Raw genomic sequence first — 60,948 nt, forward strand, 5'->3', positions numbered from 1 at the left:
GATAGATCATATCACACTTAGATTGCACACAGGTGGACATCATTTCACTAATTATGTGACTTCTGAAGGTAATTGGTTGCACCAGAGCTTTTTATTGGCTTCCTAACAAAGGGGGTAAATACATACGCACATGCCAATTTTCTGTTTTCTATTTCTAAACAATAGTTTTATTTATATATTTTTCTCATTTCACTTCACCAACTTAGACTATTGTGTTCTGATCCATCACATACAATTCAGATTAACAAAACATTGAACTTAAGGCTGTAATGTAACAAAACATGAAAAAAGTCAGGGGTGGGGGTTAATACTTTTGCAAGGTACTGTATCTGTATAGCTCCACCTGCTGTTTTCCCTTTTTCTATATTCTCTGTCCAGCATTTTGAGGTTGACATACATGCTCAGTTCCATCCACCAACTGCCACCAGCTGCAGCAGAAAAGACATGCCCCTCTGAGCTACCAGTTTCAAATAAATCTGGCAGAGCAATTGCAGCTATAAATGGGCAGATCTTTGGATCCATGTGAGGTACAAGGCTGGTTCTAATGCCTCATTCACACAGTCAGTGTTCGGTCAGTGATTTCCATTAACAATTGTGAGCCAAAACCAGGTGTGGTTCTAAACACAGAAGAGGTGCAGATCTTTCCCTTATACCTTATGGCTCCATTCACACGTCCGCAATGTGTTTTGCGGATACACGGAGACACGGATCCGCAAAACACGGAAAGCGGCAATGTGTGTTCCGCATTTTGCGGACCGCACATTGCCGACATAATAGAATATGCCTGTTCTTGTCCGCAATTGCGGACAAGAATAGGACATGTTCTATTTTTTTGCAGAAACGGAAGCACGGATGCGGAAGTGCGGATCCGCAAATGTGGATGCGGACAGCACATTCCGTCCCCATAGAGAATGAATGGGTCCGCACCCTTTCCGCAAAATTGCGGAAAGGATGCGGACACATTTTGCGGACGTGTGAATGGAGCCTAAGTCTGTGGAGGCTCCAATCCTGGTTTTGGCTCACAATTACTGATGGAAATCACTGAAGTGAGAATGAACGTTTTAGAAGGTTTTTTAGAAAGAAGCTGTCGTGTACTATATGATGTCTGATTTACATTTTTTACATAACTCATGAGATTAGACCCTTTAACCCCTTCCCGACATATGACGTAATAGTACATCATAGGGGCAAGTGACTTGCCCCATTTTCATGTACTATTATGTCATGGTGATCCGGCGGGCATCGGAGCTCTGCGCGCCCGATCACTGCAGGGGCCTGGCAGTCCCTGATAGCCAGGCCCCTGCTGTATCCACCAGCATCGCTGTAAAATCCGATGCTGGCAGATTTACCCTTTCTATGCCACGGTCAGTGCTGACCGTGGCATAGAAGGTGCATGCGGCGGGTGAGGGAGCCCATCGGGTCCCTACGCTGCTGTGGCTTGACAAGGCAGCCCGATGACATGCACAGGCTGCCCAATGCCTTGCACAGCATCGGGACCTGCCTTCTACGGGGGCCCAGGAGATCCAGCCTCAGGCTCGTCTCCTGGGCAGCCTGTTAGTGTATTACTCAGTGTAATACACTAACAGGCAATGCATTACAATACAGATGTATTGTAATACATTGCAGAGGGGATCAGACCCTAAAAAGTTGAAGTCCCAGAGTGGGACAGAAATAAAGTTTTAAAAAAAAAGCCCCAAAAAGTGTTTTTAATAAAAAATAAAGTTTCAAGTAAAAAAAGAAAAAAACGCCCCTTTCCCCTGATTTTATAATAAAAAATTAGGGACAAAAAAGGAAAAAAAACACACATATTAGGTATCACCGCATCCGTAACGACCGACTATAACACCATAAAAAAAAAAAAAGCCATTTTTGTCACCTTACATCACAAAAAGTGCAACATCAAGCGATCAAAAAGGCGTATGTTTCACAAAATTGTACCAATAAATCCATCACCTCATCCCACAAAAAATTAGCCCCTACATAAGAAAATCGCTCCAAAAAGAAATAAAAATATGACTCTCAGAACAAGGAGACATTAAAACATAATTTTTTTGTGTCAAATATGCTATTATTGTGTCAAAGTGAAATAAATATAAAAAAGTTGACATATTTGGTATTGCCGCGTCCGTAACAACCTACTCTATAAAAATATCAGATGACCTAACCCCTCAGGTGAACACCGTAAAAAAAGTAAAATAAAAACCGTGCCAAAAATTTTTTAATTTTTTTGTCACCTAACATCATATAAAGTGCAACACCAAGCGATCAAAAAGGCATATGCCCCCCAAAATAGTACCAATCAATCCATCACCTCATCCCGCAAAAAATGAGACCCTACCTAAGACAATTGGTTAAAAAATAAAAAATCTATGACACTAAAATATGTTTTTTTTATGCTTTAAAACTGCTATTATTGTGTTAAAGTGAAAAAAAAAAAAAAGACATATTAGGTATTGCCGCGTCCGTAGCAACCTGCTCTCTAAAAATATCACATGACCTAACCCCTCAGGTGAACATTGTAAAAATAAATAAAAACTGTGCCAAAACAACCAATTTTTTGATCACCTTCCGCATAAAGTGTAATAATAAATGATCAAAAAAATCATATGTACCCAAAAGTGGTACCAATAAAAATGTCAAAAAACAAGCCCCTGCACAAGATGATCGGCAGACAAATAAAAAAAATAAGGCATTCAGAAAATGGAGACACCAAATTATTATTTTTTTAAATGCTTTATTATGTAAAACTGAGACAAACAAAGTAGACATATTTGATAGCATTGCTTCCGTAACAACCTGCTCTATAAAAATAGCACATGATCTAACCTGTCAGATGAACATTGCATAAAATAAAAAAACTGCCACTTTTTGATTACTTTGACTCACAAAAAACTTAATATAGAGCAATTAAAAATCATATGTACCCCAAAATAGTACCAAAAAAAAGAGACCTTATCCCCTAGTTTTCAAAATGGGGTCACTTTTTCGGAGTTTCTACTGTAAGGGTGCATTGGGGGGCTTCAAATGGGACATGGCATCTAAAAACCAGTCCAGCAAAATCTGCCTTCCAAAAACCATATGGCGCTCCTTTTCTTCTGCGCCCTGCCGTGTGCCCTTACATCAGTTTACGACCACATATGGGGTGTTTCTGTAAACTGCAGAAGCAGGGTAATAAATATAGAGTTTTGTTTGGCTGTTAACCCTTGATGTGTTAAATAATTTTTTTTGTTAAAATAGAAAATCTGCCAAAAAAGTGAAATTTAGACATTTAATCTCTATTTTCCTTTAATTCTTGTGGAACAACTAAAGGGTTAACAAAGTTTGTAAAATCAGTTTTGAGTAACTTGAGGGGTGTAGTTTCTACAATGGGGTCATTTATGTGGGGTTTCCACTATGTAAGCCCCCAAAAAAAGACTTCAGACCTGAACTGGTCTTTAAAAAGTGGGTTTTGGAAATTTTCTTAAAAATTTTAAGAATTGCTTCTAAAATTCTAAGCCTTCTAACGTCCTAAAAAAATAAAATGACATTTCCAAAATGATGCCAACACAAAGTAGACATATGGGGAATGTTAAGTAATAAATATTTTATGAGGTATCAATTTCTGTTTTAAAAGCAGAGAAATAGAAATTTAGAAAATTGCGAATTTTTCTAACTTTTTGGTAAATTTGGGATTTTTTCATAAATAAAGGTGAAATATATTGACTCAAATTTATGACTATCATGAAGTACAATGTGTCACGAGAAAACAGTCTCAGAATGGCTTGGATAAATAAAAGTGTTCCAAAGCTATTACCACATAAAGTGACATGTCAGATTTGCAAAAAGGGCCTGGGCAGAAGGGCGAAAACTGGCCCATGGTAGAAGGGGTTAATCTAAAAAGCAGAATTTAAGTTGCATGACCAAACAGCTTGTGAATTCAGATATTTCACTTCCAGATAAGCAAATCTAGATCGCCGTCAAATTAAGAAACTGATCCATATCCGATTGGCATGTTAATTTACATCCCCTAATGATACCACTGTGCTGCTGCCTGTCTGAAAGCCTATCCCTGTACTGTGGCAATTAATAAAATATTTGAACATATAAGAGAGTCCTATATGCCTCTAATAGCTCATGCACATGACCAGATACGCAAAACACGGATACTGTGCATTTCGGCCAGCGTATAATAGAACAGTACTATCCTTGTCGTAATGCGGACAATAATAGGACGTATTATTTTTTGGCGGCACGGCCATGTGGACACGGAACGCACATGGAGTAATTTCCGTTATTTTGTGGCCCCATTGAAGTGAATTGCTTCGCGTACGGGCTGCAAAAACGGACATGCACAAAAAATATGTTTGTGTGCATGAGCACTAAAAAAAGAGAAAAAATAATACATGATAATAAAACTAATATGGCAGAGACTGCTGTGGATTCTGTGAAGGGGAACTGCATGTGGAAAACCGCAGCATTTAAAGTACAAACCGGATTCCAAAAAAGTTGGGACACTAAACAAATTGTGAATAAAAACTGAATGCAATGATGTGGAGATGGCAAATGTCAATATTTTTTTGTAATAGAACATAGATGACAGATCAAACGTTTAATCCGAGTAAATGTATCATTTTAAAGGAAAAATATGTTGATTCCAATTTTCACGGTGTCAACAAATCCCAAAAAAGTTGGGACAAGTAGCAATAAGAGGCTGGAAAAAGTAAAATTGAGCATAACGAAGAGCTGGAAGACCAATTAACACTAATTAGGTCAATTGGCAACATGATTGGGTATAAAAAGAGCTTCTCAGAGTGGCAGTGTCTCTCAGGAGCCAAGATGGGTAGAGGATCACCAATTCCCACAATGTTGCGCAGAAAGATAGTGGAGCAATATCAGAAAGGTGTTACCCAGCAAATAATTGCAAAGACTTTGCATCTATCATCATCAACTGTGCATGACATCATCCGAAGATTCAGAGAATCTGGAACAATCTCTGTGCGTAAGGGTCAAGGCCGTAAAACCATACTGGATGCCCGTGATCTCTGGGCCCTTAAACGACACTGCACCACAAACAGGAATGCTACTGTAAAGGAAATCACAGAATGGGCTCAGGAATACTTTCAGAAACCATTGTCAGTGAACACAATCCACCGTGCCATCCGCCGTTGCCAGCTGAAACTCTACAGTGCAAAGAAGAAGCCATTTCTAAGCAAGATCCACAAGCTCAGGCGTTTTCACTGGGCCAGGGATCATTTAAAATGGAGTGTGGCAAAATGGAAGAATGTTCTGTGGTCAGACGAGTCACGATTCGAAGTTCTTTTTGGAAATCTGGGACGCCATGTCATCCGGACCAAACAGGACAAGGACAACCCAAGTTGTTATCAACGCTCAGTTCAGAAGCCTGCATCTCTGATGGCATGGGGTTGCATGGGCAGCTTGCATGTCTGGAAAGGCACCATCAATGCAGAAAAATATATTCAGGTTCTAGAACAACATATGCTCCCATCCAGACGTCATCTCTTTCAGGGAAGACCCTGCATTTTTCAACAAGATAATGCCAGACCACATTCTGCATCAATCACAACATCATGGCTGTGTAGGAGAAGGATCCAGGTACTGAAATGGCCAGTCTGCAGTCCAGATCTTTCACCTATAGAGAACATTTGGTGCATCATAAAGAGGAAGGTGCAACAAAGAAGGCCCAAGACGATTGAACAGTTAGAGGCCTGTATTAGACAAGAATGGGAGAGCATTCCTATTTCTAAACTTGAGAAACTGGTCTCCTCGGTCCCCAGACGTCTGTTGAGTGTTGTAAGAAGAAGGGCAGATGCCACACAGTGGTGAAAATGGCCTTGTCCCAACTTTTTTGGGGTTTGTTGACACCATGAAATTCTGATTCAACATATTTTTCCCTTAAAATGGTACATTTTCTCAGTTTAAACTTTTGTTCCGTGATTTATGTTCTATTCTGAATAAAATATTAGAAGTTGGCACCTCTACATCATTGCATTCAGTTTTTATTCACGATTTGTATAGTGTCCCAACTTTTTTGGAATCCAGTTTGTACTAGCAAAGTCGATCAGATTCAGAACTCCAGACTACGGGAAAAAAAAGCACAGCTGTAGCATATCAGAGAAGACCAGAATTTTCTCAGAAATCAATTGCCGCAATCAGATTTGCAATATCTCTTGTAGTTTAAAAGTTATCAACGCAGAAAATTCAAAGTTCAAAGCACCCGGGACAACACATTGAACACGTCAAATAGCTGTGCATCACAGGGAACCTTCCCCTATTGTTGTTGCAATTTTCTGTATTTATAACTTTTGAACCACAAGAGATATTACAAATCTGATTGCGACAATTGATTTCTGAGAAAATTCTAGTCTTCTCTGGTATGCTATATGATCCCCTTGCCATTGGATAAAATTGCCCTTGATCCAAGATGAAATAAAAGGGTGTTCTGCGATTTTCTGTCATGACAAGCAAGCAAAATCATACAAGGATGCAAAGTTCACTTCATGTCAAACAATAAAAGTTCCATGTATCCAGGGAATGAGTAGAGACATATTGGGAGGGGAGAGGGAGTAAACATACACAATGAAACAGATACAAATAAGGGGAGGGGTGGGGGGGTGCAACAGGGATAAACAATCATGGACATTTTCCAGTTGCAGCTGATACAAAGCCGAAAATGAGGTGACATATCTTCATTAAAGCCTGGACAAAGGCACAGATCTCAGAAAAGGTAAGATTCCACAACGAAGGTAAATGCGGATGCAAAGGCAGAGACAGAAGCAACCCGAATAGACACAGGCTCTCAACTGCCACCTATTATGGTGGAGCCAAGCTAGGGAAGTTGTCTAAAAGCTTTCCAAGGATTCGACAGCTTAACATACTTAGCGTGTGCTCTGTTAGCCCATCCAGCTAACTCCATCATACATATCTGGTCCAATTTTCTAAGGTGGGAGGGTTAGTGTTCAACCACTGAAGTGGAATCAATAGTCTGGCTGCTTGGATAAGCATAGTGGGCAGATCTGCAGATGAAGGATGCCAACCTTCAGAAGAGAGCCATAAGAGCACCAACCGAGGTGATAGTTTGATAGAGGTTTTGCAGATCTCGTTGACCTTCTGTTCTACCTGATTCCAAAATGTGTGAAGCCAGGGACACGACCACAAAATATGGATTAACGTACCACTGTGTTGTTTGCATCTCCAACATGTTTCAGATTCAAGTAACCCTTTTTTGAAGAGTTTCCTAGGGTCATTGTACCACCTCGTCATGGTTTTATAAGAATGCTCTTGGATCTTTATACACCTCGAAAACCCATGGGACCTTTGGTGGATATGTCTTATGTCGCTCAAGGAGAAAGATTCCCCTAGATCTCGCTCCCATTCCTTAATATAAGCCGGGGGGGCTTTCCCAAGGGTGGAGTTAAGGGATTTATACAGGAGTGCCATAATATGTTGTGGTATTTTTTCTCCCATAGCTAATTTCTCGAACCATGAAGGGGGTGATGTGGTGGTGTATGTGTTGGCTAATAGTTTGCAGCTGCGTGTTAATTCAATCATAGCTAGAAAGTTTCCTTCCCCAGCAGCTTGGGTACATAAAAGGGGTAATCTAACCTGTTCTCTATAACAGTTCTATTATTGTTGAAGTTGGTATGTGGCTTAAGCATTTCCAAAATTGCGGGAACTTTTTTTTTGGTATTTGCGTTAGGTATGGGATGAGATCAGCAGACAGAAGTTTTGGCGGGAAAGAGAATAGGGGCGTCTTGGCGTGTATAGAGCGCGTGGTCAAGAAGACTCCTTTAGTGAGGCCCCCTGGTGCGTGCGACTGATGGCCTAAGCCCCATAGCCCTGCTAATTGGTTGTCTGTTAATAATGCTAGTTCTATGTCTGCTCCTAAGGGTCTGTATCTAGAAATGCAGAGTTGCAACCACCTTTTGAGTTAGATGGCTCTATAGTAGGTAGATATGTCTGGAAGCCTGAACCCACCGTCCCTACGACTCAGCATTAACCTGTTGTATGCTAGTCTCGGTTTTTTACCCTTCCAAAGGAAGGTGGAAAATATATGCCTGATTTGCTTGAAGAAAGTCTGTGGGAGGTAAATCGGGACGATCTGTAGAAGGTATGTTATCTTAGGGACAATGTAGGTCTGCAGTAGATTCTTTCTTCCCAACCAGGACACCCATGGGATGATAAGGGATTGTAGCTGTGTCTTAATTTTCTTTATTAGTGGAAGGTAATTAGAACTGTAAAGCTTTTCTGGGTTACTTGTTAACGCAATACCCAAGTACGGGAGTGAGTTTTGATTCCATTTGAAGGGAAATTAAGTTTCCAGCTACCTAGCCAATCCCTCAGTTAAGGAGAGAACCATAGCCTCGGATTTGGTGTAATTAACCTTAAATTTGGATAATTCACCAAAAACCTCTAAGGTACTTAGGATTTGTGGAAATCCTAGCTTCGGGTTCGTGACTAGCAAAAGGAGGTCATCTGCAATAGCAGCACACTTGTGTTCCGTGCTATCAACCTTCAGGCCTCTGATCAAGGGGTTGTCTCTGAACGCTTGAAGCAGCGTTTCCATAACCAGTATGAATAGAGAGGGGGAAAGTGGACACTCTTGTCGAGTTCCATTAGATATTTGGAAAGCCTCCGATAGAGAACCGTTGACCCTGACTTTTGCACTTGGTAAGTGGTAGAGAGACATCACTGCACGTATAGTTGCGTCAGGGAATCCAAACCTACGTAGAGTGCGTTGCATGAATAGCCAGTCTACTCTATCGAAGGCCTTCTCCGCTTCTGTTCCCAAGAGAACCAGAGGCAGTTTATTTTTCTTTGCCCAGGAGACAGCATTAATGAGTCTGCAAGATTGAAGATTACCCTCCCTGCCCATCACAAACCCAGCTTGCTCTTGATGTATGAGAATTGGGATGCATTTTTTGATTCTTTCTGCTAACAACTTAGCCCAAATTTTGACATCTAAGTTTAGTAAGGAGATATGCCTATAGCTACTGCATTCAGTGTTATCCTTACCCTCTTTGTGGATAATGGTTGCATCTAGTGTTTGTTTGGGCATTTGTACACCATCTGCTAATGCCTGGCACCATTTAGTTATCCGCGGTTCTAATAATTGGAGCAGTTTTTAGTAATAACTGCTGGGGAGACCGTCAGGTCCAGGGGCCTTGCCCAATGGCATACTCTTAACCTCTGTGACTTCAGTTTCTATGATAGGAGCCCTTAGTGGGGAAATATTTTCTTCTTTCAGTGTCGGTAAAATAAGTTTGTTAAGGAAAGAGAGTCTATAGCATTTTTCCTTACTTCATCGTTTTGGATTTTTGAGGTATTAGATTGTGTATTATCTAAATTATATAAAGTCATGTAGTAGGAGCGAAAAGCCTCCGCAATATCCTTATCCTTCATAGAGGAGACTAGAGATCCATTGGCTGTTTTGATTTCAGAGATGTGTTGTGCATCAACTCTCTTTTTAATGAGGTATGTCATCAATCTATTACCTCTGTCTCTATGTGCAGCGTCCCACTACGTGTGTGTGTGTGGGCACTGCTTAAAAGTACTTTTTACTCTAAAAATTGCACTATGCTGTATTATGTGACTTTGTACTAATTTATCTGCAAAATCCCTGTTACCAGGCAGATTAGGTGTCATTTATACACCCCACCACTAGATGGGGATAAACTTAGGTTCTATATATACCTAGGTCAGGCCTAGTGAGAGAGAGTAGTGAGACAGGACGGGGACAGATCAGTGTTCATTGTAGTCAGTCTACTGAGAGTGAGAGAGTGCAGATCTAGCACTTCTGCTCTGATGAAAGTTTAGTCCAGAAAGGGACCAAAGAACAGACTTATACATCCAAAGGATAAAAGCCACAAATCAGGCATCAAGGACCTTTGGGATATTCAGGTGAAGGATACCATAGCCTCCGGCCACCTCACCAAATTACACTGATATAGAAAATATCCGGCTAAGCTCCAAGTCAAGCCTAAGAGAGCCTGGAAACAGTGGATCTGAAGAATTAACTCTAATATCAACAAGAGATCGTATTCTTGTACTGCTACAACCAAAGTCATCAACAGTAAAAGTTGTGAGTTGCATTTCACCACTGTCTACCTCATTATTACCACTATTGGTTGTACCACCATTAACGGTACTGGCGTCACTACAAAAACCATCAAGGGACTCAGCCGCCACAAGCACCCCTAACATCAAGGGCACCTCAACCACCATCTTGGCTGATGCTTCCTACCACAGAAGCGTGCCCCGGAGGATTTCGTGCTGTCCACCTCAACACTGTGCTGCCAGCCCAGGGAGGCTATCTGCTAACCGTGAGTAAACTGATGAACTGTGTGTTATTATTTGGCCCCTCATCTGTCCACCGTGTTCCTCACGTGTTGCCCCTGCGCTACTGGCTGGCTGCACATGCATATATTGCTTAAATTTGGCCTGTTGGTGGGTGTCCTGCGACTTTTGACTCACCCTGTACTACGAAAACCTACTCACAAGTGGCTCTAGGGCTCAAATCCTAAGTACTGCTTCTATTTTACAGACTTTTCAGTGAAGGAAGAATCCGCTGCCTGTTCCACAATAAAATACAAGGTGATCATTGTCCTTTTAGACATGCCAAGCTAAAGCAGGAGAAATTGTCCGTAGCCACAATGGACATACATTTTCACTGCAACGATTCACTGACTGGTGGAGGCTACGGCCAGGATCAATAATGAAAATTGATCAAAGCTATAGAGAATCTGATGACATTCTTCAGGTGCTGGTTTCCCTGCTTGTACACCTTTATCTTGCACTTGTCAAGCTGGGTAGGATATAGCAAATTATGTATTTCATCACCTGGATCCACGTAATATTTCTGTGACAATATTACATCTTCCAGAAAAGAATGGTTTAGTAGTGCAGCCTCAGGCTATAACCCTGCATATAAAAATAAGAAAGTTTTGTCATTTTTGGAAATTTTATTGAAATTACTTGGAAGATATATATAAAATTGAGGAAGTTATTAATGGAACCTCTTCGTATTCTCTGAAGCAGTGAGGGTCCATAATAGTGATATAGAGTCCAACCACACAATTATTAGATATTTCAAGAGATTCGGTCACCTCAGCCTAGCGCTATTAACCACAGTACTGCATGAATAGTACACATGATGCTGCAGTAATTTTTTCCTCTATACTAAGTCTGGTTTCCCACTGTGCGCCTGTAATCCTGCCTTGTAATACATCAAGGGCACTCGATGTAATGGTGTGGACTCCTGTAGGAGTTCCTCCTATGCATTACAAAGGCAGTTTGTGGGTGCATAGCGGATCTACAAATTACTGATCGGAGCCCAGCGTCAGGGGTCTCGTTCATGACTGCTGTAGTTAAAATATTTATTACATATGCATTTGCAGACGACTACTTTCTACTTCACAGTGAATCCGTCAAAGATCCCTTATCTGTACTTTTCTGACAGCAGACTTTACTCTTTCACGCAGTGGATTCCACGCACGGGATTCGCTCGTGTGACAGAGCCCTAAGACATCTTACCCTGATGATGTCTTCAATAGAGCTGTGCTCTCTGGTCCAAAACTAAGTATTTTCTACTCTCCTGGACCCGCCTAAAGTTTAGTATGCATGTACAGTTACCTCATACTGCAGAAATACAGCTAGGTATAGACATTACTAAATAACTGCATGAAATTAAAAAGGTAAAAACCAATTAAAACCCTCGCTTTATACTTCTTAAAAGGTTTGTGCCAAAAAACTACTTTTCACTCTAAAGTTTATTTTCGGAAATGACTCTAGCTCCCATTTCTCCTTGGATAGTTTTTATTTTATTTTTTATTTCAAATTGACCTCATGTGCAGTTTTCTCGTATCCCCCATGTTTGAATCCTGCTTCCTGGTTTGTCGTGTGACTGCTGCCATGTCTTAGGGCAGTGAGATGTGTCTTGACATCAGCAGATCATGGGACACTAACCGTGGCCTTGTTCCTACCAGTGACGCATCCTACATTACAAGGCTCCAATGCAGGATGTATCCTACAGCAACTGAATAGGAAAACAGATTTGCTACAGGGCACAATGGTGGACTAATAACTTTAGAATAAGGCAGTTTTGATAAATGGTGGTATTTGGGTAAACAGTATTTCAAGAGAGCATGAACAGCACAGCAGTATCTTGTGATAGCGGGTGACAGCGGCTGATGAAGCGATCCAGACTTTCAATTACAATAATCCCAGAAAATCCACGGCACTTCCTCCAGTGAAACGTGTAGTTTTATTCACCAATAGCAACGTTTCGGTTCGCACAATGGAACCTTTCTCAAGCAGTGATACAAAAAGGGAGTGCACACAGCATATATATAGCATATTCAGTGTCAATTAATCAATACCATAATTAAGTAAAAATTGTCTCGGCCAGGGTTTCCCTGTTTAGCAACATATCTATCTTTCTGCACAAGGTGTTACGGATATATGCAATCTCTGCTAAATCATATATCAGGGATACCTCAGATTTTTTGTTGAAAATCAGAGAGGTGATAATACCGAGTGGAGCTGTGCTGGTGTCCTTGGATATAGTCAGTCTCTATACCAGTATTAGACATGAATTGGGTCTCGAAGCGACTAGGAATGCATTAAAAAAAACTCTGAATTTACATCGGAATGTCAGGAATTCCTTCTGGAATTACTCCATGCCGTATTAATAAATACTGTATTTTTCGCCCTATAAGACGAATCGGCCCATAAGACGCACCTAGATTTTTGAGGAGGAAAATAAGAAAAAAAAATTTGAACCAATAGATTTGGTGGGCTTTGAACTAATGGTAGCCTGTGAATGACGCACTGTTATGGGGGCGTCTGTGGGTGACACTGTTATGGGGGCGTCTGTGGCTGACACTGTTATGGGGGCATCTGTGGCTGACACTGTTATGGGGGCATCTGTGGCTGACACTGTTATGGGGGCATCTGTGGATGGCATGACACTGCTATGGGGGGGGGGGGGGAATCTGTGGATGACAGATAAATAGCATCTAATGCTATTTGTCATCCACGGATCTCCCCCCCCCCCCATAACAGTGTCAGCCACTGTGAATAACCCCCAATGGGGGCTGGCATCCAGTGGCGTACCTACCATATAGGCAGACCACGCAGCTGCTATAGGGCCCGTGAGAAAGAGGGGCCCGAAGTGGAGGAGAGGCCCCGCCCCCTAATTTCTCCTGTTTATCTTTCTAAAGCTAAAGGACCTTTGATGATGTCATCAGAGGTCCTGTAAGGGAACTGTACAGTGTAAAGTGTAGTTCCCAGGTTAGAACAGTGCATCTGCCAGGACCTGTGATGACATCATCTTCAACATCACAGGTCCTGCAGAATCTAGCAAAGGAACTGCACCAAAAATGGTGTAGTTCCTAGGTTTCAAAGGTATATCTGCCAGGACCTGTGATGACATCATCACAGGTCCTTCAACCCCTAACAGCAAGTATTTGACGTTCACAAGCAGCTCTGCATTGATCCATACAGACTGGAATGGAGTGGTAAGAGGAGGTCCTCCACTTCTCGTCATTTACCCCCCCTTCATGCCGTTTTCACTCATTGCTCACTCATGTATAATACTTCAGACAGTTACAGTGACCACTACCTCATGTACCTCACACACACAGTGACCATAATGTATAACTGACCACATATTTCTGTAAACACTGCATCTACAGTATTATTCCTTCTATGTCTCACATCAATACACTGCTCTGTGTGTGTGTATGTGTATATATATATATATATATATATATATATACACATACATACATACACACTGCATATATTACACAGTATTATACATGCAATATGTACAGATATATACAGGGAGTGCAGAATTATTAGGCAAGTTGTATTTTTGAGGATTAATTTTATTATTGAACAACAACCATGTTCTCAATGAACCCAAAAAACTCATTAATATCAAAGCTGAATATTTTTGGAAGTAGTTTTTAGTTTGTTTTTAGTTTTAGCTATTTTAGGGGGATATCTGTGTGTGCAGGTGACTATTACTGTGCATAATTATTAGGCAACTTAACAAAAAACAAATATATACCCATTTCAATTATTTATTTTTACCAGTGAAACCAATATAACATCTCAACATTCACAAATATACATTTCTGACATTCAAAAACAAAACAAAAACAAATCAGTGACCAATATAGCCACCTTTCTTTGCAAGGACACTCAAAAGCCTGCCATCCATGGATTCTGTCAGTGTTTTGATCTGTTCACCATCAACATTGCGTGCAGCAGCAACCACAGCCTCCCAGACACTGTTCAGAGAGGTGTACTGTTTTCCCTCCTTGTAAATCTCACATTTGATGATGGACCACAGGTTCTCAATGGGGTTCAGATCAGGTGAACAAGGAGGCCATGTCATTAGATTTTCTTCTTTTATACCCTTTCTTGCCAGCCACGCTGTGGAGTACTTGGACGCGTGTGATGGAGCATTGTCCTGCATGAAAATCATGTTTTTCTTGAAGGATGCAGACTTCTTCCTGTACCACTGCTTGAAGAAGGTGTCTTCCAGAAACTGGCAGTAGGACTGGGAGTTGAGCTTGACTCCATCCTCAACCCGAAAAGGCCCCACAAGCTCATCTTTGATGATACCAGCCCAAACCAGTACTCCACCTCCACCTTGCTGGCGTCTGAGTCGGACTGGAGCTCTCTGCCCTTTACCAATCCAGCCACGGGCCCATCCATCTGGCCCATCAAGACTCACTCTCATTTCATCAGTCCATAAAACCTTAGAAAAATCAGTCTTGAGATATTTCTTGGCCCAGTCTTGACGTTTCAGCTTGTGTGTCTTGTTCAGTGGTGGTCATCTTTCAGCCTTTCTTACCTTGGCCATGTCTCTGAGTATTGCACACCTTGTGCTTTTGGGCACTCCAGTGATGTTGCAGCTCTGAAATATGGCCAAACTGGTGGCAAGTGGCATCTTGGCAGCTGGACGCTTGACTTTTCTCAGTTCATGGGCAGTTATTTTGCGCCTTGGTTTTTCCACACGCTTCTTGCGACCCTGTTGACTAGTTTGAATGAAACACTTGATTGTTCGATGATCACGCTTCAGAAGCTTTGCAATTTTAAGAGTGCTGCATCCCTCTGCAAGATATCTCACTATTTTTGACTTTTCTGAGCCTGTCAAGTCCTTCTTTTGACCCATTTTGCCAAAGGAAAGGAAGTTGCCTAATAATTATGCACACCTAATATAGGGTGTTGATGTCATTAGACCACACCCCTTCTCATTACAGAGATGCACATCACCTAATATGCTTAATTGGTAGTAGGCTTTCGAGCCTATACAGCTTGGAGTAAGACAACATGCATAAAGAGGATGATGTGGTCAAAATACTCATTTGCCTAATAATTCTGCACTCCCTGTAGTATATACCGCAGTGCACTGATATGTGAGGTACAAGGTATAATAGATGCAGTGTGTACAGATATATAGTATATACAGCAGTGTACTGATATGTGAGGTACAAGGTATAATAGATGCAGTGTGTACAGATATATAGTATATACAGCGGTGTACTGATATGTGAGGTACGAGGTGTCAATACACTGCTGTATTTACTATATACCTGTACACACTGCATCTATTATACCTCGTACCTCACATATTACACTACTGTATATACTGTATACCTGTATACACTGCATATATTATACCCCGTACCTCACATATCAGAACACTGCTGTATATACTATATACCTGTACACACTGCATATATTATACCCTGTACCTCACATATCAGAACACTAGGGAATATACTATATACCTGTACACACTGCATCTATTATACCTCTTTTGTGTGCCAGGGCTGTTTTGTAATCCCAATCCGGCCCTGATGGCATAAATTATAAAACGCAGCAGCAAGAATAGTTCATGGAACAAAAGGAGGGGCTATAAAAGGGGAATGGAGGCCCAATTTAGATTCCTGCTATGGGGCCCAGTGATTTTTATGTACGCCCCTGCTGGCATCTATACTAGTTTTGTAATGGCAGCCGGGCCCAGTGCAGTCACTGTATTCTATTGCAGCGGGCCTCGCTCACTGTACTAATCGTATCTACAGTAACTGCAGGCAATGTTTAACTATAGAATATGTGCAGCCTGTACTTACGACCATAGCAGGCAGGAGGCTGGGCGGGCGGGCACTGGCAGCGTAACTCACTATGTCACGTGCCCGCGCCGCCTGCTTCATTCATAAAGTGGGCGGAACAGGCACGTGACGGAGGAAGTTACGCTGCCAGTGCCCGCCCTGCCTCCTGCCTGCTATGGACATAAGTACAGGCTGCTGGATTGAACATATTCTTTAGTTAAACATTGCCTGCAGTTAGATATGATTAGTACAGTGAGCGGGGCCCGGGGCAATAGAATACAGTGACTGCACTGGGCCCCGCTGCCATTACAAAACTAGATGTCGGCCCCCAGCCCCTCCTCCCTCCGACCGCGCTGTGCAGCATGCGGTCGGCGGTGTATCAGTGTAAACGGCAGCATTCCCCCCATAAGACACACTGCCATTTTCCTCCTACTTTTGGGGGGGGGGGGGGGGGGGGGAGTGCGTCTTACAGGGTGAAAAATACAGTAACTAATTTCTCTTTGGAGATTATTTTTTTATGCAAATGAGGGGCACGGCAATGGGGTCAAATGTGTTGCCCATTTATGCCAACAGCACTGTGGCGTTTTTGGAGGAGGTGTACGTCTGGGGTGGTGGAGATACAGTGCTGCCCATAATTATTCATACCCCAGACAAATTTTGACTTAAAGTTACTTTTATTCAACCAGCAAGTAATTTTTTGATGGGAAATGATATAGGTGTCTCCCATAAGATAATAAGATGATGTACAAGAGGCATTATTGTGGAAAAAAAACATTTCTCAGCTTTTATTTACATTTGAGCAAAAAATACAAGATGTTCCGCACTGTGGAAAATCTCAGAGGACATGGTCGGAAGCCAAAAGTGAGACCATTGCTGACCAGGAGGGTAGTTAGAGAGGTGAAAAAGAATCCAAGGATCACCACCAAGGCCATCCTGGTGAATCTGGGCTCTGCTGGTGGCAATGTCTCAAGGCAGACAATCCAACGGACACTGCACACTGCTGGGTTCCACGGATGCAGACCAGGCACACAAAAGCTCGCTTGGCCTTTTCAAAAGCTCATCTGGACAAAGAAGAAGACTTCTGGTCTTCTGTGTTATGGTCAGATGAAACAAAAATTTAATTGTTTGGTCACAATGATGTTTCCTTCATTTGGCGTAAAAAAAAGGAGAAGCCTTCAACCCAAAGAACACCATCCCCACTGTCAAACATGTTGGTGGGAACCTAATGCTTTGGGGGGGTTTTTCAGCCAAAGGACCAGGGAAACTAATCACAGTAAACGGCACCATGAAAAAAGAGCAATACATGAGGATTCTCAACGACAACATCAGGCAGTCTGCAGAGAAACTTGGCCTTGGGCACCAGTGGACATTTCAGCATGACAATGACCCAAAACACACAGCAAAAGTGGTGAAGAAATGGTTAGCAGACAACAACATTAACGTTTTGGAGTGGCCCAGCCAGAGTCCAGACTTGAATCCAATTGAGAATCTGTGGAGGGAGCTAAAGATCAGGGTGATGGCAAGAAGACCCTCCAATCTGAAAGATTTGGAGCTTATTGAAAGATGAATGGGCAAAAATACCTGTGGAGACATGCAAAAAGCTGGTCTGCAATTATAGGAAGCGTTTGATTGCTGTAATAGCCAATAAAGGCTTTTCTATTGATTATTGAGAAGGGTATGAATAATTTTGGACTGGACACTTTTTGCTCAAATGTAAATAAAAGCTGAGAAATGTTTTCCCCCCCCCCACAATAATGCCTCTTGTACATCGTCTTATTATCTTTGGGGAGACACCTATGTCATTTCCCATCAAAAAATTACTTGCTGGTTGAATAAAAGTAACTTCAAGTAAAAATTTGCCTGGGGTATGAATAATTATGGGCAGCACTGTACATAGACATCTTCTTCATTTGGACGGCCACGGAGGTGAAGTTGGCAGAATTCACCTTTACTCAATCTCATGAAAAAATTGTGTTTCTTGATACCCTGATCACAGTCCATGACTGCGATGTGGAAAGCATGATACATATTAAGCCCACGGATAGGAATACATTATTACATTATACAAGTGCACATCCGAGATCTATGGTAAAGTCTTTGCAGAGGAGTCAATTCTTAAGGGCCGAAAGAATAGTCAGTAATCCGACACATTTGAAAGTAAGAATTAGTCTTACCGGTAATGATGTTTCCAGGAGTCCGACATGACAGCACTACATGGAGGTTGTCTCCCCCGCCCACTATTGGGACAGGAAACAGAGAGGTTAAAAGCTCCCCCCCCACCCACCATCACCAGTGTTTTATAGATTATGACATAATAATGGGTATCATAGTACAAAAAAAAGAAGAAAAGGAAGATTACTCTAACCATTAGGGAGGGAACTACCAGTGCTGTCATGTCGGACTCCTGGAAACATCATTACCGGTAAGACTAATTCTTACTTTCCAGGACGTCCTCCATGACAGCACTACATGGAGTAGGAATACCAAATTAATCCAATAACTAGGGAGGGACCGCAGCCTGAAGAACTTTACGTCCAAAAGACTGGTCAATATTCCCTGACACATTTAATCTGTAATGCTTACAAAAGGTTTGGGAGCTTGCCCAGGTGGCTGCCCTACATATCTGGTCGATAGAAGCATTCGCATGTTCGGCCCATGAAGCCGAGACTGCTCTCGTTGAATGAGCCCTAATCTCTTGGGGACAGGGAAGCTCCTGGCTCTGATAGGCCTCTTTAATGACTTTTTTAATCCATCTTGCTAATGTTGCTTTAGAAGCTTTCTTGCCTTTATTGCGGCCTGAAAATTGAATAAACAGATTTGAGTCCAATCTAAAGGTACTGGTAACGTCTAGGTAGGAAAGGAGAGAACGTCTGACGTCTAGAAGATGGAACTCCTTCTCTCTTTCGGTCTTTGGGTCTGTGTAGAAAGTTGGTAGTACTATTTCCTGGTTACGATGAAAGGAAGAAGCTACCTTAGGTATAAAGGACGGGTCTAGCCTTAATATGATTCTATCTTCACAGATTGTAAGGTACGGCTCACGGATGGTGAGGGCCTGGATCTCTCCTAGCCTACGGGCTGATGTGATAGCTACTAAAAACATCATTTTTAAGGTTAGGTTTCTTAGGCTACTCTCGTGTAGGGGTTCAAAAGGTGGTTTTGTTAAGGCATTAAGAACTAGCGACAGATCCCAGGGAGGGACCGGGGACCTTAATGTTGGTCTAATCCGCGTGGTTGCCTTTAAGAACCTGCTTACCCATCGATTTTCTGACAGGAAGTAATTTAGAAACCAACTTAAGGCTGCAGTTTGAACCTTAAGGGTACTGGGCCTAAGACCCATGTTGAACCCTTCCTGGACGAAATCAAGAATATCTCCCAGACTCGGGAGTAGAGGATTCTTCCCTCTCAGCGCCATCCAGGAGCAGAATTTTTTCCAGACTTTATTATAAATCGCCGATGTCACCTGTTTATGGCCTCTCTGAATAGTGGCTATTACTTCGTCTGAGAACCCCTGTAATTTTAACAAGTCCCTTTCAGAAGCCACGCTGTTAATTTCAGCTTGTTTATTTCCGGATTCCAGATTGGACCCTGATGCAACAGGTCTGGCCTGAGAGAGAGGGGAATCGGTTCTTTTTGACTCAGAGAGGACAGGACCGGGAACCAGGCTTGTTTCGGCCAAAAGGGAGCTATGAAGATCACTTTGGAGGATTCCCTGCTGATCTTCTTTAGGGCTACTGAAATCAGAGGGAAAGGAAGAAACGCATACGCCAGCTTCATGTTCCAGGACTGGGATAAAGCGTCTACTGCTGTGGGGTGATCGGCAGGATTCCGGGAGAAGAAGGAGGTTGTTTGAGCATTCTCCCTTGAAGCAAAGATGTCGATGTCCGGGTATCCCCATGAAGCTGTCAACTCTAGAAACACCTGTCTGTTCAGAGTCCACTCGTTTGGATCTATAAATTGTCTGCTGAGGAAATCTGCTGATTGGTTTCTTGAACCCTGTAGGTGTTCTGCTGAGATTGACAGCACATTCTCCTCTGCCCAGGAAAAAATGTTGTTTGTTAGATTCTGGAGGAGAGGGTATCTTGTTCCTCCCTGATGTTTGAGGAAAGAGACCGCTGTCATGTTGTCTGACAGGATTCGTATGTTCTGTCCACTCAGAAGATCCTGACTCTGTTTGAGAGTCTCCCAAACGGCCTGAAGTTCTCTGAAGTTTGAAGACCTGTTTTTTATGGTCTGGCTCCAGGTTCCTTGGAAATAGTAGATTCCAACCTTTGCACCCCAACCTTGTTGGCTGGCATCTGTAGTTACTACGACGTAGGGGTGGGCGATATGGCCTAAAATCTATATTGCGATATAATTTTAAGCATGTGCGATATGCGATATATATTGCGATATATTGTTTTCTATATTTGGGGGGGGCGTGTTTAAACTTTTTTAAACTTTTTATTTAATAACTATTAGTCTCCTTAAGGGCTAGAACGTAGAACCCTTGTCATATTCACCCCAACAGAGCTCTATTAGGGTGAATAGGACTTTACACTCTCCCTGCTGCCCTGTGCTTTGTGCACACAGCAGCGGGGAGCTGATCCCCCTCCCCTAAACGGTGCCATCCCCAGATCCCCCCCCTCCCCTAAACGGTGCCATCCCCAGATCCCCCCCCTCCCCTAAACGGTGCCATCCCCAGATCCCCCCCCTCCCCTAAACGGTGCCATCCCCAGATCCCCCCCCTCCCCTAAACGGTGCCATCCACAGATCCCCCCTCCCCTAAACGGTGCCATCCACAGATCCCCCCCTCCCCTAAACGGTGCCATCCCCAGATCCCCCCCCCTCCCCTAAACGGTGCCATCCCCAGATCCCCCCCTCCCCTAAACGGTGCCATCCACAGATCCCCCCCTACCCTAAACGGTGCCATCCACAGATTCCCCCCCCCCCCCCCGACGCTCACAGGAATACATTTAAAAACTAATCAGTAACTTTATTCATTGGTGATCTCTTTACTGTATACCTTACTAGGTCTTAGCTCCGGTAACAGCAGGCAGTGCGGGGGGCGGAGCTCACTCACTGACGTCACGCGCCTGCGCCGCCTAGTGGGAGGAGCAGGCGCGTGACGTCAGTGAGTGAGCGCCGCCCGCCCGCACTGCCTGCTGTTACCGGAGCTAAGACCTAGTAAGGTATACAGTAAAGAGATCACCAATTAATAAAGTTAAAGTTACTGATTAGTTTTTAAATGTTCTACTGTCAGCGGCGTGGCCCTGTATGTTCTAACCCCCAGGCAAGCGTCCCTGTCACCATGGGAACGCCTGGGGGTTAGAATATACCATCGGATTTGAGTTTTCACGCGCTCACTGAGATCGTGAAAACTCAATGATTTACTGTCAGTCCCTCCCCTCCTCCTCTTTTGTCATTGGTGGTCAGCGGCAGCCGCGCACAGTGGGGAGGGAGGGACTCTCTCCTTCTCCACTGTGCCCAGTGTGCCGGCTCAGGAGAAGATGGTGCGCGCAGAGAGCGCGATCATATCGCGGTCCGGCGATATAGGCGATATGCTCAAAATCCATATCGTGGCACAAATTTATATCGCATATCGTCTATATCGCCCACCTCTACTACGACGTACGGATTTAGATTCCAGGAGACGCCTTTTGATAGGTTGCTTGATGTCTGCCACCAATCCAGGGATCTCCGAGCATTATCCTTTATAAGGATTTTCCGGTCTATGGATCGGTGGTCTCCGTCCCAGACCGATAGAATCATCTTCTGTAGGACTCTCGTGTGATGTTGACTCCACGGTACCGTGAATATGCAAGATGTCATCAGGCCCAGAATGCTCATGGCGTTTCTGATGGTGCACACTGATTTCCCTTGAAACGCTTTCAATTTCTTGACAAGGTTCTGCTGTTTTTGAGGTGGAAGGAAAGACCTCTGTAGGTTCGAATCTAGTAGTGTTCCCAGGAAGATCTTTCTGGTCTCTCGTACTAGGTCCGATTTTTCCCAATTTATGATCCAGCCGAGATCCTGTTGTCTGTGTTTGTGTCGCTAGAACTGGTGCAGAGTCTGCGGTTAGGAGAAGATCGTCTAGATAAGGTACAATCTTTATTCCCTTCAGTCTGAGGAAGGCCACTATCTCTATTATCAATTTTGTAAACACCCGGGGGGCTGTTGATATCCCAAAGGGCAGGCACTGAAACTGATAATGGTTTACTTTCCCTGCTTCCCTTACCGCAAATCTTAGGAATTTTTGGTGGTCCGGATGTATTGGTACATGGTAATAAGCATCTTTTAAGTCCAAGGTGCACATTACCTCTCCCTGAGAAATAAGGGGTGTTGTCGATCTTATCGATTCCATCTTGAAACGACGGTACTTTATGAAGACGTTTAGGGGTTTTAGGTTGATTATAGTTCTGAATGAACCATCTGGCTTTTTGACCAGGAATAACCTTGAATAGAAGCCCCTGCCTTCCTGACCCGCAGGGACGCGAGTCACTGCGCCTAGATTCTTTAATTTTGCGACGTCTCTTAAAAGATTTTCCTGTGGTGTACCTCCTCCGTACCCTGTCAGCACAAATTTGTGTTGCGGAACAGATATAAATTCTATCTTGTATCCTTCTTGAATAATTTGGAGCACCCAAGGGTTCTAAGTTATTTGGCTCCATGCTGGGAGAAAGGATCTTAATCTCCCCCCGACTGGTCTGGCGTCATTGTTTGTCTTGGGAAGTGTTGGGGTTAAGCAGAAATCCTCTGCCCTTACCCCCTTTAGGATAGGACCATCTCCCCGACTTCCCCTTATCCTTATACGTTTGGTTTTTTGGCTGGAATTTTTTCCGAAAAAAATGTGTCTAGTTTTTGTTTCAGGAAACCCTATCTTTTTATCTGAGGCCTTCTCAAGAATTTTGTCCAGACTAGGGCCAAACACGTATGATCATGAGAAAGGGATTGCACATAACTTATTTTTTGAGGTGAGATCACCAGACCAGTTCTTCAGCCACAAAGCCCTTCTTGCGGTGTTCAGAAGGGCCCCGCCTTTAGCTGCGAACCTGACTGACTCTGCTGAGGCGTCCGCTGTAAAGTCTGTCGCCATCTTTAGGAGCGGGATAGTGTCCAAAATGTACTCCCTGGGAGTTCCCATTGACAAATGATTCTCCAGCTGAGATAACCACAATAATAGGGACCTAGCCACTGAAGTAGCTGCAACGTTAGTAGAAATTAAGGCCGCAGAAGCCTCCCAAGATTTCCTCAGGAGACCATTGGCCTTGCAGTCCATGTGGTCCTTCAGCTGGGAGGAGTCCTCGAATGGGATCGCTGTTTTTTTAGCTACCCTGGCGACCGGGGCGTCGATCTTGGGGATTTCTTCCCAAGTTTTAGTGTCCTCTTTGTCAAAGGATAAACGACTTTTAAATTCCCTGGGAATAAACAGCCTTTTCTCTACATCCTCCCACTCATCCAGGATCATCTGTTTTAGGCTAGTATTTAAGGGGAACACTTTCCTCAGTTTTGTAATTAGGCCAGCAAACATCTCCTCCTGAATGGACCTCTTAGTTGGTTCGTCTGAGATATCCATAGTCTGTCTAACTGCAGTTAGGAGGGAATCCATATCCTCAGTTGAGAAACAGTACTTGCGTTTCTCCTCATGGGATGAGGAAGGTAAAGACTCCTCTTCTTCCTCCTTTCCTGAATATTCCACCTCTATGACTTCTGGGTCTGACTCCAAGTTTTCCCTAGGTCTTTTAATCCCGGTGGTCTGTTCAGCCACCTTAGGCGTTATTAAGGAGGAAACTGACGCTTTAACCTCTTCTTTAATGATGGCTCTAAGGTCTGTTAAAAGGGACGACTGTTCCTCTTTCATCATCTTGTTAATACAATCGGCACAAAGCTTCTTTGTATATGACTCCTGAAGCCTTTTGCTGCAAATAGCGCATCTTTTGGGCTTCTTTTTAATGTCCACCTTTAGGGTAGGATCTTTCTCTCCCTAGGAAACATGATGATAGAAAACAGGCCATAAACCTTCTGAGCCTACCACCATGTAGTGCTGGGTTACTCACATGTCCCTGGGCAGGAGGGTCTGGGGACTGCTCTCTCATACCGGACGAATCCATGACTGAGGGACTGACACCTAGCCCAACCAGACTTTAAATGCCACTGGCACTTACCCCTCCTGACGTGGATGCTCCTCCCATAGACTCTGGATGGACATGAGGCCGACCACTAGGCCTCCAGCGTCCCTCGCCGCTTGGGGACCGATCGCAGGGCGCCGCCATACTGGATCCGGTGTCGGAGGTCACGCACATGCGCACTCCTTCGCCGGCGCCACTTCCGGCTCAGCGCCGAAGCTGGAAGTGAGAAAAAGATGCTCCGGCTCCCGCGCGATCCCTCCTGGAGGAGCGTCCTGCAGCCCAGAGCCCCAGTGGGGTTGCGGCTACCGTTTCCCAGCCCCTGGTATACATGCTTCCAGCCGAGAGCCGTATGACCCACAGGTACTGGAGAGGGCTGGGAGGCTAAGGGACCCCAGCTTAGGGGTTTTAGCCCGGCGAAATAGGAAAAAGAAAAAATTTCTACAGGTCTACAAGAGAGACCCCCCTCTGCCCTGTCCATTATTGGGACAGGAAAAAACACTGGTGATGGTGGGTGGGGGGGGGGGGGGGGGAGCTTTTAACCTCTCTGTTTCCTGTCCCAATAGTGGGCGGGGGAGACAACCTCCATGTAGTGCTGTCATGGAGGACGTCCTGGAAACAAACCTTAAATAACACAACTGACGCCTTCAAAAAGCGTGGATATCCAGTAAGGAATCTTGACATACAGATTAAAAAGACAGAAGGAGTAAGTAGAGAACAGTTGCTGACAACCAAGAGAAATGATAAACATAGAACCAATAGAATTCCTTTGGTGACCACCTACACAAAGGACAGTTATCAAGTCAGAGATATCATCAATAAACACTAGGCAATTTTAAAATATGGCCTAGGTGAGGTTGATGCATTTAAGAGGGTACCTCTAATGTCTTATAGGCGACCTAGGAACTTGAAGGATAGATTGGTCCATGCGGATGTGGGCCCTATTAAAAAAAGTGGGACAAACCTTTTTAAAAACCCCTAAAAAGGGATGTTTCCCATGTTTGAATTGCATCAATTGCAAAGAGATGCCCAAAGGGGGAACATTCACACACCCTAAAACTAATGTCATATATAGAATTAATTTCTATCTAACATGTGATTCAACGTTTGTGATATATGTATTGTGGTGTCCGTGTTTACTACTATATGTAGGAGAAAGAACATTGGATTTCAAAACGCGCTTCAACCAGCACCGCTATACCATCCGCAAAAAGCGGATGGATTTACCGGTGTCGAAACACTGTACAGAAATGGGTCACAGTGAGATATAAAATGGATGCTCATTGACCATGTCCCACTGTCACGAAGAGGTGGGAACAGGGGCGTAATGTTAAAAAAAAAAAGGGAAATCTTTTGGATTATGAAACTGAATACCTTGAAACCGATGGGATTGAAAGTTAAATTCAGACCTTGGATTTGTACTTAGATGGTGTCTCCATTGTGTGTGACTTTAATCCTGCTATGTCAAACTGCTAGTTATATGTGGGGTGCTATTTACTTGTTTTTAATAGTCTCCCTTGTTTTACTTGCAGATAATGTATTTTTTGAACATTTTAAAAATAAGAGGAATTGGTTTGGATCCCTGCTACACGCTGGACAACTATGGATAATAAATGCAGATCAAGAATTATGGATAATAGATGCAATATGGACATGGGGCCACCTCTCTCTCTCTACTTGTTCCTTCTCCTCATTGGTAGCTCTTGGATTTAGTTTGGTACATTTTGTACTTTTCCGAAGACATAGGCGAGTGGCAGATGACAACTAGGGCTAGTTAGTGGGATATAGATCGAGTATGCTGGTGCCCTAGAAATGGGAGCCCTGTATATTCCTGATTGATCCCCTTCTTTTGACAGTGAAGGATGTGGCTACCCTGGATTCGTTTTAAATATCATTTGGAGCGGTCCGATCCTCTCTGTCGATACAGACTTACTTTTCTGTGGTGGGGGTTGGCCGACACGGCTAGACTGTGTTTGGGGACAAATGCAGCGCGGCTGGTGCTTCCTTCGGATGCAGCTGGTGGCATTAACAGATGTCATCAAATACATATGCAGTAATATTAATCTGCCACTCTCTCTGCTATTTAATAATAATGTTCGCTTATCACGGGATGTGTTTCTTTGTGATCTTTGAGCTACATATGTGGAGAGTGTTTATTACATTATGGTGAAAGAGGCTATTTTTATCTTCTTCTAAAAAAAAATATTTGTCTGAAAGTGCAGGACCTGAGTCACGTGATGGTTGCTGCAGCAACGTATACAAACATGCCCCATGTGATTCTAACATTCCGGTCACCTGATCTTCCGGTCATCTGACCTGTGGATCACGTGACACACTCGCTCATAAAAGACTGCGTACACGGGAATGATTGCGGTAGTAGCGCCGCGCAAGCGCAGCGGTCTCTACACCACGCCAGCTCTCCATGTGCCGCTTGGATCCGAATCAGGTTGCAAATGTTCAACTACTGGTTTTAATCATGTTTTTTATTATATCACCTGGTTTAATTAGTATGAAATATGACTCACAGTCTCTTATGTATATGTATTTTTATAGGATGCATTCATTCATGTCACTGTTTTTGTTCTATATGGGTCTAGAATCATGTACAATTGCTTTTTTATATACTTTTTATTATGTTATTGATTAATTGACACTGAATATGCTATATATATATATATATATGCTGTGTGCACTTCCTTTTTGTATCACTGCTTGAGAAAGGTTTCATTGTGCGAACCGAAACGTTGCTATTGGTGAATAAAACTACACGTTTCACTGGAGGAAGTGTCGTGGATTTTCTTGTATTTGGGTAAAGTGATATAATAGTGATATCTGTTGGGCGGGACACATTTATATTAGTGGCACAACCCCTTTAATAATGGGGGTTCACTTCAGGCCACCTGTGCATGAGAACTGAAATCACCCGCATCCAGGAGCTGGAGTACATTTCTGGTGTAACGTGCAGCGGTTTTTTGGCACATATAGTGTAGAATGTGTTGGTCTCCAGAGGTCCTGTCCATGGCCTGCCCACTTTATACAAAAGTGATGTAAAAGCTTGATAAAGCTCCCCCCAATTTACCAATATGTTTTGTGTTTCATATCTGCAATGTTAAAGGATATCACATGATCGCATCTTGAGGCTGGCCTCTCTCAATCTGTGACATCACTTCCAGGGCTCCGATGATTCACCCCCTCCCCATGGTTGGCAAATCATTGCATATGTTCCTGCAATCTCTCCTCCATTATTATTCATAAATGGGCGCATGCACAGCGCAATTCTGTACTCAACACATTGAGCATGCGCAGTAGGGATCGACCGATTATCGGTTTGGCCGATATTATCGGCCGATATTGAGGATTTTGAACGTTATCGGTATCTATTTTGCCGATATACCGATAACGTATGGGGAACACAGAACGCGCTGCTCTCAGTGCTCTCCGTGTTCCCTCAGCAGCACAGGGGAGAAGGAAGCCGTGTCTCCCTCCCCCTGTGCTGCTGCCGCCAATGAGAAGAGAGAACATAAGAGAAGGGGAGGGGCTGTGGCCACCGCTCCACCAATGAAGATAAGCCTTTCATTCATTCATATACAGGAGGCGGGAGCTGGCTGCAGAATCACATAGCCGGCTCCCGACCTCTATGAACGGCAGCTGCGGTCCGCGGTAGTTAACTCCTCAGGTGCCGCGGATCGCAGCTACCGCTCATAGAGGTCGGGAGCCGGCCATGTGATTCTGCAGCCAGCTCCCGCCTCCTGTATATGAATGATTGAGAGACTTATCTTCATTGGTGGCACAGTGCGCCCCCCCCCCCAAGCCCCACAGTATTAATCATTGGTGGCGCAGTGCGCCCCCCACCCCCATCCCGGCCAATAGTAAAAACATTGGTGGCGCAGTGCGCCCCCCCCAGTATTACTCATTGGTGGCAGTGGCCACAGGATCCCCTCTCCCCTCCGATCGGAGCCCCAGCAGTGTAAGCCTGGGGCTCCGATCGGTTACGATGGCAGCCAGGACGCTATTGAAGCCCTGGCTGCCATGGTAAGCTGCATGCTGCTGTGTGCACTATGCACAGAGCAGCAGGGACAGTGTAAGATCCTATTCCCCCTGATAGAGATCTATCAGGGAGAATAGGACAAGGGTTCTAATCCCTAAGGGGGCTAAAAGTTAGTAAAAAATAAATAAAAAATATTAAGTATAAATGAAAAAGATTTATAAAAAAAAAAAAAAATACACATTAACAATAAACATATTAATTTTCAGCAGATTTGTGTAGGAATTTTTTTTTTTCTCAAAAATGAAAATTCCCAGAATATCGGTATAAATTATCGGCTATCGGCCTGAAAGTTCACAAATTATCGGTATCGGCCCTAAAAAATCTATATCGGTCGATCCCTAATGCGCAGTACCTTATATTTCTGTGTCATAACTAAAATGGGGAGGGCTGGAGCAGTAATGAATACTGGGATTATACATGCAATGATTACTTTGCTACCCGCGTCCTCCATTAGTTGACTTTTACCCAAATATATTAGTGGTATTATCAATGGTGTAAAAGACAAAATGCTTACCTGTCTGATCCCAGTATATTATTGAACATTGTTTTCCGATCCTGTCTACGGGCATCATTGTACAAGTTTAAAAAAAATAACTGATCAGCTGCCACGCTTGTCTTTAGGCAGTGTCTGGTATTGCAGCTCAGCCCTTTCCATGTAAAATGACTGAACTGTAATACTAGACATAGCCCATGGTATTAATTCTGGGGGAAAAAATGATGCCAACTGTAATAACACTTGTCTGGTCTGAACTCAAAGTGAGATTCATTATTGTGGGGATTATTATGAACAAAATAACAACGAGTGAGATTTACTGATAATATATTATACACATAAGAATAAAACACAAATCGTATAATACATATGTGGATACAGAAATAGACTACATTAATCCAAATAATGAAGAAATTACAGAAATTCACAATTTTAAACAATTTAACAAGTAAAATCAGAAGACACATACCAGTCTAACATACTGGCAGAATAAAGCACACTCAATGGCATAAGGCACTGCCAGCAGGGGATGTCTCATCAAGGGTCTGGCCTCTGTAACCTCTAAAAATCATGTTATCGCTGAGGAAGCAGTGTCTGGCAAGATATTCCTCTGTAGCATTAAATGGCCTCCATTCAAATTAATGGCCTTCCTTCCATCAGACTCTCTGTCCTGGCTCACAAAGAGGGTCCAAGTTGAGGGCACCCCTCTGTGTCATCCATAGGTCCTAATAGGACATATGGACAGAGGCCGTCTTTATGGGACCACCCATGTCAGTGTAAGGGTCTCATACAATGCATTATTTTTCAATTTAGTAAAAGCACACAACTTTAATTTAAAAAACTTGAAGCCAGGTTGTGCACCGCCAAATCTTGATGATTTATATCTCGGGATTCTGTTTGAGCCCTGAGCATTCAACCACTCCAGCTGATTGTTCCAATCTTTGCATATTTTTATTGCAATCATTTGAAATAGATGTCATCATCTAACAACACTGACCATTCTGCTCAGTTGTGGTGAACACCTAGTTCTGATGGAAATCTAAATGCTAAGCAACACTACATTAGGCTCTGTTCACACTGATGTCATGGCTTCTGTTTAGAATAGAAGCCATGAAGCTATGCCAGATCCAGACAGTGACTGAAGGACCTCGCTGACTTTAATGGGTTCCTTCAGGGTTTCCTCGATTTCAGCAGGAATACTCATTTTTTTCTGATTTTTGTTATAAAGCAACAACATGAATTGTTCTTCTAAGTAGCACCGACTCTTAGAAAAACAGCCCTCATACAATAAGCACTCTATAATCCAACCCAATTGCATTTATGAATTAAAGGGGTTGGCTCATCAGAGACAGTCCCAGTCCAAATACAGCCCCGAGGATGATGAGCTGATCACCGCTCCCTGCGCCTCTTGAAAACAGACGATTTTTCTGGAGTACTCCACAGCCAGGCCTATCTAGTATTATATGACTGCCTAGGAGGTGTAATACAAGGGTGACTTGAGTTCACCACAACAGGAGGCGCTCATACAGAGATGCTCTCCAATCTGGTTGATAGATAGGAGCCCAGAGGACATCCATATGCCCTAATAGGACAGCCCTTTTAAAAGGCACAGATTATTTCCATGCTGGTCTCTCTGTTAAAAAACCTCTCCTCGCAGTCAGTCTTCCTGAGCAGCTTGCTGACCGAGGAGTGTCCTTTCTCGGTGAGCTCCAGCGAGCTTTGGCACTAGCCGGTGGATCACCCACAGAAGGACATCCACCAGAATCAGAGTCACTTTCTGGGGGCTTCCAAAAATTCCTGGTTCCTTTATGTGTTCCAAGAGAGGTGTTTCTGTCATCAGGAGGGTGAATCGCTCGAACAGGAATCTGGTTGGTGTTTGACTTAGAGCTATGGGGCCGCATTACTGGTGGCGGGCTCCAAAGAAGGGGACGAATCCGGATGCAATCTTCTTTTTTTACCCATGGCGCTTCCCAACCACAGTCTTCTATTTTTGGTCCAAAAAGAGACTCATCACAATAAGAAGGAGAGCGGCTTTTCACCCTGAGCAATGGAAGATAAAATAAGATGCATAAAATGAATATTAAAGGGAGTCTTTCACCTAAAATCACCATTATAGTACACTAACATCAGGGTCTCCATTACATTCCCCATATTAGAATGCTACCTTCCATATTGCTGTCCATCGCCAATTTTCTCAGAAAAACACTTTTATTCAATATGTTAATTAGCTTCTGAAGGTGCCCAGGGGCGGCGTTCATGCAGCCGGTGCCCAGGCCCCTCGGTGCTTTTCATACGAGACCCCTACCCTTTCACCCCTCTGGCCCGCCCTAGGTTCTTCTAATTACGTCCTCCTCTTAGTGAGAAATCCAGCGCCATTCAACAGATTTCCCACGCCTGCGCACTTCATTCCCCATTATGGGCTGAGGCACAAGGCCGGCTAGATTGGGATGTATGGGCCGGCACATGCGCTCTAAACGCTCTTGTGGGGACTGAAATGTGTCATTATTTGCAGACTCATACACACCACCTATATACTGTACTTCCATAAAGAATCCACCATTTACAATAATTTCACTGAACGCACTCTGAACGCATCCGGTGCCAATCCGTCACGCTCGTGTGAAAGGGGCCTTAGCCCATCCCTACATCTTCTAGCTAATTTGCAGGTTTGCAATCCCAAGGAGAACCTTTGGTTTTGTTCAAGTTTGTTTTTTTATTATATTTTTTATGCTCAAAATGGGATTCGATGGAAAAAAATAAAAATAAAAGATGCATATAAAGATTTCCTTTATACTTCATTTTAAAATGTACTTTTAGATGTAGCTAAGAAAATCATGCCGTGTAAGGCTAGTTTTACTCTAGAGGCTGGGGTTTTCGTCTGGCCGATTCTCGGCACATTTGCTGGGTTGTGGCCAGATATCCGCCGGTCCTCATTATAGTGAATGGGGCCGGACGGAATTTCAGCAGCGCTCAGCAGATGTGACAGGCGCTGTTCTTTTGGCTGATCAAGGCTTTTTTTTTTGCACATGATCCAGTTCAAAATCAGAGAGATTATCAAATTCCTTTAATTTTCTTGGCAGTCAACTTGTCGGGACCTTCAGAAAAAAACCTGGCAACAAGAGTTCAATTTCCCTGCAGCATCACCCCAGGGGAAAGTAAGCGTTACACAGTGCCTATTTAAATCAGTGGACAAGTCCTGAGCGAGACAGTCCTTAAAACCATTGTCCAGGATGGGGGTCCTGAGCAGAAGACTCCCCCCTCTATTAACTCCCAAAGAGGGTACCTGAAAATGGGTTTTCTTTACTAAACAATCCCCTAAAGGGGTTTTCCCATGAAGAATATTTATTAGCTTCCACTGGGCAGGTGGTAAATGTGGGATCTCTGGGAGTCACCGAATCTCATAGGGTCACCGAATTCTTCATTTGAATGGGACAGTAATACGCATGTCGTTTCGCTGCACCATTCCGCTCTGTCTGTCCCACAGAAGTGAATGGAGTGGTGGACCAACATGCGAGCTGCCATACCATACCACTACCTTGTTCTTGGGGTCATGCCATAATTCCAAAACAATCTGAAGTGATTCTTACCGATACTGCGTTTTCTTCCGTGGAGTCCCTACTGGGGAGCAAGCAGTCCTAGCCGTGGCACTGCTTGCTGTATACGTCTTCTCTTCTGGGCAGTGTAAATGTGATTCTTGGCCAGGTGTTCCTATGGTCCAGTGAAGAGCGGGGTCTACTTTACCCACAGAGCTCCCAAAAAGGGCCTCATCCACAAAAGAGTTAGAAGCTTTAAATCTGTAAGCACTTCTGCTTTTTCTTGGTGGCAATGATGAGCGTTGCCCAGTAATGGAGAGATCCAGTGACATGTCTACATCAGAGGGAACAGGAGCCCTGGAACCTGTGAAGAATTCAGATTGTGTTTTACTGCTAGAATACGTTCTAGTACCAACATCGCGGAATTATATACATCGCCTTACCGTCGTCTTCTAAGTTACGCCTCATTCACACGTCAGTGTTCCACGTACGTTTTCTCCACGGACAGCACACATGTCCCCATTCATTTTAATGTGTGTATTCAGACATCAGTGTTTTACCACTGTCCGTTGGTCAGTGTTTTGAGCATGGATGCATGCTCTATTTTGTCCGTGTTTACGGATCCATCCCGCCCATTATAGTGTATGGGTCCATGAAAACCACGGATGCCATCCGTGTTGCATCAGTGTTTCACGGATCATTAAGAAGAGATGCTTTGAAAATTATTTTTCAGCTGTTCAGTGTCGGTGAAACACGGATGCAACACGGACAGCAAATAACGGACCCTTCACGGACAGCTTCATGGATGCATCACTAACCACCTTCTCACGGATTTGAGCGCGGACACGGACGTGTGAATGAAGGCAGCCAGTAAAAATCCCATAGACTGCAGTAGTAGTCTATTGCAGTCTATGGTTTAAGCAATCAGAGGATCGTATGTGCAAGTCCACTAAGGGGACAAAAAAATTACAGTAAAACAGTTTAAAAAAAAAATAAAAATCACCACCTTTCCCAACTCCCACTACGGTTTCCCATGGTGTCCTCAGAGTCTGGAAAACCACACACACATGAATGGTGGCAGGGACTCCCATAGAAAACAATGGAAGGCGACTTTGGCCCAGAATTCGCAGTGTGAGCATTACCCCGACACACCAGCCTAGTAAATGCTCACCTACTCCGCTGTGCACCATGGCTTCCAGATGGGCCTTCTGTCCTGTGACGGAAGGCGCTCACCTTGGCTTCTCCAGCCCGGGCTCCCATGGCAATACTACAACAACCGGCGTTCAGGACCATGCCATTACCCGGGAGTGCCCTCCACCCACTGCCCCTGTGCCTCAGCTCCAGAGAGGCACTCTGCTAAGTACCCTCCTGAATGTATACGGCAGGCACGGGGCTGCGGGGACACAACAAGACGCGCTTATAGAAACACTATGACAGGAAACATAGCGACCCCCCCCCTGCCGGGGGAATGGTACAGTCCAGGAAGTGACGCGTAGACTCTTCCTGGTGTGTGGGGCACACGTGTGAGGGGTCCCTGGCCTGTGTCACTGCGGGAAACATGGCTCAGAAGAGGCGCAAGGGAGCACGGGGGACGAAGAAGAAGAAGCAGCAGCGGGACGGAGGGGCGGAGGACAGTGACACCGGAGAGTTTGATGTCAGCGCGGGGGTCCCGGAGCACGATGAGGTGGTGAGAGCCTCAGGGATCGTCACTGGTGGTAGTCTGGAGTGGCAGACGTAGCAGCTGGGTCACATGATCGTCCCCCATATCCATGCTCTGTATCCTGTCAGCTCCCATACCTGCCCCAATGGCCTGGGAATGGTGACTGGGGGGATTCCTGCGTCTCAGAAACCCCTCAGCCCATTAGAAGAGGCAGGGGGACTACTGGACGCTAAGGCCTCTTTCATACAAGACACACACATTTCCCGGACTGCCTTCGCAGCATCATAATTAGTGTTGAGCGAACTTGTGGTTTCAAGTTTGGCATACAAGGTTCTGGTTATCTAAGAATTCCGTTACCACGGACCGTAAGGCCTCTTTCACACTTGCGCTGTCCGGATCCGTCGTGCACTCCATTTGCCGGAGGTGCCCGCCGGATCCGTAACACCGCAAGTGAACTGAAAGCATTTGAAGACGGATCCGTCTTCAAAATGCGATCATTGTTACTATGGCAGCCAGGACGCTATTAAAGTCCTGGTTGCCATAGTAGGAGCGGGGAGCGGGGGAGCAGTATACTTACAGTCCGTGCGGCTCCCGGGGCGCTCCAGAATGACGTCAGAGCGCCCCATGCGCATGGATGACGTGATCCATGCGATCACGTCATCCATGCACGTGGGGCGCCCTGATGTCACTCTGAAGCGCCCCGGGAGCCGCACGGACGGTAAGTATACTGCTCCCCCGCTCCCCACTACACTTTACCATGGCTGCCAGGACTTTAGCGTCCCGGCAGCCATGGTAACCATTCAGAAAAAGCTAAACGTCGGATCCGGTAATGCGCTGAAACGACGTTTAGCTTAAGGCCGGATCCGGATCAATGCCTTTCAATGGGCATTAATTCCAGATCCGGCCTTGCGGCAAGTGTTCAGGATTTTTGGCCGGAGCAAAAAGCGCAGCATGCTGCGGTATTTTCTCCGGCCAAAAAACGTTCCGTACCGGAACTGAAGACATCCTGATGCATCCTGAACGGATTTCTCTCCATTCAGAATGCATTAGGATAATCCTGATCAGGATTCTTCCGGCATAGAGCCCCGACGACGGGACTCTATGCCGGAAGAAAAGAACGCAGGTGTGAAAGAGCCCTAAGTTATGTGGAATCCATAACGGAATTCTTCGATAACCTGAACCTTGAAACCACAAGTTCGCTCAACACTAATCATAATGATTTAAGATGCTGTGAGTTCCTACCTGACTCTACCTTTACTATACGTACAGAATGCCGTGAGTAGAATACTTTATACTGGCAGTCATGTAGGAACTCGCAGCATCATAAATCATTACTATAATAAGGGTACTTTCACACTGGCGTTATTCTTTTCCAGCGCTGAGTTCCGTCCTAGGGGCTCAATACCGGAAAATAACTGATCAGTTTTATCCTAATGCATTCTGAATGGAGAGCAATCTGTTCAGTATGCATCAGGATGTCTTCAGTCTTTTTGACTTTTCAGGACGAAGATAATAAAGCAGCATGCTGCGGTTTTATCTCCATCCAAAATTCCGGAATACATGCCGGATCTGGCATTTTTTCCCATTGAAATGCATTAATGCTGGATCCGGCCCCGAGTGTTCCGGCAAAATGGATCTGGCATTGCGGTCTGCGCATGCTCAGACCGCAAAAAATGTGAAAAAAATAAGTGCCGGATCCGTTTTTCTGGATGACACCGGAGAGACGGATCCGGCATTTCAATGCATTTGTCATATGGATCAGGATCCTGATCCGTCTGACAAATGCCTTCAGTTTGCATGCGTTTTGACGGATCCGGCAGTTCCGGCGATGGCCTCCTTTGCTGCAAGTGTGAAAGTACGCTAAGCTGTGAGGTCGGTCAGAGGAGCAGTGTTCGGCCGGAAATACGGCCATTCCCTGGACTGAACATTCTTGTGTGAGAGAGGCCTTAGGCTACTTTCACACTTGCGGCAGAGGATTCCGGCAGGCAGTTCCGTCGCTGAAACTGCCTCCGGCAATCCGGGTGCATTTGTGAGACGGATCCGGATCGGTCTGACAAATGCATTGCAATGCCGGATCCGTCTCTCCGGTGTCATCCGGAAAAAGGATCCGGTATTTATTTTTTTCACATTTTTAAAGGTCTGCGCATGCGGCACTAATACATTTCAATGGAAAGTAATGCCGGATACCAGCAAATTGGCAAGTGTTCAGGATCATTGGCCGGAGAGAAAACCGCAGCATGCTGCAGTATTTTCTCCGGCCAAAAAACGTAAGAGGGACTGAACTGATGCATCCTTAACGGATTGCTCTCCATTCAGAATGCATTAGGATAAAACTGATCAGTTCTTTTCCTGTATTGAGCCCCTAGGACGGAACTCAATGCCAGAAAAGAAAACCGCTAGTGTGAAAGTACCCTTAGGGCCCATTCACACAACCATAGATTTTTATCCGCATCCGTTCCACAATTTTGCGGAACATATGTGGACTTATTCATTTCAATGGGGCCGCAAATCCGTCCTTCTGTTCCACAGTCCCGCAAAAAAGATAGAACATGTCCGTCATTGCGAACAAGAATAGGCATTTCTATCATAGGGCAGGACCTTCCGATCTGCAAAATGCGGAACGCACATGGCCAGTATCAGTGTTTTGCGGACTACAAAAAACGGATGCTGTCGTGTGAATGAGCCCTTACCTGAAGGGTTCCTTGTGGAGAACTGCAGTCAGGTCATACAGGAAACTGAAATCCACCGGATGAGTGGAAGCCATGACAGCAGATTCCTGACACATGTTTTGCAGTGGATTTGTCCTTGCCTAAGAACATAACCATAGTTTTTCTCCTGATGAAATTCACTCAAACATGTGGGACAGATACATTACATAACAAAAGGTTCTGCCATAAATCTGCCGTGTGTGAATAGGTCTTTACCATAGGACAGGCACACTGATTTCAGCCTGCTCAAAGAAACCCCTCATCCAAGCACTGACACTGGGTAGGAGTTATAGAAAGCTTGTCCTGTACCTACTCCAGGGTTATTTGAGGCTGGGGTTCTCCAGGAGTGGGAAGGGTTCCCCTGCAGTAATAAGGTTGGGAATCAGAGGGGGACAGGAAAGCTCAAGTGGGCGCTCAATTATGCGACCATGTGCATGAGCCTAAATTCCATAACGGCCTTCTCCCAGAAACGGTGCCACACGTGTCCATGGGTGGTGTCTTGTATTGAGGAGTAGCTCCTAGAAGTGAATGCCGCACACATCCCGAGGTCTAATTCTGGACAGCCCCTTTTATGCTGTTAAATTGTTCGTGTTTCGTTTTTTTTTTTTTAAAATCAATTCTAATGTATGTACCATTATTTTACTCCCTTGCAGCATCTCCCATCGTTCCCAGCAGCAGATGCTGGCTCAGACACAGAGCCGGACACCAGACAGCTGGTCCGAGCTCAGAACAAGAAGAAAAAGAAATCGGGAGGTTTCCAGTCTATGGGTACGTCATGGCCTGTGATAACAAGGAGTGCTTACTGCGGATTTGTTATATTGGGTTTGCTCGGTCTATGAGCATGCAGGTCAATAAGCACTGCTGCCCTGGTAAAAGCAAGAAGCCCCTATACAACAGGGATGTCAAAGTCGTGACCCTCTCCAGCTGTTGCAAAACTACAACTTCTATTATGCCTGAACATCCTACAGCTATCAGGGCATGCTGGGAGTTGTAGTTTGGAAACAGCTAGAGGGCCATGAGTTTGGCTCAGACGAGTGTGGATGTGTTGTTATTAGGCCTCATGCACACAACCGTATACGTTTTGTGGTCCACAAAACCCGGATACTGGTCGTGTGCGCCCCACACTTTCCTGTTCTGCACGGTTGTAGAAACGCCTATTCTTGTCCACAATACAGAAAAGAATAGGACATGTTCTATCTGTGGAGCCGAAGAATGGAAATACAGATGCGGATGGTACACAGTGTGTTGTCCCCATCTTTTGCAGCCCCATAAAATGCGGACAAAAAATATGGTCATGTGCATAAGGGCCTCAGGGAGAGGGCAGTAAGCTGTATCCTGATGCCTCATCCGCCATCAGGACACCACCATACCCATTAGACGGTTTGCTGTTCCCCCAGAAATCTGCAGGTTCGGTTGACCTTTATCTAATGTGGTGACCACCTTTATGCTATGTATTTATCCTGCTGTATATTTCCTGTATACAAGTGGATAAAAAGTACCGTAGTTGGGGTTCCTACGTACTGCTAGTAGTGATGCTGCAGGAACGCTCTGCCTGTAAAGGACATGCAAAATGTGCAGTCCTGACGCAGGACTGATACCAATAGGGCATGCCGCAGAGTACAAGTATATAGCATGTGCTGGGAAGCTGCACTGTCCGGGCACGGGAAAAGACGGCGCAAAACTGCCACATGTGCAAGCAATGGTTCTGCTACTGACCCTATGGAAAAGTGGTGTTTCATTCCTGTTCACTACAATTTAACACCTGGCTAGGAAGATATTGCTGTGCAGATGTGTCACATCTTCCACTCTTGTCCCTCGTGTAGGTCTTAGCTATCCTGTCTTTAAAGGAGTGATGAAGAAGGGTTACAAGGTGCCAACACCCATTCAGAGAAAGGTGAGTGTAACTCTTCTGTCGTACTTTAACACTAAAATCCTGCAAGGCCCACGTTTAAAAGGGGTTGTACAGAATTAGAAAAAAATTCCAAAAACAGCACTACACCTGTCCATGGGTTGTGAACTGAATGGCACTGAACTGTAATACCACACCAATCTGTGGACAGGTGTGCCACTGTTTGAGGAAAAAAAGCACAGCCATTTATTATTTATTTTTTTCAAATCCTGGATAACCCCTTTAATATGATTTTATTAGGTAATCCCAATTATTCTGGATGGGAAAGATGCGGTTGCTATGGCTAGGACTGGCAGTGGGAAGACTGCCTGCTTCTTGATCCCAATGTTTGAGAAACTGAAGGCTCACAGTGCCCAGACTGGAGTTCGCGGGCTCATCTTGTCACCTACCAGAGAGCTTGCCCTGCAGACGCTGAAATTCACTAAAGAGGTACACTAGTGCCAGGGCCCCTACCCCTTCTCTTCCTCTGTCACGTCTGTTCCGTTGCCTTTTCTGTGCCATATTTCCATGCGTCTTCATTCATGTGTATATTAATAACTTTCTCCTCTACCAGCTCGGGAAATTTACCGGCTTGAAGACTGCCCTTATCTTGGGTGGAGACAGGTAAGTTATCAGACTTCATTTGCAGTGGCACTACGAGAACTGGTTGGATCGCCGTGGTCTAAGCTCTATCTCATAGATATGGCCAGCAGTTGGGGTATCATTAGCTGTAATTCATTTTTTATGTTTAACCAGTAGTCCTATAAACTAATTTCTGTTGTATGTACATTTGTACGGTCCTGAGCACGGTGGCTCTGTGGATAGCACTATTGCCTTGCAGCACTAGGCTCTGGAATTTGAATCTGACCACATCTGGAGTTTGCAAGTTCCCTCTGTACTGCCTTGGAGTATTCCACTTTCCATACTGATCAGTTACTTGGCTTCCCATGAAATGAACCATAAGTGGGTATTCCAGTTTCTTTAAGTTATCTATAAATATTAGATAGGTGGTGGGGATCCTACCACTGGGACCCCCACAGATCTTAAGAATGGGACCCTCAAAATGAACAGTGCGGCGGGTCAGGCATGCAGATTGCTGCTCTTTTCATCTCTGTGGGAGTTCCAGAGACTGGGGGGGTCCCAGTGGAAGAGCTCCCACCGATCTAATAGATGGGATAGGGGGTAACTTGCCACAACTGAAAGGTGGCATACACATGCACATCAGACAAACCCACCGGGACTGGCCAACTAATGTCTATGGAGGTGTCCTGACCGCAGATGTTGGGGGAAAGAAGGGGTTAGGCAGTTCAATTACAACATGCCCCATCCTTTTGTTCTCAGGGGAGATAAGCCGCTGCCAGATGTGTTTGGCATTGGTTTAACCTCTCTCCCTATTGAGAACACATGCATGCTCGGCCAAGCCCTGTGTCTAATCTCAGCAGTGCAGCATATTTTTGCTCTATATAAGGGATGAGGGATAATAAAACTATTTCTTTTGTAAGTAAATGCATTAAAGGGGTTGTCTCCTCGTGGACAATGGGGGCATGTCGCTAGGCTATGCCCCCATTGTCTTATAGGTGCGGGTCCCCACACCTATATCAAGAACGGAGCCCTGCAAGTGAAGGAGGGCGCACTGCTCATGCGCAGCCGCCCTCCATTTATTTTCTATAGGGCTGGCGATGGAAATAAATGGGAGCGGGGGCCGCGCATGCACGGTACACTCCCATTCTTTTCTATGGGGAGCCGGCTTGGTGGTGGCCGGACTGAAGTCCTCCAGCCACCACCTTGCGGGGCTCCGTTCTCGATATAGGTCCTATAAGCACCTATAGGACGATGGGGGGCATATCCTAGCGATATGCCCCTATTGTCCATGATGAGACAACCCCTTTAATGAGGTGAGTGTATTGTCCTTCACTATATGCAGTCTTCCTTCTTTTTCCATTTCAGGATGGAAGATCAGTTTGCTGCTCTCCATGAAAACCCCGACATGTGAGTTCTCATTTGGCACATCAGATTGACGACTGCATCATTCTCCTCTCTTGGTTTTGATACTTTTTTTCCATGCTGATCAAGCATCTGAAATAAGTTTTATCGTCCTGCAGAATTATTGCCACGCCTGGTCGTCTAATGCACGTAGCTGTTGAAATGAACCTTAAGCTGCGTAGTGTAGAGTATGTCGTGTTTGATGAAGCAGACCGGTGAGTCGGTATTGTGTGTGTGTGTGTGTGTACAACTTCACAACTGTCTCTTACTGATGAGGAGCCTCTGCTCACCACCCCACCTCTTATGTCTGTGACAGGCTGTTTGAGATGGGCTTTGCTGAGCAGCTGCAGGAAATTATTTCCCGTCTTCCAGAAACTCGTCAGACTTTGCTATTCTCTGCAACCTTACCCAAGATGCTACTGGAATTTGCACGGGCAGGTAAGCTGCTTTAGTTCATTTTGACCTCTGTTAACCCAAGCTTATGTTGTCTCCAACACTATAGCAGGGCTCCAGATGGCGACCAAAATGGTCGCCAATGCGACTTAGAATTTACAAATGGCGACAAGACTTTTTAGTCTTGTGGCCATTTGCGACTAGACCCGCCGCCGCAGCTCTGCAGTTGAGTACATCGGCGGGGCACAGGAGCTGATAGTTCTCTGCCCCGTCGCCGGTGTTCTTCTAAGCAGCGCAGTGGAGAAGGAGTCTCTCCCTCCCTCCTGTGCTGCTGCCACCACCAATAAGAAGAGAGACAGGAGGGGGAGGGGAGGGGCTGTGGCCACTGCACCACCAATGAAGATAACTTACCTGTTAATACAAATACAGGAGGCGGGTGCCGGAATCAAATAGCCGGCACCCGACCGCTATGACAGGGAGCTGTGATCCGCTGCAGTTAACCCCTCAGGTGATGCCCCTCCCCCAACACCCCAGTATAATAAACATTGGTGGCGCAGTACCAATGAGGGTTAAAAAAAAATAATAATGAACTCACCTCCAATTGATCGCGTAGCTGCCGGTCTCCTGTTCTTTCTTCAGGACCTGTTAAGGGAACTGTGGTGATGTGACTGAGCTCATCACATGGTCCATTACCATGGTGATGGATCATGTGATGAGCACAGTGATGTCACCACAGGTCCTTTGACAGGTCCTGAAGAAAGAACAGGAGACCGGCAGCTACGCGATCAATTGGAGGAGGTCAGTTCATTATTTTTTTTTAACCCTCAATTGACCTTCTACTAAGCATTCTGTATTAAAGAATGCTATTATTTTCCCTTATAACCATGTTATAAGGGAAAATAATTCAATGAATAGACTTTCATCCTAGCAACCATGGGTGAAAATCACACCGCATCTGCACTTACTTGCGGATGCTCGCGATTTTCACGCAGTCCCATTCACCTCTATGGCGCTTGCATTGCGTGAAAAACGCACAATATAGAGAACGCTTCGATTTTCACGCAACGCGTAAGTGATGCGTGAAAATCACCGCTCATGTGCACAGCCCCATAGAAGTGAATGGGTTCGGATTTAGTGCGGGTGCAATGCGTTCACCTCACACATTGCACCCGCGCGGAAATCTCGCCCGTGTGAAAGGGGCCTAAGGGTGAATAGGACAAGGGTTCCAGCCCCTAAGGGGGCTAATAGTAAGTAAAAAAAAAAAACACAAACACTAAGGCTACTTTCACACTTGCGGCAGTGTGATCCGGCAAGCAGTTTCGTCGTCGGAACTACCTGCCGGATCCGCCGATCTGGATGTGACTGAAAGCATTTGTGAGACGCATCAGTCAAAATGACTGAACTGAAGACCTCCTGAACGGATTACTCTCCGTTCAGAATGCATGGGGATATGCCTGATCAGTTCTTTTCCGGTATAGAGCCCCTGTGACGGAACTCTATGCCGGAAAAGAAAAACGCTAGTGTGAAAGTACCCTAAAATATTAAGTTTAAATCCCCCCCTTTCCCAATTTTATATATGAACAATAAATAAATAAACATATTACATAGCGCTGCGTCCGAAAAGTCCAAACAATTAAATTATTAAAAAATATCTCCTATGTGGTGAGCGCCGTAACAGATATAAATAAAAACCATTCGATTCGCCATTTTTTAGTCACCTTGTCACCCCAAAAAATAGGATAGGACTGTTGTCACGATGCCCAAATTTTGATTCGGTTTCGATTTGGCGACTAAAAATTTCAGTTCAGGATCCAATGGCTACTAGGTATTTGTTTTTTAGTCTGGAGCACTGTATAGTGATCTTCCATCATTCCCTTTTTAATTTTGCATGTTACAGGTCTTACTGAACCGGTGCTGATCCGTCTAGATGTTGACTCAAAGCTTAGTGACCAGTTGTCGGTAATGTTTTGTCCTAATCTCTTTAGTATCGTGTGGTGAATGTCCCATATTCATGCCAGATATGGCCATTCATGTTTCTTGTCTTTCACCTCAGCTGTCCTTCTTACATGTGCGGGCAGAGGATAAACCCGCTGTGCTCCTTCATCTCCTGCGCTGCATTGTCAAACCTCAGGAACAAACAGTTATCTTTGTGGCTACAAAACACCATGCGGAGTACCTCAGAGAGGTAAATGATGGTATATAGAGAGAGACGCACATTTAAAAGGGTTTTCCCACATTCAGATATTGATGATCTATTCTCAGGATACACACAGGACCCCCACTGATCTGCTGTTTGAGGACACTGCAGCTTATCAAGCGCACCGCTGTCCATTGGATAGCGACCATGCTTGGTGTTGCAGCTCAGCCCCATTCACTAGATCGGGACTGAGCTGCGCCTAGGCAATGTGACCGATGAACGTGATGGCGCTTGCTTAGGAAGAGGCTGTAGTGCTCTTCCTCTTCAAACAGCTGATCGGCAGGGGTCCCAGGTGTCAGACCCCTGCCCATCTGATATTGACCTATTCTGAGGATAGGCCATCAATATCAGAATCTGAGAGAACCCTTATAAAATGTGTGAATTGTATAACTGTAAAGGCTGTATTACACCAACAGATTATCTGACCAATTTCTGTCCAATCAGACCAATAGTTGGTGTGTATAACAAGAGATCTGTCGGTGTATACAGCTATCTGACTAATGATTGGTCAGGTATCTGTCGGTGTAATACAGGCCTAAGCATTTTTCCCTATCTTTTCGCACCTCCCATCCAGTTGCTTGACATGCAAGGTGTCCCCTGTTCCCACATCTACAGTTCTCTTGATCAAACTGCTAGGAAGATTAACCTGGGCCTGTTCCTGCATGGGAAAGTTTGTGCACTTTTGGTTACTGATGTGGCTGCTCGAGGCATAGACATACCCATGTTAGACAATGTCATCAATTATAATTTCCCACCTAAGGCGAAGCTTTTCCTCCATCGTGTTGGTAAGACACTATTATTTCTAATTCATAATGTACTTATTCTATTTTAGAGGATTTGCTACATTTTGATCTTTCTTATTTTTTCTGTTAAACAGGTCGAGTTGCGCGAGCAGGTCGAAGTGGCACAGCATATTCTCTTGTAGCACCAGATGAAACACCATATGTGTATGATCTTCACCTCTTCCTTGGAAGGCCCTTGAAACTGGCAGGAGATACAGGGACTTGTTCAGGTATGAAGGCTGTAGTGCTTGCTAATTTGAGAAAAGCTCTAGAAGTTATAACTCATGATTCCTCGCCTCTCCAAAGAAACAGACCTAGATGGCGTTATGGGACGAGTACCACAGAGCGTGATAGATGATGAAGATGCTCTGCTCATCACAGACCGTGAGAGGTCCTTGGAGCTGCAAAACCTCCATCATGTGGCTGAGAATGCATACAAGCAATACAGCAAGTCTAGACCAGCTCCTGCTCCTGAGTCCATAAAAAGAGTTAAAGAAGCCAATTACAACCAACTGGGCGTCCACCCTCTCTTCTGTAAGTGTTGCTAGTATGGTTTATAATGTAATCTTTTTCCAAATCTTGCAGTGCCCAACTATTTTTTTTTAAACGGGTTGTCCATAAATGTCCAGTAAGTTCAAGTCACACCTATGGGACCCATTCCTGTCTCCAGATTGGGCCCAGTGGTGCCCGGCCTGGATTGAAGAGGTGGCCACACATGCGCGTTCCTCTCTATTCACTTCCGTAGCACTTATGAAAATAGCCAAGTCAGAATAAGAGGTGAGAGCATCCCATTTGCATCCACCTCTCCATTCCTGGCCAGGCCCCACTGGGCCTCATTCTGGAGATAGGAGCAGGTCTCTGTGGCAGGACCCGCACCTGTTGGACATTTATGGCATATTCTGTGGATATGTTTTTGTACCAAACTTTGTGGCTGTTCTACTTTTTTCTTTTTTCTGCTGTAGATAGGGTTCCCAGCCCCGTTATCATCAAAATCATAAATCACAGCAATGGGTTTCTTTCATTGGTTTTTATTTTCAATGGATATGCGTCCCAAAAATTATTTTGTGCGAACGTTTTCGGCCGTGTCTGGCCTTCATCAGGCACTATGAGAGTTACAATAGGGCAATTTTAGTGACAATTGATTTTAAATCAATTAAATCATTGATTATTGGTACATATACATGATATGCATACATATGAAGAACAAAAATATGCCGTCTTTTGATTATTTAATCAATTTCATATTGATTACAATAGTAGAAGTATCTGGTTCTTAGTTAAGGATGGAGGATATTCCACTGTTTATGAATTCTATTTCTACCTGGTCAATTGTCAGGATATTACAATTGCTGATATTACATCTTAACCTATACTTTCTTATTATATTCTACTATTAGTGCACTTAGATATAACATGTGACATTCGATCCTATACTAATCTTATCACAAAGAACTAGAATCCTCAATCTTATCGTACTTCGCAGGTATATATGACCAATTATGTTACAACAGTGACCCTCATAACGGTAATTTACCACCATAATGCTAGTAGTTACTTACCTGTGTCGCTGGAGGTAAACAGGGGAAGATGCTGGTGCATAAGTGGGAGCCTATGGCCGCCGAGATGTGTATATACATGCATAACTGTCACGCCGGTCATTGCTCTTATATGGGAGCCATGAGGCCAGCATGTAGTGGCGTGGTGGGCGGGATCTGCCGGTCAATTCACGCTAAAATTACGGTGGAACGCTAGTGTCTCGGCCGGAAGTGACGTCAAAGGGGGAGGAGCGCACCGCTGGTATCGCGGTGCGTTCCAACAGCCGGAAATGACGTTAGTGGGTGGAGCGCATCGCTGGTGTCGCGGTGCGTTTCACAGCCCGGAAGAAGGTGGAGCAAGTGTGCGTTCCACCAGGTTCTTATGGCGATGTGTCACTTCTGGGGGGAAAAAACTAGCTAATGGGTAGAACGGTCAGTGAAATTGACTACAGATATATACAAGTTGCTAATGGACTCTTAATTGTTATATAGCTTATGGGTATATCTTAATATAAATATGAAAGGAATAATAACGAAATATGAAAAAGGATACCCCCTGCGGCACTGGGTGTAGTAAATTATTCATGAAACCTAGGAAAATTAAGAGAAGATAGTATTAGAATATTATCAAGCGTCATAGACTTTATGATGACGTCTCATCCTGGTCAGGTGGTAGTGAAGACACTCGAGTGTGATATTGTCAGGTGATTGAAACGTATTTATGATCCGATGTTCCGAAGCAGAGGGCGTGCGAGAGGGGGGGCGGGGGGGAATCCATGTGGTTACCGTCCGGATATAGATTTGTATTAGATAAGGGCTTGTACCTCGTATTCCCTGTTGAGTCCCTTTGGCGTCATGGTTTGTAAGGTATGGATCCAAAACGCCTCCCTGTGTTTCAGCGTCTTGGATCGATCACCGCCTCTTCTTGATGCTGGGATATATTCGATTATTTGGAATTTTAATTGGGAAATCCTGTGTTGTGCCTCATTGAAGTGGTATGGGAGTGGTAACAGTAGATTTTGACGGCGTATTGTTGATTTGTGCTGGCAGATTTCCCCCACATACATGAGGCCGCAGGGGCATTTGATGGTATATACTACGAAGTCAGTGTCACATGTGGAGTAGCCCTGGATTTTGAAGGATTTGCCTGTATGGGGATGGGATATGGATGATCCTTTTTGTACATTTGTGCATTGCGCACAATGTAGACATGGGAAGGTGCCTGTTCTCAGTGTATGTAGGAGGGATTGTCTTGGTGGGAGTTTGGATGGTCCTATATCCGCTCTAACAAGAAGGTCTCTGAGGTTTTTTGGCCTTTGATTGCATGGGTGTATCTGATTTTTTAATTCATCTACCTCGGGATATGCTTTATGTAGCAGGGGCCAGTGAGATTTGATTATATTCACTACTTTCCTGGTGCTGGGGTGAAACTTGTGGACAAAGGGAATACGTTTTCCAACCGGAGTTCGTTTAATTTTGGTGTCCGGTGTTTTCAGTATATTTTGGGGATAGCCTCTTTCCCGGAACCTATTCTTCATTTCTGTCTCTCTTTTCTTTCTTATGGTGGGATCTGTTACTATGGTTTGTACGCGTCTAAGTTGGGAGCCGGGGAGTGCTTTCATTGTGGCGGAGGGATGGAAACTGGTGAAATGTAATAGGTTGTTTCTATCCGTAGGTTTGCGGAAGAGATCGGTGGTGAGATGTCCCGAAGGGTCTACGTGTACCATTGTGTCCAGAAAACTAATTGATGTTTTGTCATAATGCATGGTAAAATCAAGTTCTGGGTAGATGTTGGTGAGATACTCATGGAACTGTGTGAGTGTTTCAAGGGGACCCTGCCAGATACAAAATACATCGTCTATGTATCGTTTCCATAGACGACTGTACTGCTGGAAGAGTGAATTGTTGTAAATGTATGATTCCTCGACGTCTGACATGTAGCAATTGGCATAGGGCCCCCCCGGCCACATTGGACCCCATAGCCGTCCCCTGTATCTGCATGTAGAATGTGTCTTGGAATAGAAAGAAATTGTTCTGAAGAATGATTTTAAGTAAGTCAATGCTGAGTGAGATGATCTCGTTGTCTTGTTTGCGATTGAGTAGTAGTTTGTGTACTGCTGCAATGCCCTTTTGATGTTGGATGGATGTGTAGAGACTTGTGACGTCCCACGTGACTAGGAAACTTTCTGTGGAGAGTGGTTCGAAGTTCTGTATGATTTCAAGGAATGACCCAGTGTCTAGTAAAAAGGATCTAGTCTGTTTTTCTAGTGGGGTTAGGACTTTTTCTACAAATATGGCAAGTGGTGATAACAATGAGTCTGTGGAGGCCACTATGGGGCGTCCCGGAGGATTAGTCAAGTTTTTGTGAATTTTGGGCAAGATGTAGAACACTGGCGTGATTGGATGTGACTTCATGAGAAAGCTAGCAGTTTTGGTGTCTATGGTATTGCGGGTCTGGTAATGTAAGAGGGTGTCCTGAATGGGTTTTGATGATGGATATGGAGGGGTTACCTTTAAGTTCCCTATAGACTGATGTGTCCTGTAGCTGTCGTTTGGATCTCTGCTATGTATTTGGACTTATCCATCACCACCAGTGCTACCCCCTTGTCGGCCGGTTTCAGTATTAATTGCTTGGATTCTTTTAGAGTTAGGAGTGCCTGTCTTTCCGTGTTAGTAAGGTTGTTTTTGTATTTGTATTTGCCTCTACGTGTCTCTTGTTTGAATCGCTCAATGTCTTGCAGGATTAGTTCTATGAATGTTTCTATTGCTGGGTATGTTTTAGGTGGAGAGAAAGTGCTATTGTTACGTAGGCCCAGTTCAGTAATTTATATTTTGGTTGGTATTGCTTGTGTGGTACTGAGGGTTTCTTTAGAGAAATGTGCCCTCAGGCGGACATTTCTAAAGAACCGTTGTAGGTCTAAGTCTAGCTGAAAGGTATCCAGGTGGTATGAAGGACAGAAGGATAACCCTTTCTGTAATAGTTCCAATTTAGCTGGACTTAATGATTCCGAGGAGATGTTAATCACCAGTGAATGTGTAGTTGTGCTAGGTATATCTACCTGAGAGCGAGTTGTCATTGTGGAGCTCTGGTGACCACCGACCTCCCCGCCTCGATGTCCTCGGTTGGTGCCTCTGGTCCTGCAGGGATTCCGGTTTTGGTGATGCAGTTGTTCTCCACTGGATGTGGATCTCTGTGAATCGATTGATGAGGATCTTATTCTTATCTGCTGGTTTCTTTCTGCCCAGTTGTACACTTTGTGGTTCCTGTAGTCATCACAGTCTCTTAAGAACTTTTTCCTTTTAGTCATTTCTATGTATTTTCTGGCTGTGGTTAAGGTCGTGGAGAGCTTGTCTTGTAGTTTCTTGTACTCCTCTGTAGAGACTATGTCTTGAAGTTGTACTTCAGTGCAACGGATTTTCATTTTAGTTTCTGTGATTGCTGTCTGTAGATATTTAAGAGTTAGTGTCATAAGATCGAATGAACACTTGTTTAGGATATGTTCAAATTGCGTGCAGAATTCTGCGTTGTCCTTGAAAAAGGTTGGACGGATTCTCATCCGTAATCCTCTTGGGATGCGTTGAGTCTTGATGTATTCAGCAAAGGTTACGCTGTGTAGCTTTTAGTTCTGGAGTCTTCTTGCCTCCCTCTCAAGGTCCCTAGCCTTGAGATCTGTCACGGGAGTCTGGAGAAATTGGTTCGACAGGGTAACTTGCGACAAAACCGTGGATACCAATAATCAATGATGTAATTGATTTAAAATGAATTGTCACTAAAATTGCCCTATTGTAACTCTCATAGTGCCTGACAAAGGCCAGACACAGCCGAAAACGTTCGCACAAAATAATTTTTTTGCCGCATATCCATTGAAAATAAAAACCAATGAAAGAAACCCATTGCTGTGATTTATGATTTTGATATTCTGTGGATATGCCATAAATGTCTCTGATGAGAGAACGCCTCTTCATTCATCTGTAAGGCTATATATATTTAATTCCACTTGTACCTGCTTATACCTTTGTTCAGCACTGCGCCACCTCTCTCTGATATACTCACTTCTTTTCAGGGTCTCGTCTTGGTGGGGAAGAAATGCAGAGATTGAAATTCGTGGACTGCATTAAATCTTACAAATCCAAAGCGGTTAGTGATATTACACATATGTTATACAATATGGCCTTTCCTCTTGTCATGTGTGAGACAGTTTTACTTAAAGGGGTGTCCCACAAAAAATATTCTACAGTTTTCAAACTAGCACCAGGATCGGAATACTTTTGTAATTGCATGTAATTAAAAAATTTAGCATAGCCGCACATGCTCAGTTTCATCCTTCAACTGCCTCCTGAGCTGTGATAGGGAGAGCTGAGACACGCCCCCAGAGCTTGAGCAGAAAAGACACTCCCCTTGAGCTGTGATAGGGAGAGCTGAGACACGCCCCCAGAGCTTCAGCAGAAAAGACACTCCCCTGAGCTTTCAGCTTGATATAAATCTAGCAGAGCAATGAATGGGGAGATCTCTGGATCCATGTGAGGTACAGGGCTGGTTCTAGCTTTGCTAGAAAGATATTGTCATGTACTATATGATATCTGATTTTCATTTTTTATATTAGTCATGGCATAACCCCTTTTAATGCTCACACAAGTAGCAAATATAATGCTTATTTTGCACTTTCAGACCATCTTTGAAATAAATGCCACTAACAAGACCTCTGCAAGTGAGGTGATGCGAGCAAAACGAAGTCGGGATTTTGGAGTTATCACCAAGTTCCAGCGGTTGCAGGAAGAGAAAGCGAAGGCTACGGTGCCGCCTGTGCTTGGGGCCAAATCCAGTGTTGCGTCTAGCCAGGACAGTGCAGAAGAAACCATTGAGGTAACCAACCAGTTGAAGGAACTAAACTGAGAAATGAATACTGAAAGGGAAAAAAAAAACTTGTCCATGTTGTTTGTTAGTGTGCAGGACTCTGGGCATACTTGTCAAGCAGTTTTGTAGAAATCCTGCAGAGAACACAGGTCTTCCGATTCCTCCTGGTCTCCAATTGCAGACAAAGCATTTGAGGAGTACTTTTTCTACAGTCAGTTTCCTCATGCACTGATCTGTGTTGTATGGGTCTGCAATGCAGCACCCACAGATTGCTGTGGGCTCTGCTGCACCACAGTACAGGTCCAATGCACATGGTTTTGCCATGGGCATGAGCCCTTACTGCAAGGGACACATTAGTGAGGAAATGGGAAGTTGTAAAATAGCTGATCTCCTAAAATACAGAGTAATTCTTTATATATTTTTCAGTTTTGATTGCAATCAGATGTCTGAACCGCATTTTTTGCGGATCCGTTCATTTCTATGGGACTGCAAAAAAATGCAAACTGTACACAGGTGTCATCCATGTGTTCACATCTGGACGGCCTTGCCTCAAATTACAGAATATGTCCTATTCTTGTCGGTTTTGCGGACAGGAATAGGCAATTTTTCAGTGGGACCCGAGAAAAGTGTGAGATGCACCCGGACAGCATCTGTATTTTTCAGATCCACAATTTGCGGACCACATAACAAATACAGTCGTGTAAGAGATGATGGTGAGGAACTGGTAAGGTTTTAAGAACTGTCAAATCAGCTATATTAAACAGGTTTTGCTGCTTCTATCAGGAGGTCTTTTCACAAGTACTTGGCAAGAGGAAGAGAGAAGATGGAGGTCAGAATGAAGGGAACAAGAAGAACAAGGGAGGTGTTTCTCAGGATTCAGAATATTATGTTCCATACAGACCTAAAGACTTTGAGAGTGAGCGGGGGTAAGATATCAGTGATTTAATATGTAGCTATATTTGGTTTCTCAAACCGTAGTCTCATAAGCTTGACGTTTGAGCCCACTTTCTTGGATAGTATCCTCTTTCTTCATATCTGCATTTACTTTTTTATTGTACAGCCTTAGCATCGCAGGCAACAGCTTTGAGCAGGCAGCCGCAGGAGCAGTACTGGATTTGCTGGGTGACCATACTGAGGATCTCAAAAAGACTAAGCACGTCATGAAGTGGTGAGTTTGCGGTCATGGACTAAGGAAATGTAAGGCCTCTTTGACACGGGCGTCGCGGGAAAATGCGTTTTTTTTTGCGCGAGTGCAAAGCGTTTAGATGAGTTTTGCAATCGTGTGAGGAAAAATCGGCATGTTTGGTACCCAGACCCAAACCCGGATTTCTTCACAGAAGTTCGGGTTTGGGTTAGGTGTTGTGTAGATTTTATTATTTTCCCTTATAACATGGTTATAAGGGAAAGTAATAGCATTCTTAATACAGAATGCTTAGTAAATTAGGGATGGAGGGGTTAAAAATAATAAACAAATTTAACTCCCCCCATCCACTTGGTCGCATAGCGGATCTCCTCTTCTTTCTTCAGGACATGGGTAAAGGACCTTTGATGACATCACTGCGCTCATCACATGGTCCATCAGCATGGTTATGGACCATGTGATGAGTTCAGTGACATCATCAAAGGTCACTTGCTTGCGGATGCTTGCGATTTTCATGCAGCCCCATTCACTTCTATGGGGCCTGCGTTGCGTGAAAAATGCACAATATAGTGCATGCTGCGATTTTCACGCAACGCACCCGTGATGCGTGAAAATCACCGCTCATGTGCACAGCCCCATAGAAATGAATGGGTCTGGATTCAGTGCAGGTGCAATGCGTTCACCTCACGTATTGTGCCCGTGTGAAAGAGGCCTTAGGGTATTTGGTAAATGTACTGCAGTCTGTTGAACTGAAATGTACTAATAAAAATCTGTAACTGCAAACTTGTAGTAATAAATGTTATGAGACACACATTATAGAAGAATAATATGATCTCTAATCCAATTTCAGGGACAGAAAGAAAAAGAAGTTTGTGGGAGCAGGAGGAAATGAGAATAAGAAGAAAATAAAGACAGAGAGTGGACGAGTCATTAGCAGTTCTTATAAATCTAACATGTATCCTTTTGACTTTTACACATTTTTTTGTCATGTGCTGCTGCCCCTAACCAAAAATAAACTTTCATGTTTTCCCAGTTCTTTAAAATTGGTGGTCTGTAGAATAGATTAGTTTAGTGAGTGCTGCATCCACTTAATTTTTTACATTGCCCATAGATCACAAAGCCATACTTTAGTAGCTGTGTCTGGTGTAACAGCTCAGTTTCATTCACAGATGGAGTCTGTCACCTCCAAAATCGGTTTCAAATGAAGCATACTGCCATGTTGTTGCCCTGTAGTGATGGCGCAGCAGAAGCTAGGTACATCAAACCGAGAGGCTCCACCCATGAGGGACCAAAAACCTTATTTGGATAAAATTAAGAGAAGCATTTCACAAGTTTAGAGGAGAGGATTTTCCCAAGATAGGTATGGTTATGTTTCAAGCAACATGGCGGTATGTTGACTTTGAAATTTATTTTTGAGGTGGCAGACTCTGTTTGAAAAGAATCTGTCAGTAGTTTTGATCATGGTAAACTGGTGACATCAGTAGGTAAGGGCTGGGAAGAGCAATACAAACACTCCTTTTGTGGAGTTCTTATTATCAGTGGTTGTATGAATATGTACTTTTAGGGTCTGTTCACACTGCTAAAATCAGCAGCAGAATTAGTAGCTGTGGGAGTTTTTACAAGTGTTTTTAGAAGACTTTATGACGGAGGACTTTATTCTTCCCCATTGACTTGTATGACATCCACATCAAATCTTCCAAGAAGTAAAAAAAATTTCAAATCAACTACTGAAATTACCTGTGTGCACGTGGTGGAGCTGCAATAGGAAACTTGTTGTAGTTTTGAATATGGATTCAGCCACAGAAAACGCCCATTTTCTTTTGCTGAATCAGTGGCAGATTTTACCAGTGTGAGCTTACCTTATTCTGCTCCTTAAGTGCCTAGGAGGTGGGCTGTGAAGTGCTCTCTGCTTTGAGTGGCAGCTGTAGTGTCTCCTGGTTGGATGCTACAGCTGAAGAGAGGGGTTGTTAGAAATTGCCACCAGTTGTATACAGCTCCATTGCATGCCGACGAGTGAGTCCTGATATTTATGAGCTCCTGGTTCCTGGCTGTATGTGGGTGGGGAGAGCCAGGACTCGTTTGCATGCACTGTAGATGTTCAGTACAAGATTTTAGCAAAACAGCTAGGTCAATTAAAGAAAGTGACCCAGCATGTTGCCAAGGTTGCTTAGTTAGGACACCATAAAGCTGGTGACAGATTCCCTTTAAGCGGCTCCGAATCTGTCAGAATAAAAATCATATTCACGCTAATCCTGAAATAAAACACTCAAAGGATATATATGTATGTCCTGCTTTTCCCAGCACTACCTAGTGATGTTAGCACTTTAGCATGGTCAAAACCGCTGTCCAGGCTCCTTAAGTTGTAGCAAATTGTAGTGCCAAATAGCAATTTAACTATTGTGGGTGACCACCTGGAACAAACAGAGGAAGTAATATGTGGTCAGAGTAAAACTTAACGTTTAATTAGAGCAATTAGAAAAATGGGTCCCAAGATAACAGATAACAACAAATTATATGTATACATTCGGAGCAACACGGCGGTATACCAAACGGATGCATGAAGTGCCAATATCAGATAAATGATGCTCAGCGGCACCAATAAGTAACCGGTTGGTCCTACCACATAGATGAGACGCTCCAAAATCAGCAATTGTCCGGCCGGTGTTGATTGATGTGCACACCGTTGCTGGCGGCAATTTGCATAAAACAGGGTGGTTGGCAGAACTGGCTGGCCCTAGAATTACCCTAGGAACCTACGCTGGCCTATGTGACCGGATGACGGGGACCCGCCACCAGTCACCAACAGGAACCTCACCCTGGAATTGTGCGCCCTAGAAAGCCCTTGCTTACCTGGTCCCTACATGCACGTTTCGCTAGAAGAGATGAGTAACAAGCTCATCAGGGGTAACATGGGAGCTTGGGCTGGACCTGTGCAGGGTGCACTGACAATAATGTCAATAGTGCGCTCTACACAGACACAAAATACCCCACGATCCAGATATGGATCCAAGTGGGCGAATTAGCTATAGGAGGAAAGGGGGGGGGTCAAGATATAGAACCCTCTCCTAACAGCTCACTGAGACGCATGGACTGATGTAGCCTAGGTAGCGCTTGAGAGACGCGTCTCTCAAGCGCTACCTAGGCTACATCAGTCCATGCGTCTCAGTGAGCTGTTAGGAGAGGGTTCTATATCTTGACCCCCCCCTTTCCTCCTATAGCTAATTCGCCCACTTGGATCCATATCTGGATCGTGGGGTATTTTGTGTCTGTGTAGAGCGCACTATTGACATTATTGTCAGTGCACCCTGCACAGGTCCAGCCCAAGCTCCCATGTTACCCCTGATGAGCTTGTTACTCATCTCTTCTAGCGAAACGTGCATGTAGGGACCAGGTAAGCAAGGGCTTTCTAGGGCGCACAATTCCAGGGTGAGGTTCCTGTTGGTGACTGGTGGCGGGTCCCCGTCATCCGGTCACATAGGCCAGCGTAGGTTCCTAGGGTAATTCTAGGGCCAGCCAGTTCTGCCAACCACCCTGTTTTATGCAAATTGCCGCCAGCAACGGTGTGCACATCAATCAACACCGGCCGGACAATTGCTGATTTTGGAGCGTCTCATCTATGTGGTAGGACCAACCGGTTACTTATTGGTGCCGCTGAGCATCATTTATCTGATATTGGCACTTCTTGCATCCGTTTGGTATACCGCCGTGTTGCTCCGAATGTATACATATAATTTGTTGTTATCTGTTATCTTGGGACCCATTTTTCTAATTGCTCTAATTAAACGTTAAGTTTTACTCTGACCACATATTACTTCCTCAAATTGTAGTGCCAGACAAAGCCCGTAATGAGAGCACGGACAGGAAGGGGACTAGCGAGCGCCTCAACCCCTTCAAAAAGATAATCGGCTGGTGTGCCCAGACTGATCTAATATTGATGTAGGCAGTTTTAAAGAACTGAAAAGCCAGTAAGGCATTAACTGAGTGTACCTATATAATAGACACAAGGCATACTGTATACTTGTCATATTTAGAAATGCCCAAGCTTGTTTTCGCCACTTGACTCATAACTAGATATGAGGATTGGAAGAAGAGATACAAGATTGATGATCAGGATTCTGAAGAGGAAGAAGAAAGACAGACTGCAAACCCACATAGAAAGGGCAGAGGTATGTTGTGTCTGTAGGAATGCTCTTTACCCTCTGCTTAATATTGTTTTCCAGTCTCTCGATATTGATGACCTATCCCACTCGTCAGGAAGCAGAAGCTCAGTCTGCTGTGTAGTGGCTGTGCTAGCATACTATAGCTCAGCTCCCATTCAAGTGGATGGGAGCGGAGCTGCAGTACACTGACACTACCACTGCAGAGTGGATGGAGCTCTCTGCTTCCTGCTCCGTCCGATCTGATATTGATGACCTATCCTGAGACTGGAAAAACCCTTTCAAAGTAGTTCATTAAGCCTTTACCTTTGTAAAGAAAAGGGAATCTGTCACCAGTTATATTCTGCCTTGTCTTGTGACAGATACCCTTATTTAAAAGCTGGGCCACATACTTGAATTGACCCAACCGATTTGCGAAAAGTCTGTATTGAACCACTCCAGCGTGAGCCATGTACACGAATCCACTCAGTGTCCTCATATTCATGAGCTCCCTGTTCTCTTCAGAAAGGGCAGCATAAAACAGATTCCCTTTAAATACTTCCACAGTTCAGAAAGCCTTACACTGTCAGAGCTGAATGTTGATTTGCTGATGAGCCAACATGAAGGGTCCATTCACACGTCCGCAAAATGGGCCCGCATCTGTTCAGCAATTTTTCAAAACAGGTGCGGACCCATTCATTTTCAATGGGGCCGGAATGTGCTGTCCGCATTTGCAGATCCGCACTCCCGTTCTGCAAAAAAAAAATAGAACATGTCCTATTCTTGTCCGCAATTGTGGACAAGAAAAAGGCATTTTCTATGAGAGTGCCGGCGAGGTGCGGTCTGCAAAATGCGGAACGCACATTGCCGGTGTCCGTGTTTTGCAGATCCGCAATTTGCGAATCCGCAAAACACATACGGACGTGTGAATGGACCCTAAGAGTGCAAGATATGCAAAAGCCTACTTTATTAACTGGCAGTATAAATGTAGGGGTCATCCACAACTCGTTTTTAGGCCTCTTTCACACGAGCGATAGAGATTGTGTCAGGATCTGTTGAGGAAAAAAACTGATGGTTTTGCCTGCAGGTTCAGTCAGTTTTATCTGCAGTTGCTGTTAAGTGTTTCAGTTTTTTCAACGCGGGTGCAATGATGCTTTTTTCACGTGCGTGAAAAAAAACCTGAAGAATAATAATCTACATCTCCTAGCAACCATCAGCGAACAATGCATTGCATCCGGATGCAATACATTTTTCACGCAAGCTCCATTCACTTGTATGGAACCAGAGCTGCGTGAATGCAGAAATGATGCGTTAAAAATGACTGAAAACGCTCTTTCCCTCTGAATACAATGGACTTTCTCCCAGGAGCCCCTTGATGCAACAAGGGTGTTACTGTTGCACCCAGAGGCTCTATTAATTTTCCCTGCTGGCCACACACCATACATCCCCCTTTGCCAGGCAGTGTTTATGTAACTGCGCCTGGCCCTGAAATCGCACAGCCATGTTAAACGGATGTGCAGAACTGGACTGGAGATTGCTGGGCAGACAAATTCTAACTGCCCAGCATTCTCCGGCCCTGTACTGTGCACAGCCAGGTGCAATCACATCTACAGTACAGTTCCCTTTAAAGGGAACCTGTCACCTGGATTTTGGGTATAGAGCTGAGGACATGGGCTGCTAGATGGCCGCCAGCACATCCGCAATACCCAGTCCCCATAGCTCTGTGTGCTTTTATTGTGTAAAAAACCCGATTTGATACATATGCAAATTAACCTGAGATGAGTCAGAGCTTGAAAATATGACTCTTCTCTGGTCACACAAGTAAGATATGACTCTTATGTTAATTTGCATATGTATCAAATCGTTTTTTTTACACAATAAAAGTACACAGAGCTATGGGGACTGGGTATTGCGGATGTGCTAGTGGCCAGATCTCCGCCATTCCCCATTATAGTAAATGGGGACAGACAGTATCTCAGTAGCACACGGTAATCACAGATCCGGCAGGCTGTTCCCTGTTTACTGCAAATTTGAAACTGGCACAAATATTTGAAGGCATCACCTGAAAAAAAAAAAAATGGATATCTAAAAAGAATTAAGATTGCCTATGGTTTTAATAGGTAGATATGAGATTATTAAAGGGGTTATCCAACCCCTATAATGCCCAGGCACCTCATACAGGTTGTACTTAACCCACTCCGGCACCCGCGTCGCTCCTGACGCCTGCACAGCCGCCACTGCATCTCCTCGCCGCGTGGAACAAAACATCCAGCGACGGGGGAAGCAGCCGATAGCAGGCTGGGACGGGGACTCCTTAGCTTCACCTGCGAGGCTAGGGAGGCTTGTCACCATTGTGGCCTGCTATTCGGTGCCAACCCCCCACCCAGTCACTGGATATTTTGATAGGCACGAAGGGGAGATGCAGAGGTGGCCATGCAGGCATAAGGAGAGACGGCGGGGTAAGTAGAACCTGTGTGAGGGGCCCAGGCATTTGAGAGGGGAGGGGGGGGGGGGGGGTTGGCACCCCCTTTATCATAAGGAAGGCACAGTCAAAATAAGAAAATTCCCTCCCATTTTTGTACTACCCTATGCAATCCTTTCTGTAATAGGTGGACGTAAAGGCTCTCGTGGAACACCTCGTTCTGAAGCTAACGGACCCCATGGCAAGACCAAATCTGAGCTGCGCAACAAGCAGCAGATTCTGAAACAGAGGAAAGCAAAGGAAAAGCAACTCTTCTTACAAAAAGGTGGAATGAAGAATCTGAAAAACAAAACCAGGCAAAAGGTACACCAGATGAAGAAATCTGCGTTTGGCAGGGGCAAGAGCAATGGTTTCAAGAAAGGGAAAATGAAGAGATAAAGACCACTTCACGGACTGCTACAGGATTTGCCTTAACTCGTGATCTCTGCTGCATGAAGCCGAAATCTATGTGATAAACCATTAGCACTCGCACATACAGTAGCTGTCTCCAAGGCCAGACATTATTTCAGCTTGATACACACAAGGAAAGCAATAAGAAACCTAGGCATCTTATTATTGTCCCACCAAGAGACCGAAAACCAAGGATTTTTATGATGTATATAAACATTAAATACATCTGTACAATGTAATAAGTGTTGTGTGATAGTTGTAGTTACAAATCCTACCACCGCTCACCTAAAGAATAAAATGCTGTTTTCCAGCCTCAGACTGCAGTCAGCTAGATAAAAAACCTTGCCCTTTGGCCTCATGCACACGACCGTTGTTTTATTCTGTGTCCGTTGCGCCGTTTTTCTGCGGACACATTCAATGGGTCCGTTGAAAACTCTGCTAATGCACCGTTTGCCATCCGCGTCCGTGGTTCCAGTCCGTCAAAAAAATATATCCTGTACTATTATTTTCGCAGAAAACTGTTTGCGGCCCCATTCAAGTCAATGGGACCGCGTCAGTTTTTTTTTTTCCTATCATTTGCATGGCAAACCTGTCTTAGACTTTTTTTTACATTCCTTTGTCTGGTGGTCCTCCAAAAAGAAAGGAAGACACACGGAAATGGATCACAGAACCCCATTTTGCGGAACGGAACACAACAACAGTCATGTGCATGAGGCCTTTAAATGACATTTGTAATGCACAAGGACACAAAGCACGGGAATAGTTGTGTGGCTGGGGACACTCCCTGGGGGGAGTCAGTGGCTGACGTATAGCCGCACGACCCCAACACACATAGGAGGCCAATTTGCCTATTTTTGGAGTGTGGGAGGAAACCAGAGTACCCATGGGAAACCCGCGCAAACACGGGGAGAACATACAAACTCCATGCAGATATTGTCCCTTGTCAGATTCGAACCTTGAACCCCAGCTCTGCAAGGTACCAGTGCTAACCACTGAGCCAGTTTGTGTAAAAACTGAGCACGAAGTGGCGATGCCTATAACCACCCACAGGCCCCGCTTTTATCCAGCCGACATTGATTGAAAGCTAAAATCAATTTTTATGAGACGTTTTTAATACAAGGCCTTTTTTCCCTTGTATTTTTCAGATACATTTTTGGTGATATCTGTTCTTAACAGTAGGTGGCGCTGATTCTTTTTTTATGTAGGTGCAAAAGCCATACTGCAATACACAATGTCCTACATTTATTGAGGCTGGCGTTTCAGACACCAGTCTTTAATAAAAATAAAATGTTGCAGTGGCTTTGTCCACATTTGTAGTGTTTCTCCACATACTCTTTAAGGGGTATGGTCAGATGTAATCGATGGTGCAGATTTTGGTGTGGAAATGCTGTAGAGTTGCCATGCTATGTGGATTTGTGGACATTGTGCAGGCCTACGTTTGCACCACAAACGCGGCATTTAATAAATTGGTCTTTACCATGGGAGACCACTCCTACTTTCCCATATCATCAACCTTTGGCGAGTTAATTTGCAACTATTTTTGATGCAGTAATAGGAGCCAATGTACATACAGAGCTTTGTGGTTACCATGTAGGAAAATCAATCCCATGACAACATATTAATTTGTCCACATTTATTTTTATATCGGACATAAAAAAAAAGCCCATAATGTTAACTAACCACTTAAATGCCATTCTTTGGGTGTATTCACACTGCATCTGCAGTGTATGTTTAATGTATACGCCAGGATTATGTCATTTTGGCCTCCATCAAGGCAGTATACATTTTTATACTTTTTCATTATTATTATATGGGTGACGGATGCCTCTTTACGCCTATACAGTAAGAGGCATCCGTTGGAGGTATATGTGAGGATATCTTACCAATGGATTTCTCTATCGTACACTGAAAACAGTGTTTAGGGGGTGTTTACACGGGCGTGTCCATTTAGAGGACTGCAAACCACGGACATCAGTCGTGTGCACCATGCATAGCGGTGCAGGCCTACTGACTTCAATGGGTCCGCGATCCACATGTTGCGGCCAAAGACAGGACATGTCCTATCTTTTGCAGCATGGACCCAGAAGCACACGGCCGTGTAAATGCAACCTTAAGGTATGTATTGAGGAAAGTCCACACAAAATCCACGCCTGACACGTACCTTTACACTCATTTCAGTGTAGATTTGCCTCAGAATACATTACAAGGGTAAAGTCTGTGATGGAAATCTGCAGCATAAATTGTCATACAGCAGATTTAAAATCCACACCACACGTGCGGAAACGTATTGCAGCGAGTGGATGAGATCTTTTTTTTATTTTTTTTTATTTCGTCCATTTTGCTTCTCCTGTAAACCCTGCGGATTCTCCACATGTTATTCCACTGCCAATTTTCTATTTAAAATTCTGCTGCACAAAATACTGTATATGCCACATGTGGCCATATCCTAATATTTGTGACAAATCCACGGAAAACGTAGGCCTCTTGCACACGAGCGT

At 44.3% G+C, this 60,948-nt stretch overlaps 2 protein-coding genes across 5 annotated transcripts; one reads left to right on the forward strand and one right to left on the reverse strand.

The window, feature by feature from the left end:
- Window positions 1-29,996: 29,996 nt before the first annotated feature.
- On the reverse strand, window positions 29,997-33,755 carry RITA1 (RBPJ interacting and tubulin associated 1). 2 transcript variants are annotated; one of them, XM_040416657.1, is made up of 3 exons: window positions 33,472-33,755; window positions 32,355-32,664; window positions 29,997-30,807 (listed from the first exon to the last, which is right to left on the reverse strand). In XM_040416657.1, exons 1-3 carry the CDS (start codon window positions 33,488-33,490, stop codon window positions 30,381-30,383), a joined length of 756 nt encoding a protein of 251 aa, XP_040272591.1. In that variant the 5' UTR covers window positions 33,491-33,755; the 3' UTR covers window positions 29,997-30,380. The 2 variants fall into 2 exon arrangements, with proteins under 2 accessions (XP_040272591.1, XP_040272592.1); XM_040416658.1 differs by having other exon boundaries at window positions 33,534-33,752.
- A 30-nt stretch (window positions 33,756-33,785) lies between these two features.
- Window positions 33,786-58,695, forward strand: DDX54 (DEAD-box helicase 54). Of its 3 annotated transcripts, none has more exons than XM_040416656.1 (20): window positions 33,786-33,987; window positions 37,322-37,436; window positions 38,492-38,562; window positions 38,818-39,006; window positions 39,131-39,180; window positions 40,504-40,545; window positions 40,659-40,754; window positions 40,856-40,977; window positions 42,830-42,891; window positions 42,986-43,117; window positions 43,704-43,914; window positions 44,007-44,141; window positions 44,224-44,445; window positions 49,511-49,584; window positions 50,116-50,310; window positions 51,085-51,227; window positions 51,362-51,469; window positions 52,293-52,397; window positions 55,514-55,608; window positions 58,188-58,695. In XM_040416656.1, exons 1-20 carry the CDS (start codon window positions 33,859-33,861, stop codon window positions 58,436-58,438), a joined length of 2,547 nt encoding a protein of 848 aa, XP_040272590.1. In that variant the 5' UTR covers window positions 33,786-33,858; the 3' UTR covers window positions 58,439-58,695. The 3 variants fall into 3 exon arrangements, with proteins under 3 accessions (XP_040272590.1, XP_040272589.1, XP_040272588.1); XM_040416655.1 differs by having other exon boundaries at window positions 33,786-33,984; window positions 44,218-44,445; XM_040416654.1 differs by having other exon boundaries at window positions 33,787-33,987; window positions 44,218-44,445.
- The last annotated feature ends 2,253 nt before the right edge of the window (window positions 58,696-60,948 follow it).

The sequence above is a fragment of the Bufo bufo genome, chromosome 2 (assembly GCF_905171765.1).
Source record: "Bufo bufo chromosome 2, aBufBuf1.1, whole genome shotgun sequence".
Classification (NCBI taxonomy): domain Eukaryota; kingdom Metazoa; phylum Chordata; class Amphibia; order Anura; family Bufonidae; genus Bufo; species Bufo bufo.

Excerpts from the sequence above, each read along its gene's own strand:
- RITA1 (XM_040416657.1), bottom strand. Across the intron at positions 30,808-32,354 it reads CGGAAGAAAACGCAGTATCG|GGTGAAAAGCCGCTCTCCTT; the intron begins GTAAGAATCACT and ends TCCATTGCTCAG.
- DDX54 (XM_040416654.1), top strand. The coding sequence starts at position 33,859 with ATGGCTCAGAAGAGGCGCAAGGGAGCACGGGGGACGAAGAAGAAGAAG. Across the intron at positions 39,181-40,503 it reads CTTATCTTGGGTGGAGACAG|GATGGAAGATCAGTTTGCTG; the intron begins GTAAGTTATCAG and ends TTTCCATTTCAG. Across the intron at positions 43,118-43,703 it reads ATGCGGAGTACCTCAGAGAG|TTGCTTGACATGCAAGGTGT; the intron begins GTAAATGATGGT and ends CCTCCCATCCAG.